The sequence below is a fragment of the Eschrichtius robustus genome, chromosome 15 (assembly GCF_028021215.1).
Source record: "Eschrichtius robustus isolate mEscRob2 chromosome 15, mEscRob2.pri, whole genome shotgun sequence".
Lineage (NCBI taxonomy): Eukaryota > Metazoa > Chordata > Mammalia > Artiodactyla > Eschrichtiidae > Eschrichtius > Eschrichtius robustus.
In genome coordinates, this window is record NC_090838.1 from 32,546,412 (window position 1) to 32,618,500 (window position 72,089).

Here is a 72,089-nt window from a genome sequence, read left to right on the forward strand (position 1 = left end):
TCCATCTTAAAAAAAAGTCATTCTCTCGACTCCACGTCCCCTGCCAACCTACTACCACCATTCTTTGCTCCCTTTTCAGCAACACTAGTTGAAAGAGTTGCCTATACTCACTACTTCTGGCTCTTTTCCCATTTTCTCTGAAGCCCAACCCAGTGTGGTTTTGCTTCTTCTCCGCGCCATCAAAATTCCCATTGTCAAGGTCACTCATGACCTCCTTATTGCTAAATCCAACGGTCAATTTCCAGTCCTTCTCTTACTAGGCTGGTTAGCAGCGTTTAATAGTTGGTCACTCCCTCCACCATATTCTTTGTTCATTTGCCTTCCAGGCCACCGCTCTTGTTTTCTTCCTGCCTCGCTGGTTGTTCCTTCTCAGTCTCCCTTGCAGATCCCTCTTCTGTTGGAGGAACCTAGGGCTCGGCCCGGCTCCTCTTCCTTTCTTTCCTCCACTCTGTTCTTTGGTGATCCCATCCAGTTTCATGGCACCTTTATGCTGCAAATTCCCAAATTCCTGTCTCCAGAACAGACGTTTGGCTTAAACTGCAGACTATATATTCAACTGCCTACTCAGCACCTCCACTTGGGTGTTTAATGCCCATCTCGAAGTGAGCAAGTCTGAAGCTAAACTTCTGGTATCTCCCACCAAGCCTGGCCCTCCTGTAGTCTTCCCTTGAACAGTTGACTAGGAAACTCCACTGTTTCAGGTGCTTGGCCAAAAATCTTATAGTCATTCCTGCCTCTTCTCCACTGATCACGTCACACATCGAACACATCAGCAGATCCTGCTGGTTCTACTTGCAAAATATATCCAGAATCCAGCTGCCTCTTACCACCTCTGCTGCTACTGCCCTGGGGCAAGATTATTGCAAAAAACTGGATTATTGCAAAAAACTCCCAACTGGCCTACTTCCCACCTTGCCTCCCTCCAATCGATTCAAAACACAGTGGTCACAGTGATCCTGTAAAATGTATGTTAGATTGCGACTTGTTCAAAACTCTACAGTGGTTTTGAGTCAAAGCGTTCTAACAGTCTTCAAGGCCTTATGCGATCTAACCTGCCCCCCTGCCCCCAACCACTCACTTCCTCTTTAACCCCTTTGTCCCCTCCACTCACTCTACTCCAGCCACTGGTGCTTCTCTGCTGTGCCTCAAACACATCAGCCACCCTCTTGCCACAGGGCCTTTGCAACGGCTGTTCCATACGCCTGGACACTCTTCCATGTCCTTCACATATTTCCTCAAATCTCACATTCTCTATTAAGAATGCAGAACACTTGTCCCCATCCTCCTGTGTGCCCCTAATCACTGCTCTGCTTTACTCTCCCCCTGCAAGCCCCCTCCACTTATCTTTTAACCTATCAAATAAATTACCTGTTATGTCTATCATTTCTTATCTGTCTCCCCCACTAGATTTAAGTCCTATGAGGGCAGGGATCTGTTTGGTTCACTGATATGCTCCAAGGGCCTAGAACAGTGCCTTGGCAGATAGTAGGTTTGCAATAAATATTTACTGTATAAATACGTGATAGGCTACAGTCCCACTGGGCCCACTGTGAGGTGCTCCCAGGTAAAAATACCACATATCACCTGTGCTGCACTCGCCCCACACTGACCAGTGGACCTTGACACTGGGCCTAGGTTACATGCCACACCCTAGCTGGAAAACAAGTTTTTGCTTCTATTTTGGAGAGGTGGGATTCACAAAGTGAGAATTTTCCCCAGTGTGGAAAGGTTGTTCAAATAGTACTAAAGCAGCCACAAAGCTAAGTCACTACATTGGGCTACTGAAAAAAATGAAATCATAGTTTTCATCAATTTCCTGTTTCTTTAAGTAGTGAACACAAGGAATGCATTCAATTTAAATGAGAGTGAGGTGACAATTTATTAATACTTTCACAAAAAAGACAAAGTTTATCTTCCGTCATGTTGGAGGATATTGGCTTAATTCATATTATTATTCCCACTGATGTTTTACATAATATGGGACATATAAAATGTACTGCAAATAAAAGTTATTTTCATTCCAACAGAGAAGAAAATGACAGGTTCAAAAAATCAAGTTTAATATCAAAAGAAGTTAATATCAAAACATAAAAGTTTCTATATTTCAAAAAATGTGACAGTGAAAATATTACTAAACTTGTGATGAGTGAGATATACTTTATGGTAAGCCTCTGAAACTTTTGCTTTGAAGTTGAATTTTCTGCTCATAAATAGTGCAAGCAGAGCAGACCTTTTCATATTCTGACAGAAGGCGAAGTTTAAGAGTCCTTTAGTTCAAATATCCATTAATTGTTCTTTGTCAGAAACACTCTTTAGAGTGTAAAACAGAAGCTCTTATTAAGAACAGGTGTCCAGCAGCCACGGCCCTGTCTTGGGGGGGGTCTGTTTACTTGGAAGCCTCTGGCACTGTCAAGATTCCAGAGACAACCATCTTCCACTCTGTACAGCTGACGTATAAGGACTTGAACCTGGCTTACAGCAGCAAGCCTGCTATTGCCCAGGGGAGTGCGACTTCTTGTATTTGTATATGAGCGCATCTGTTTTTCCAAGGCTAACTCTGTAGCATTCCACTGGCACCAAAGAGCCGAATGGTGGCATTCTGTCCAAGCACTCCTGGTTACTGGCTGCAAATGAAGATGACACTGGCTCTGATATGGCAGCTTTTTCTTCAGGATTCAAGCACTCTGTGCTTCCAGGTTTATCTGTGCGGCTGCCCTTGGAATTCAAAGGGACGCTGCTCTCTTCACAACCTTTAAGGCGCCTGTGGTGATCTTCGCTAAGCAACAACACAATGGTCCCGCCAACACGAAGCACTCTGTGACAAAAAAAAATGGTAATCGGTAGGAGTATTACCCCCTTTGTAGACAACACACAATCCCACTTTGTTTAAAATACTTGCTGTTTTTAATTTGAAATGTAATTTTATCTATTTAAATGCGAGGATTTTGATAATTAGGTAGTATCTTCCATAATGCATATTCATTATAGTAATTATGAAATCACTAGTACAAATCTGCTTTAATTATCTATTTTTACTCTATTTAAAAGGCAAGCCTCAAAGTAATTTGTAGTCACAGTTTAATAAATGAGTGTACAAAGGGAAAGGCAAATGAAAGAATCCTGAGGAATTGGTGTATGTGAAAGGCAGCAGGCTGATGGCAGAAGAAAGTCACCAGGAAGGAGTGAGGACATGAACAAAGAAAGGGCAAAAGGGAAGATCAGAAAAAGAAGGGAAGACCTTGAAATGTCAGCTTGTGGAGGAGAATTCATTTTCTCAATCATCTGACCAAAGTCTGTATGGCACTTCTGTGGAAAAAGTGATGAAGGACATACTGTCCCCTGAGTTGCTAAAGAGAGGACTGAACAGTGGGAGAGAGAGGCAAGGGAAGAGTTAGAGAGTGAGGTGCTGCGGGAGCACCTCAGGTGGGACCCACACCCGGGCACTGAGCGTGGGGAAAACCCCCAGAGGATGAGCGCACCTGCAGCGGGTGTGAAGGCCAAGCAGGTGCGGGCCGGGCCGAGGGGCAGGGAGGGACTAGAGCAAGGGGGGTGCTGGAGGCCGAGAAAGGAGCGAAGACGGGGCGCAGCGGAGAGGAGGCGCCACTGAAGGTACTTCAGCTCAAGGGCAGGTCAGAGGGTGGCGGGAGGAGGCGGAGGGGGAGAGCTCTGTTTGTAATGTGCCGAGCTTGGGGGCCGACAGACAGCTGGACGTCCAGCCTGGAGGTGATGAGAAAGACCAGGGCTTGAGGTGGAGATTTCACAGTTTCCAGGAGTAAATGGCAGATGAAGCCATCATGGGGCATGAGATCACCTGGGATGGCAGAACAGAGAGAGGAGAGACAAGGGGCCAAGGAGCAGACTTAACATTCAAGGAAGGAGAAAGAGCCCATGAAACAGCCTAGGAGAAAGTCTGGACCACGGTGATGTCATGGAAGCCGGAAGAGTAGAGTTTCAAGAAAGGAATAAATAGTCTCAACAGCGTCAAATGCTACAGGACAAACAAGCGACGAGGGTATGAGAAGTTGTTAGTGACCCTGGGGGCAGCAATCTTAGTCGAGGGCAGGAGCCAATGCTGGTCTGCCGGAGTCAAGGGGGGGCGGGAAGGTGAGGAAGCAGGGAGGGCGAGTGTAGACTTCTCTTTGAAGAAGCTCGGCTGTAGAGGTAAGGAAACAAGGTGACAGCTAGAGGACCAAGACTTAAAGGGAACCCCCTGCCACGCCCAGCAAAGACGTCAGGAGCTGAAGGAGCTGTCCCTTATCTAAACAGTCAGACCGTCTAGACGAGTCTGCCTCCAAACGACGTCACAGATTCGTCCACTTCCTCCTATGCTCGGGCTCCTCCTGCACTAGCGCAACCCGACAGGCCTGGTTCCCATTCTCGTCTCCATCTCTCCCACCTCCCCTTCCCAGTTTCCACACAGGACACAACTGCAGATCCCCGAGACCTCTCTCTCTTCGATTATACTTCAAAGAAACTCTCAACTCCCAGTTGCTTGCTTGCCTTTGCCCACTATGCTTTCCACGCACCAGCCTCCCTTCTGGCCTCAGGACGTCCAGCCCTGTTGTTCGTGTGGCACTGACACCCACTCCCTTGTGCGTTTCTCATCATTCAGGTCCCAGAGCTCAAACACCATCTCCTTGGATAGGCCTTTCCTGAGCGTCTATCTAAGGTAGCCACTGCTTCTTTCTTAGTCACTCTCTGGCAAAAATGTCCTTTTTAGTTTCCTTCATGGTATCAATCATGATCTGAAATTATCCTGTTGATTTATTCATGATCTGTCTTCCCAGGCTGGAGTGCCAGCCCCACGTGGGCAGAGGCTCTGTCCTGTTCACAGCCAAAGCCCCAGTGCCTAGTACAGCGGGTGGATATGCAAGGCCACAAAAGTGTCCTGGGAAGGGATGGCTGGATCTGGAAAGAACGAGGAGATGAACAGGTTGAAGATAAGAATGAGAAGTGGGCAGATAACGATCCTTGAGGAGGTAGGGACCAAGGGGATAAACCCAGGCTACTGGGAGAGGAGGGGGCGAGATGAGGACAGATGTGGCTGTGCCAGGGGACAGAAACAAAAATCATACAAGTATCTCTAAACACACAGGAGAAAACGTCATTAAGATAATAAACGAGATATAACTTTTTACCTACCACATTAACAAAAATAAAAGGACTACCATACTTAGGATGGCAAGATTAGGAGAAAATGAGTACTCCCAAAGACAAAAACTGGTATAACTTTTTTGACAGTAGTTTAGCAATAATGTATCAAAAATATGGAATGTACATAACCTTTGCCCCAGCAATCTCACTTCTAGGAAAGTATTCTAAGATATAAGAGTAAAAGCAGGAGCAGTAGTATAATAACAGTGACAATAATGGCAGTGACAGCTAATATTTATTGAGTACTTATTATGTGCCAGCCACTGTGTTAAATGCTTTGTATTATATATCATTTAATCCTCAGAATTCAAGTATATTCTGTTAGCACAGCCATTTTGCAGATGAAGAAACTGAGGCACTGTGGTTTTAAGTAACTTGGTTATTACAGTAAGTTTGAAAAACTGGTGCAGAGATGTTCAGAGCGTTGTTCTTTATTAAAATGAAAAAGTGGGAGTCACCTAAATGCTCATCCCTATTATGTATACGGGCTACATAATGGTGTATCATGTACATTATAACAACTGATCAGAAAGGAGATTCACGACATATTTTTTGAGTGGAAAAAAAAAAAGCTTATATATACAGTGCAGTGAATTAAGGATGATCCTATTTATGTATGGCTAGAATTGAAAACATGTTATCTATTTGTGTGTATGTCCATGGAACAATGTCTAGCAGGACATTCACCAATTAATTTATTTTAAATTTTTTCACATAATGGAGAAAATAAGAAAGTAAAAATCACCTGAAATCCTGCTACTCAGAGATGAACATTTTTGATAAACGTTCTTCTAGGCAACTTTCCATGACCATATACACATAATTTCTTACTAAGAAAGCTATTCAGAAATTATAAAGCAACATTTCCCAAATTGTATTCCTCTGAACACTAGTGTAGTATGAGAGATTATTTCTTGCTAAAAAAAAAAAACCAACACAAATTATGTGGTAAATAAGTTGGGGGAAACTCTGTATCAAACGACACAAAAGAGATTTCTCTTTTGCATGTGAACCTGCAAGACTAGGGGTAGGTGATACAAATACCCAAATTATTTGAACTTGGGAGGCATTAGGCCTTAACCTTCTACCACTAATCTCTGTTCCAAGCAGTCTGGTATATTCTTTTTTTTTTTTTAAATGAGCTTTTTCTTTTTAACATTAATTAATTTATTTTTTGGCTGTGTTGGGTCTTCGTTGCTGCACGCGGGCTTTCTCTAATTGTGGCGAGCGAGGGCTACTCTTCGTTGCGGTGCGCGGGCTTCTCATTGCGGCGGCTTCTCTTGTTGCGGAGCACGGGCTCTAGGCATGCGGGCTTCAGTAGTTGTGGCTCGCGGACTCTAGAGCGCAGGCTCAGTAGTTGTGGCGCACAGGCTTAGTTGCTCTGTGGCATGTGGGATCTTCCTGGACCAGGGCTCAAACCTGTGTCCCCTGCATTGGCAGGGGGATTCTCAACTGCTGCGCCGCCAGGGAAGTCCTACTCACTGTTTTTTGAACACGCTTTTTGCTTCACTATTTACTCAAGAAATACTCGTTGACTATCTGTATGTATAAAACATGGTGCGGTCTCCTTTTTTATTCTTTGCAAATTTCTAAATTTCATTGAAATCATGTTTCTTCCATGAATCCACCTCAAGTCTTTTGGGGATGTAGTGACTTCTTCCTTCAAGCTTAGCAAGTTTAATTTCTAATTTTGCTCATCCGTTTTACATGGTTATATTTGAGAGGAAAGCGCAAATATTATACTTCTCTGAAGCGCTTTGCATACATGAAATTGTTATTGCTGAAATAAATTGAAGGAGGAAATAATTGACCAGAGCAATTATCTGTCTGGGAATTTAAAATTCTGATTGCATGTTCCTTCTTGAAGAATCCAGTGCTGTTTTACATTCAGGGCCAACTATTTCCATTGCCTATTGTAAACAGGTTTACTGACCTCTTGTATTTTTTCTTATTTTTACTAGCACAATTCCCCCTCCCTTCCCTTCCATTTTCTATCTAGAGTCTTAAACTATTGGTAAACCACTGGGAAAAAAAGGTATGTGTACTTATATATATTTATATATATCCCCATCTGCTTTCCCAAAGCATTGGAAGTGGTTCACACTAAATAAGAGCTAACAGTTAGCACTTCTAGGTGCCTAGCACTGTTCTAAGAGCTTTTTTTTTTTTTTAAATAAATTTATTTATTTATTTATTTTTGGATGTGTTGGGTCTTAGTTTCTGTGCAAGGGCCTTCTCCAGTTGCGGCGAGCGGGGGCCACCCTTCATCGCGGTGCGCGGGCCTCTCACTGTCGCGGCCTCTCCTGTTGCGGAGCACAGGCTCCAGACGCGCAGGCTCAGTAGTTGTGGCGCACGGGCCTAGTTGCTCCGCGGCATGTGGGATCTTCCCGGACCGGGGCATGAACCCGTGTCCCCTGCATTGGCAGGCGGATTCCTAACCACTGCGCTACCAGGGAAGCCCTCTAAGAGCTCTAAATCCGCTGACTCCTCAGGACGATGCTGTGAAGCAGGTACTATTATTTCAAGACGAGGCCCAGGGTGGTTCAGCAACGTGCCTGTGGCGGAAGAACTACTGAGTAATAGCGCCAAGATCACAGCCCAGGTGTTCCGGCTCCAAAGCTGGTGACCTTCACCACTACATTACACTACACGGCCTATGTATAAAACCTCAAACCGGAAAAGTCAAAGGCCAAACGATAAAGGCTGAGGGCAGGTGGCAAGGAAGCTTGGTCACAGGAGCAGGGAAAGTTCCTTATGTCCAAATACATAAACTTTGAACTGATTCTATGCAGGCACCTGAATTATGGGGGAAATCTTGAATGTCTTCCTGATTCTCGGGTAAAAATGTAAATTTCCTGAAACAATGTGAGGGCAGTCATATCTATTACTGTCTCATTTACAGTCACCTAGAACAAAAACCAAAACTGGTCTAGAGAAAGTGAGGCTTGTCTAATTTTACTAAAGCTGAAAAGACTGTCTACTCCAAACACTGCCCTCCATTGACTTGTGGAAATGTTTAAAATACACAGCACTAGATCGTCAGGTAGGCTAAGCCACCATCTCTGGTGGAAAGTCCAGGTTAACTGTAAATTTCCATATTAAGTGTAACATGCTCCCAGAGTAGTATCTCACAACGAGCTGGCTTCATAGCATACCTGGTGAGCTACCTCGCCAGCAAAGGCTGTGGTTATTAACCCTGGTGGCACAACAGAATCACCTCGGGGGCCATTAAGAAATACCAACGCCCAGATTCTACCTCGGACCAGTTAAGTCAGCCTCGGTGGGGAGGAGTGGAGGATGGACATCAGTATTTTTCAGAAGCTCCTGAAATGATGTTAAAATGAAGTCAGAGTTACAAAATCTCGAGGGGAATCCTGTGCTGTCAGGCAGAAGGGGATATAGGAGCTCAGGAAATGTCTGAACTACAGGTGCTGAGATCCCAGGTGATGTCATGAGTTAGGTAACTGCGTAACAGGGTTACAGACAGGCTCTTGACCGTGTGTGTTATCCTGCACCATCAAATGCTCAGTTGAGAGAATTTAATATGAACTGACTCCTTATCCATGTCTTTTCATTCCTCTGTGAAAGGTTCTCCCTTTTATCAACTGAAACGATCAGGAAAATACATATTCAGGCCTCACAGTTTGAACCTCTCCAAGAAATACTTTCCCTGAGGTTGACCTTAGAAACACCACATGAATAGCACCTTTGCATTTTCATTTAACAATCAACAATGAAGGTGTCCATTCTATGTGACTGAATGTTCTGTATGTAAATTCTGTTCTGCTGCTTAGTAGCGCTGTGATCTTGAGGAAGATAATCTTTCTGGGTCCCAGGTTCTCTCCAGTAAAGTGTGGGGGATTAACACACAGGAGGCAGGGTTTTGGGGAGAATTAGAAGTAAATATGTAAATTAACTAGCTCAGAAACTGAAATATGTCATTGTTTTACATATTCAAATTTCAGGCAGTAATGAAAAATTAATATCTTTTCCTGAATAAACTTATAGTATGATGATATAGAATAACTATTTCAATTATAAACTTCTGATTTGAAACCTTAGAAAATTAAGCTATAAAAACTGGGAAATTACTAAAATGCAATCAAATCTTAAGAGCTATGATACATTTTGGTTAAATGCCCAATAGCTCAAAAATTATGGAAATAAATTCAACAACTTACCTTTCCATTTCTTGTATAATGTGTTTGATGTCTTTTCCTAACTTAAACTTTTTCCCAAATGGAATATCGGAAATAATAATATCGACACTTTCTGAAGGCAATGGCAATTCTGAAACACAAAAATGAGAGAATCTTATTACAGTAAGTTCAAACATTTGCAACCTAAATATGAGAAAACTGAAGTACACTGGATTATTTTTGCATATTAAATAAAATTTATGGTTGCTAATATTGTTTCTAAGGAATTACAAGATCCTGAAAGGCTTTCATAATCACTAAAGATAGATGGCATAGTTGTTGTATTCCGTTCTTTGAAAAGTGGTTTTTTAGGTATTGGTATAATAAAATATGACATAAGCAGAATTTTAAATTAACCAGAAAATTCAACTCTTTAAACATATTACATGAATAGATAATCACTAGATCCAAGAAGAAATATATTAGGATGTCTAGAAAGACCTTTTACAAAATTACGTCCTATAACTTTCATTTTTCTTTTCATGATCATATATAAAATTTTGCATGTTGATCTATTTGTTTTTAAGAGGTGGCCCATAGCTTTCATTGTGTTCTTAAAGGAGACTCAAAGGGTTAAGAACATCTACTTAAGTCCTAAGACTAGAGAAAAGGCTAAACAATCAATAATCAACAAAATGAATATCGTCTCTAAAATGAAATATAGTGTTTGATTATCAAATCTAAATTTCCTTCTCAACTTTACATCTTATTCTCAGAAATTAGATTACCATAAGGTAATCTTACCTACACCCAATCTTAACTTCCACATTTTCTGAGTATACTTTTCACTTTCCAATTATTTTACTTCCACCACCATCTAAACTAAGTTAGATAATTATTTTTATTTTGGAGAGCATCTAATTCTATAGAAGCGCAATAGAATTTAAATAGTCTTTACTATCCGAATACAATACAAATTTCTGTTGGCGGGAAATTTAAAAACAAAATAAAAAATCCTGTTATCTGGGAAAGTCTAATGAACACTTGCTAATCTTTCCTAGTTCTGACCTTACCTGAGATTAGTAGAAGAGCAGGCTGTTAGAAAACAAGTAACGGGATAATATTCTGTTCGGACTAGGCAGGAAATCTTTTCTCCAGGTCACATTCTGACTTCATGCCTTTGGTTTTAGGTTACTGATATAGGACACATCCATTTGAACACTGTTAACTATACTTTTTGTGAAACTACTGAAGACGATGAACAGACCTGGTTAGCAAACGTTTCTACATGAGGAACCCGGCAGTAACTTACTCCTGAGATTGAGCCCAAGTCTTTTGTCTACTTAAACACACACTCATACATGAGTTGCCCATCTTCAGATTTGGTAACATTTTTTCCCCTTCTGGTTGGCGTCTATTTTTATTTGCAACTTTTCTACTCTGTATCATATAATTTGCTGAACTGCTTTAAATCATTTTAGAAGCTGAAGGAATAAACTTCACTGAGATAGAAGAGAGTAACTTTTTACAAAGTTCTAGAACTGAGTGGTGTCATCTTCCAATAGAACATAAAATAATCTGAACTTTTGTTGATGTGGCTTTTGTTGTGTAGGTGCTGGCGTCAGACAGCTTGCATGTGGCTCTGCCACTTACTAGCTATGCGACTTTGGGAAATTATTGCTTCAGTTTTCTCATCTGTAAAATGGGATAAGACTACCCATCTCAGAAGTTAACAAGCGAGGAACTCACAGAAAGTATCTAAAACAGTGCCTGGCAGGTAATGAGCACTCAGTAACTGGCAGCTATTGTCATTATTTACAATGTCTTCTCTGAGGTGTATAAGGAGATGACAGCCAGGTGGAGACCAGTGGGTCAGAATCCTTCAGGGAAGCTCTGCAGAACTTCGCAATTCCTTGTCACAGCGCCTCAAAGGCCTAGGTGGGGCAACTACTTCCAGATGGGCCTCTTTCCAACTCACCTTCCCTTTAGCAGTGGTTCTCAAAGTGTGTCCCCAGGGAAGCAGCATCAGTATCACCTGGGAACTACAAATGCAAACTCTCGGGGCCCCCAGCCAAACCTATTTAGTGCGTATCAGAATCGACTGAAGGGCTTTGGTGGAACACAGACTGTTGGCGGGCCCGCCTCCAGAGTTTCTGACGCAGAAACTCCGAAATCACAAGCACTTGACCCGTAAGATTAAACACGCAGTAAAATCTTTTAAATTATTAAATGTTTAAACTGCCTGCGAACAAAGAGTTTGTAACTAAGGAGATAAAATTCTGAAATAGAAACAGAACTCAAAACAAACAAGTAAAAAAATCATCTCTTTTTTACATCTCTGCAGGATGATTCAAGAACATGAAAAAAATTTTAAAAGACTGGTATGTCTTGAACAAAAACTGTCCTATTTACTCCCTCCTTCTGGGAGAAAAATGAGTAAGAACTGCTTAAAACCAGGATCATGGCCCTAAAACGTTTTATTCCAAAAGGTTTTAAGAGCCTTTAAGGTATCTTTCTATGTGTCTACTTAGACAAGAGACAAGGTAAATTGAGCACTTTTATAAAATTGGGCACACCCTTTTTCTATTTTCTTTAATTGTACTTTCTGTTTGTTATTCTTTCCATCGTCCAGGTTTATAACAATGGCATTCTGTCCTGTAATTCTCAGTTGTTCAAAATTAGTTGTATATTTGATTCAATCCTCATGACCATTTTACCTTGGCTTTCTCTATTCCTCAGTTGGTTCATCTCTTAAATATCTGGATTTTATTAATTTTTCCCCCTCAAAAGTGCTTATTAGTGAAATGTTGCCTGAACTTTTTTATATTTGAAAATATCTGTATACTAAAATGACATCTTGGTTGGGCGTGATATTTCTGGGTCCCACTTTGCCTCAGTAAGCTTGTAAGTAGCCACTGTTCCACTGGCTATTGCTCTACCACTTTCTGTTTCTTTCCGTCATGGCCAGATTTTGAAGTTTATTGCATTAGATTATGCGCTTTCCTTATTTGGTTGCTGCTGGTGAAATTTTTCCCTTTTATTTACGCTATTCTTTTTCTGATTTCATTAAATACAAGAGAATACAAATACTTCAATGAAGTTGAAGTTTCAATCTGTCTTCTTAATCCATGATGAGTCTTGAATATGCAAAATGTAGTTTGGCATCTGGATCTGGTCACCATTTAATTTATAGTCCAAACAGAAATCTTTATTTATTTATTTATTTGTTGAAGTATAGTTGATTTACAATGATTCAGGTATACAGCACAGTGATTCAGTTTTTTATATATATAAATATATATATAAAAGAATATATATATATATATTCTTTTTCAGATTCTTTTCCATTATAGCAAACAGAAACATTTTTGAGAACAAAGAGGTTAGAAATAAAATTATATACTTTTTGAGATAGTTATTGTCTAACGAATTGGTTTATTATTATGGTGAACCTAAAAAATAACATATCTGGCATAGTGAAGTTTTTTTTAAATTAATTTTTTTATTGGAATATAGTTGATTTACAATGTTGTGTTAGTGAAGTTTTTTTTTAAAATAAAAACTTAAAATATTATTTAACGTTAAAAATAAGTGAAATACTCTGTACTCGTATGCTGAGCAGTTTCTTAGATGCATCAGCTCTAATACCATGTCATAACTGGCATTTTTCAGAAGAAGGTAGTATTTTTTTTTAAATATGGACTTCTAAAATTTTTCATACAGTTGCCTGCAACATTCTTCAAAGTTTCATTTTTATGGTTGATAGTACGGTAGAGCTCAGGGTAAATTCTGCTAAATGGAGGAGACTCTCAATTCTATTTTTTTTCATTGGGAAAGTGTAAATATCTCAGCCCTCTGGTTCACAGTCTCTCCATTCAGAGTGCCTTTGACAAATATTTTCACAACACAAAACGCAAATAAGTTGTCTCTATTATTCTTTTAATTGTTATGCCAAATTTAGAGGCTGTAAAATCTAAGCCTTCTCAATTTCATTCCATTCCATTCTAGAATATACATTTAACCAATTAAAATTAAGGAAGCCATTAGAAGATTCTTCCTATAATATACCCAAGGTGTATTTACAAATTTCAGAATACTGTGCATAAATGAGCTCTCACTGTTTTAATTTGTTCATTTCTTCCTTGGTGTTTGTAGGGATAGATTTTAATGTCCTGTTGCCAGCTTTGTTTTTAATAACTGCAATTCATCAAAACTTTCAAAAACTTAAGGTTTTTGGCACTCCATTTGTTGAATTCTTTGATTACAGATTTCCAATGAATTTTGAAAAAAATGCAACTGCAATTAGGCAACTTGTTTATTTTAAAAAGTTTATAGCACAATTATAAGATACCCTGGCTGATTTACAAAGTAATTCTTCAAAGGCTTCAACAGTTTTTAAAACATTGAAGTATAGCTGATTTACAATATTGTGCCAATCTCACTGTACAGCAAAGTAACTCAGTTATACACATATATACATTCTTTTTTATGTTCTTTTCCATTATGGTTTATCCCAGGAGATTGGATATAGTTCCTTGTGCTATACAGTAGGACCTTGTTGTTTATCCATTCTAAATACGATAGTTTGCATCTACCAACCCCAAACTCCCAGTCCATCCCTCTCCCTCCCCCCTCCCCCTTGGCAACCACAAGTCTGATCTCTATGTCTGTGAGTCTGTTTCTGTTTTGTAGATAGGTTCATTTATGCCATATTTTAGATTCCACATATAAGTGATATCATATGGTATTTGTCTTTTTTTTAAAATAAATTTATTTTACTTTTGGCTGCATTGGGTCTTTGTTGCCGAGCGTGGGCTTTCTCTAATTGCAGCAAGTGAGGGCTACTCTTCATTGTGGTGCGTGGGCTTCTCATTGTGGTGGCTTCTCTTGTTGCAGAGCACGGGCTCTAGGCGCGCGGGCTTCAGTAGTTGTGGCCTGTGGGCTCTAGAGCGCAGGCTCAGTAGTTGTGGTGCACAGGCTTAGTTGCTCCATGGCATGTGGGATCTTCCTGGACCAGGGCTTGAACCCATGTCCCCTGCATTGGCAGGCGGATTCTTAACCACTGCACCACCAGGGAAGTCCCTGTCTTTCTCTTTCTGACTCACTTTACTTAGTATGGTAATCTCTAGTTGCATCCATGTTGCTGCAAATGGCATTATTTCATTCTTTTTTTATGGCTGAGTAGTATTCCATTGTATATACATGTACCACATCTTTAGCCATTCATCTGTCGTTGGACATTTAGGTTGTCTTCATGTTTTCGCTATTGTGAATAGTGCTATGAACATAGGGGTGCATGTATCTCTTTGAATTATACGTTTGTCCAAGCATATGTCCAGGAGTGGGATTGCTGGATCACATGGCAATTCTATTTTTAGTTTTCTGAGGACCCTCCATACTGTTTTCCATGGTTGCTGCAGCAACTTACATTCCCACCAACAGTGTAGGAGGGTTCCCTTTTCTCCACATCTTCTCCAGCACTTGTTGTTTGTAGACTTTTTAATGATGGCCATTCTGACCAGTGTGGGGTGGTACCTCATTGTAGTTTTGATTTGCATTTCTCTAATAATTAGTGACGTTGGGCACCTTTTCATGTGCCTACTGGCTGTCTGTATGTCTTCTCTGGAGAAATGTCTATTAAGGTCTTCTGCCCACCTTTTTGATTGGGTTGTTTTTTTGTTGTTGAGTTGTATGAGCTGTTTGTATATTTTGGAGATTAAGCCCTTGTGAGATGCATCATTTGCAAATATCTTCTCCCATTCCGTAGGTTGTCTTTTTGTCTTTTTTTTTTTTATGGTTTCCTTTGCTGTTCAAAAACTTGTAAGTTTGATTAGGTCCCATTTGTTATTGTTTTTATTTCTATTGCCTTGGGAGACTGACCTAAGAAAATATTGGTACAATTTATGTCAGGGAATGCTTTGCCTATGCTCTCTTCTAGGAATTTTATAGTGTCGTGTCTTTAAGTCTTTAAGCCATTTTGAGTTTATTTTTGTGTATGCTCTGAGGGTATGTTTTAACTTTATTGATTTACATGCAGCTGTCAAACTTTCCCAACACCACTTGCTGAAGAGACTTTTTCCCATTTTATATTCTTGAAAGGCTTAAACATTTTTAAACCTACCTAATGATGGGCAAGCAAATAAAGCGTGTACTGTCATGCTGAATTACTTTTTTTGCATTCAACCATCTTTATCACAGATAGCCTGCAGTTCAGTTACTCTGCATATATTAAAAAAAATTTTTTTTAAAGTCTGTTATTTTGATAACTTAAGTTTCTATTTCAATTCAGAACATCACAGCTTGTTTGGAGGTAATTATGAATTATGTAGGTACCATGTCAAATTCCAAGTACATTTCTGCTTCACAGGTTACTTTATTTAATAAGAACATTAATTTTCACCATGATGCTGTGGTCCACCAAATAATGCATAAACAGACACACGTGCAGTGCTGAGCTGAATTTACAGTAGCATTCGAAATAATGAAAGATGTTTCATCTCTGAGAGAAAAAACTTCCTAAATTTCCAAGAATTGGAGGAAAAAAAAAAAGCTAAACCACTACTGGAATTGACTTATTAGCTCATCTTCTCTTTGAAGCATCTGATAACACTGATACAAAAGTGGCAACATTTACCTTTCTGCAGAGGTCTTCTGCTAATGGAGCCAACATATTAATAGCTATAGCTTCGTTCTATTTATGTACATAAGAAAATTTGGATGGAATTAAAAATGAGCAAAATTAATTTAGAAGAGTGGTCATTTGATCTAAATGAAGAGTCATGCTTCACAGAGTGATATTTAAATGCAGTTCTTTCAGCTGCATGTGATAAATACTTAATTTTGGCTCAGTCTCCTTAAAATAATGACTAAATTTTGAAGTAAATGCTAGATGCTTCTATGAACAGATTTGTTTCATTTGATTAGTGCTATCATCATGGCCCATTACCATGGATGATAAATGGTAATGAACATTTTACTCAACTTATCTGTTCATCAACAGCTTTCTTGAGAAATATAAACTTTTTCATTAAATATGCACTTTTAAAACCTAACTGCTGCTGAGTTTGTTAGAGAATAGTAGCATTACCAAATAATAAAAAGGGATTTATACCATCTGATAAACCATAAAGCCACTGTAGCAAAAACACTCAAACTCTCTATGGTGAGCTTCTTACCCCCTATTTCCCACACGTGTTTCACACACACCTAACCCATCACTTCCTACATTTCCCCCTGACTCCCCAAATGCCAGGGCATCCTAGCAGCTTCAAGAATCTTGCAGAATATGGTGTGGGCCACAACACACTTGAGTAGAACACCGAGGGCCAGGTGAGCAGGGGCGGGACTGGTATTAGAGGAAAACTCACACTAATAAGAAAGAAAATGCAACCACATTATGGGGAGCTTATGGGTGTAGAAAAAAGCATGCCTTATATCTACAAGTGTAGAGAGGAAGGCAGAGATGTGACTGAGAACAAAGCACAGTTATTACCAATAATCTTATTATACACTCTTTCACTGAATGTGACAGGCTATAGAATGTCTAGTTAGAAGGAGTGAAAACATTCCCCTTTTTCCACCTGTCTATAATTTTGTCATTTTAGTTAATCATTCGTGTGTTTCTTTTGCTCAAATCTGTATATATATTATACTGAGAATGTGTTTCTGTAGACTCTAAAAAAGCCTAATCAATGACTAATTATTTCCTAAGAGAGCCTGCAACATAATATTCATTTGGTTCCAAATTTTCATGATGATCAAAACTTAGGAATAAACACGTGCAAAATTTCTGCATGTTAAAGGATTATCTCATCTTATATTAACTAGTAGAGGGTTATAAGATAAAGTGAATGTTACTAGAAAAGTAGAAAAAAATAAGGCCATTAATGCATACAGAGAATGAAGACAGTGATTCTGCAAAAGCACAAATCACGGTAGGAGTTTTATTGAATACTAATGTTCCTAGATGTATCCATGCTTACAGAAGTCTTTAATTCATGCTGTGTGTCAGACACTGGACTCCATGTAGTTATGTAATAAATTCTCACTACGGCCCTGTGAAGTAGGTACTAGCTTCATATTATAGATGAGAAAATACAGAGAGGTCCAGTGTTTTGCTGAAGGCCGCATAGTGAAGAAAGAACAGTGGATCCAGGATTTATACTCAATTTGATTCTGAAGTTCATATGTGCTCTCATTATAGTAAGAGGTGTGAGATCCTTGTGTAGAAATACAATTCTAAATTGTATTTATGATTAGAGCTTTAAAAGGTAAAACCAAATTAATGAAGAAAATATACAAAGAGTAAATGCTGGAGAGGGTGTGGAGAAAAGGGAACCCTCTTGCACTGTTGGTGGGAATGTAAATTGATACAGCCACTATGGAGAACAGTATGGAGGTTCCTTAAAGCACTAAAAATAGAATTACCATACGACCCAGCAATCCCACTACTAGGCACATACCCTGAGAAAACCATAATTCAAAAAGAGTCATGTACCAATATGTTCACTGCAGCACTATTTACAATAGCCAGGACACGGAAGCAACCCAAGTGTCCACTGACAGATGAATGGATAAAGAAGATGTGGCACATATATACAATGGAATATTACTCAGCCATAAAAAGAAACGAAATGGAGTTATTTGTAATGAGGTGTATGGACCTAGAGTCTGTCATACAGAGTGAAGTAAGTCAGAAAGAGAAAAACAAATACCATATGCTAACACATATATATGGAATCTAAAAGAAAAAAAAAAAAGGTTCTGATGAACCTAGGGGCAGGACAGGAATAAAGACGCAGACGTAGAGAATGGACTTGAGGACGTGGGGAGGGGGAAGGGTAAGCTGGGACGGAGTGAGAGAGTGGCATGGACATATATACACTACCAAATGTAAAACAGATAGCTAGTGGGAAGCAGCTGCATAGCACAGGGAGATCAGCTCGGTGCTTTGTGACCACCTAGAGGGGTGGGATAGGGAGGATGGGAGGGAGACACAAGAGGGAGGGGATATGGGGATGTATGTATACATATAGCTGATTCACTTTGTTATACAGCAGAAACTAACACACCATTGTAAAGCAGTTATACTCCAATAAAGTTGTTTACAAAAAAAAGAAAATAAACACTTATATCTAGCTAGAATGTCCACCTCTAAAGTAGAGGCATGCAACGAAGGGGTACTTATTAAATAGTTAATATTGGCCCCTACGTACACAAGATATATAATCCCCCCAGACTGACTTTTAATATTAAAAGGCTGTGATGTTAAAATAATTTAAAACAGATGTTTTATTCTTTCCTCCAGAAAGTTATCTTGAAAACCAGTAATTCACAAAAGAAAAATCTACAAATGACATAAAGTGAAAAAGGTTTTATCTCACTAGTAATTAAAGGTAAATTTTACAAATTTTTACCAGATTTGTAAAGAGTTTAAAAAATCGTAATAGAACGATAATATCCAGCCTCAGCAGAGGCTGAGGGAATGTGCACTATAATGGCCACACCTGGTCTGGTGTGACCTGTTACAACTTCCATCCTCACGTGCTCTGCCTTCCCGTCACCAGGAGTGCCCGTCCCGCCACTTGTGTACTGCGTCCCATCCTTTCTTGGGGGCTGTGAGTGTATCAGATGAGCAATTCTCTCTCTCCTACACTGTCGAGTTTCTCCTGTTTATCTGTTCATTCTCTTTAGCGTAAGAACGTGTTGTACTTTTTTAAAAAAGTGAATTCTATCTTCAAAAAAATCCCTGCTTGATCCCTAATCTCACCACTTTCTGTTACCGCCCCATCTCTCTGCGCCCCTTACCGGTCAAACTGCCCAAAAGAATGACCAGGACTCGCCATCTGCAGGTCGCCTTCCCCCATCGTCTCCAGGACCCGCTCAGGCGGCCAGGTCTGCGTTCCTGCTGCTCCACGGACACGGCCAGGCCGTATTTTGCTTCACCACCGGCAGCATCTGACACAGCTGATGCTTCCTCCTCAGATTCTCTCTTACCTTCTCATCACTGGCTGTTCCTTTACTAGATTCTCACCCTCCAGAACTCGAAGCATCTCATCCTCAGAGAAAGCCTCTCTTTTCTCTATTTGTACCTATTTCCTAGGCGATCTCGTGGATTTAAATGTTATCTGTACTAGTGATGTCCATCTTCTCCCCTAAACTCCAGATCTGTATACTGACCTACTACACTGACATCTTCTCCATGTGGTGTCTAATCATCACGTGGAACTGAACAGGCCCCAAACTCCAACTTGCTCCGCCTGTGGTTTTCCCCAACTCAGTAAATGGCAACACCACCCTCTAGCTGCTCAAGTCAGAAAGCTCACTCATCCTTGTTCTTTTCCTCACATTTAATCCACCAGCAAATCCTGTTGGTTCTACCTTCAGAAAATATATATACATATCTCTGACCTCTACTTAACACCTCCACCAATACCACTTTGCCCCAAGCCACCACCATTTCTTACCTGGATTATTGCAATAGTCTTGTAACTAGTCTCTTAGTTTCAATCCTTGCCCTACTATTGTCTCTTCTTAACACAGCAGTTAGAGTGATCTTTTAAAAAAGTAGGATTTATTTGGCTATTTGGTATCATAGAGAACTTTTTTCTTAAAAAAAATTTTTTTTAATAACAGTTGAGCACTTATACTTGATTTTAAAGTGAAATCTTATGGGAAATGCCCCAAACATGAGAACTGATCAAAGTGGAGTTGGGAGCGCAGCAACGTTCTCATGGGCAAATCAGTGCTTCCTTCCTCATGCTGTTAATGCACTTTGGAGACTGTACAGTGTATGAAAAACCACTGCTCTGGAACAACTTACAGAGCTATTCCATTTTCCTTGAAGGTCTCAAAAAAATAGCTTTCTTAAAGAAATTAGGGTATATGAAAACTTGATTTCAGTCTAATCACCCCTCGGCTTCCTCTAGAAAATTGTGTCTTATGCACAGAGTCCTGTTAAAAACCTTGACAGAAAGGTTGAAAAGATAGTCATTGATAGCAAACAACTATGAGATCTCAATCAATAGTACAATTTCTTCTTTGATGCTGCTTTTTTTAATCATTTATTTCTTTTTTTTATTGGAGTATAATTGCTTTACAATGGTGTGTTAGTTTCTGCTTTATAACAAAGTGAATCAGTTATACATATACATATGTTCCCATATCTCTTCCCTCTTGCATCTCCCTCCCTCCCACCCTCCCTATCTCACCCCTCTAGGTGGTCACAAAGCACAGAGCTGATCTCCCTGTGCTATGCTGCTGCTTCCCACTAGCTATCGATTTTACGTTTGGTGGTGCTGCTTTATTATGCATTTATATAAAAGTTATCCTAACATTTTCTTCTTGTTAATAACTCATCTCTACTACTTTTTTACTATAATAAAAATCTGTTTAAACAATATTCTGTTCCTCTAGATTACAGATTCAATACTGGGACTTATCTACCACCTATTCTCTCATTCTCATGTCAAGAGAATACGATTTTCTTAGCTGGGAATTAAATGGGGTCACTTTTAAGGGAGAAAGGTGCACTAAGGGAAAAAAAGAAGGAATGTGAGGCTTCTCTCACACAGTCTAAATACCTTGGGCCTCAGGGAAATATTATTTTGGACTCCACAGACTTGATTCCTCGTCATGTTTCTTGCTGCTGATTCCGCATCAGTAAAGTGGGAGTAATGGTTTCCCTCTACCTCACAGGGTGACCAATTGTCCTGGTTTGCCCCAGACTTCCCCGGTTTTAGCCCTGAAAGTAGTACTGGTTTAGCAAACTGGGATAGTTGGTCACCTCACTCCCTATATTCCAGGAATACTGTCCAATGAGGCAAGGAGAAGGTAAGATAATTCAAAACATTTCATATACTTTATCTGAAAGAATCCACAGAGCTATTATTATTATTATTATTCTGTTTATTTTATGCCTATACTAAATGATCCCTGGTTATGATGTGAGAAACGGTTCAGATGCAACAAACACATCTTAAGAAGGCATGCTTTTACTTACATGCTTAGGGAAACTACATAAATACTGTTCCTGATCATGAATCATTTGAAAAATTAAAAAGTTACAGTTATCACATTGGAAGTAAACTGAGTATTGGCGCCACAGATATATTTACAGGGTTTAAACAATTCAACCTTTATATATGAAAAGTGAGTCCTGTTTTACATTATGATTCTAAATGTATTTGCAAACGTTCATTTCCCCCAAATGTTTGCATTTTTAATATCTTACCTATCACAGAGACTTTAAGTAACTCAATTTTATCCTTAAGGCCGGCAGCTTTCAGATTGTCACATGCACCTAGTAACTGTGAGTCACTGACATCAGCACCCACGTAATACACATCCTATGAGGGAAGAAATTCATATTATAAGTATAAATAAACCCATATTTTATGTAGTTAAGAAAATCTACTTGCATTTTCAATGATGAAAATGAAATTAATAGATTTGTTAATTCAGGTTAAAACAAATTTAGAATATTTCTTTAAAATGACATTCATGGGCAAAAAACTGAGAAGTTTTTGTTAAAATTTTAAAAACTGTTAATAATATTTTACAATTACAAATGTCTAAGGAATTTAGGGATTTATATAATCTAGGTCATGACTAATTATTGTATTTCTATCATATTTTCCTAAATTTATCACAGTATTTAAAGAAATAACACAGCAATTTAATTAACCCTTCATAGTCTATTTTTATTACAGTTATATAGCAACTTGTATAATTAAAAAATAATCCCTAAATAGACAGTCTACCTGTAAATAATTGGTAAGTGAATACACACACACACACTGATTAACGTAAAACATTGCCTGGTTTACCAAACTTTAGAACTTACTGGCCATTCTTTAGCAGCTTCCAAAAGTATTGTTCCAAGTCCACACATTGGATCTAAAACAACTGCACCAGCCTATAGACAGAAATGTTGATTTGTTGTCATTAAATCTATTATAATAGGTATTATAAAAGAAACCTAACACTTGCGGAGTCCATATTTCAGAGTAAAGACTCCTTTCTATACTTTATTAGGAATTTCAGGTAGTTAAAGCCCCAGGGCAGGTATGCTTGACACATTTAAAGATTAGGAAGGAGACCAGTGTGGCCAAAGCGCAGTGAGCGAGAGGGGAAAGGTGGTGATGACGTCAGAGAGGTGGCCAGACTACTCCATCAGGATGGGCTGCATTACACCGCGTGCAGTCACAGCCACCAAGTCCTACAGGCTTAAAACACCGTGTAGCTCACGCTGCATGCCCACAGAATGACACCTGGGGCTTCCGCTCCTCACTCAGCAAGTCACACAGTGAAATGGTCGCCACCTGGAGCACGGCCACCGCTGTGGCAGAGGGAAAGAAAGCGAATCAGGCACCGGCTTTTAAAGGTGCCATCTGGAAGTGACATACATCATTTCCACCAACATTTAATTGGGGAAAGCATGTCAGTCACATGACACACACAATTTGAAGGGGCCAGGAAAGTGTCATCCTAGCTGTACCTGAGAGGAGAACAGGAAATCTGGAGAAAAAACTAAGAACTCTCCCATCTGGGCAGTGGGGCTGGGGTGGGGTCGCATCACGTCAGATCTCGTAGGTGTTATAAGGGGTCTGGTTCTATGCGGAAGGGTGGGAAGCTATTGGAGGGAAACTGAGCAGAAGTAACATGATGTTACATTTCAAAGGGATCATTCTGGCTGCTCTGTCGAGAACGGATCACAGAAGGGTAGGAGTGTTACAGGGAGGCTAGTTAGGGAATCCAGGCAGAGGTAACGGTGGCTTGAATAAAGAGTGATGCTGGTGGAAGTGGGGAGAAGTAGTTGGATTCTGGGTATGTTTTAAAGGTAGAACCAACAGGATGGATTGCATGTGGCATGTTAAAGAATGACAACGGTCTGAAGTGACTGAAGTTTTTGACCTGAGCATCAGGAAGACGAGCTGCCTGTTACTGAGCTGGGAAGTGCTGGGGAGGAAAAGCTACAAAGGAGACAAGAGTATAGTTCTGGACATGTTCATTTTGAGATACCCCTTAGACCAAGTATGGATGTCAAGTGGACTTATGCATCTGGAGTTCAGAGGAGAGGTTCAGGCCACAGATATAAATTTGGGAACCGTGGTTGTTAGTTTATAAATGGTATTTAAAGCATCAAAACTGGATGAGCCATCTGGGAAGCAAGAGAAGTTAGAAAAGAACAGTCTATGGGCTGGACGCCGGTGATCTCCTAAGTACAGACATTTGGTAGATCAAGATGCAGCAGTGCACACTGACAGCAGCACATCCTGACGCAGAACCTAGAGTGGTCCTGAAACAAAGTGGAAACACCCATTTCAAGACGGAGTGACGACAGTGTCCACATGCTAGTAGATCAAGCAAGATGAGCTCTTTCAGTGGAGTGCTGGCAATGAGAACCTGAGGGAAGCGGGCACGAGAAAGAGTGGGAAGAGAAGAAGTAGGCACCAAATATGGACACCTAGTTTTAAGTTTCTCTGTAAAGGGAAGCAGAGAAGGGGGTGGTAGCTGATGGAGAATGTGGATTCAGGAGAGGGTTAATTCTTTTTTAAGTTGCAAGATATTACAGCATGTGTACATGCTGATGGGAATGACCTAGTAGAGAAAAATATCCTCAAGTAGGCAAGAGGGAATGGAATCCAGTACACAAGTAATGGAGTGAAACAAGGACAGTTCATTTATTATAATGATGGCAAGGCAAAGTATGAGGGTGTAGATTCCAATATGTCGGTAAACTTGGTGGGGAGAACATGTTAAAGTTCTCTTCTGATTCCAATATTTAAGTCAATTAAGAAGTAAGAGAATTAAAAGTATGGTCAAGAAATGACTGTAATGATAGAACATAAAATCCAAGCTGTGAAGGAGGGCTGAGGACAGGTGGTGAGCAGGGTCACCTACTAGAGGTCCCACGGGGTTAAAGAACTGCTTTAGGGCACAAGAGGAAGTGAATGGGAAAGAGAAGGAGGTTAACAGCAGGGTTCTTGAATCTGAGATTTTGGAAGGTATACCCTTCTGGGTATGATAAAGTCTAGGATGTGACTAAGGCAGAGCATTAGAGGTAGGGAAGCCAAGACACTAAGGGATCAGACTACAGAGCGGACACTGAGGTCATAAAGAATTATGACAGGAGTAATGGTCTATACCATTACAGAAAAGATAGGAAGAGATCTGTAGACACCGGGATAATCTGATGGCATGCGCTTCTAAGGCAGTGAGAGATCTGGGGCAGAAGGGGAGACGAGGCCAAGCAGGACACCTACCCCACCTCCAGGCCCAGCGGTCCCTTGGTCTGTCTACAGAGGAGGCAGAACGCTCAGAGGACAGCCAGGTTTCAGTCAGAGCCAGGGGGTACCTGATGGAAGGAAACAAAATGTCCTTCAAGAAAGAGAGAGACTTTCCCCTGGCACGAAATTACGGAGAGTATCACATGGGTCCCCCATGAAGGGGCAGAGAGTAACAAAAAGAATAATGATTTAAATGGCAACTTTAAGATTAACAGTGGTATGAGAACTGATTTTTATTAAGATCTTAAAATGTGCCAAACACTGTGTTCTTTCTCCCCCATGGTCCCTGTTCAATGAGGTAATTTGACCTTAAGTATCTTTCAATGTCTATTTTACTGTATAGGACCTTTTCTAGCCATGACATCTGGGTACACAGGCAGAAGCAGAGAAGTATTTCCATATGCTTAAAAGAATAACTGAGATTTATAGAACTTGGTTTTCCTTACTTGTTATGATATACAGGAAGAACAGTTTATAGTAAACATGAAAAATATCTAACGACCCCAGACTTAAGTTTCATTTTTCGTGGCGCTGGCCTACCTGAGGTTGAGCTGCCTGTGCACTGCTCTGGGTACCAAGCTCCAAAGAGGGGCCTGGATCAACGCTGGACACTGGGGTCACTTACACGGTGGGTCATCACTGCATTCCCCCCAAAAGAACCCTGCCGCGCTATTTCTCACCTACTTTAACAGACCTTCTTTGTTGGTGGTCACATTAGAGAAACAATTTCTACTTTCGGTCCTAGCAGGACAAACTGACAAAAGGGAAGAATTTCATTGAGTATTATCTGTGGATATTTTCGATCATTTACTTTCTGTATTTCTGAAAATTGTATGTTTATATCAGATAAAGGTAACATTTCAAATGTGTAGGTGGTTATATAAATTTATTATGTAAATATAAACTGTGGTGACATCACTGGAAGTTTGGGAAAAAATAAACTGTTACCACACCCCTCTCTCCTTACTAAAAGAAATTTAGGCTAAAGATGTAAATCAAATAAAAAAGAAAATCATGGATTCTGGGAACGTGGTAATATGGGAATAGCTCTCTCCTTTTTCCCTCAGCTCTGAGCTATTTACTTCTGAGGCAAATGGTGCTCAGAACCAGAGGCAACCGGCGCTAGGAGACGCCCCGGGCTCTGCTGAGGCCCCAGGAGAAGGACCCAGTGCGAGGTCTCCTCGCCATGGGCTGGGTGGGTGATTAGAGACCGGCACTGAACCCAGAGGGGAAATCACTGGAATCAGGGAAAAACCTGGTCTTCAGAGATCTGTGGACCTGCAGGGAGACCAGTGCATAGAAGAGTTTTCACCGAGTGCCTCAGCATGGCTGACAGTCTCCTTACACTACCAAACCCAGGGGTGCCAGAGATCCACTTGCCTTTTACCACTTACAGGATTCCAGCCATTTAAAATACTTTACTAACCACACTTGAGCCCCAGTGAGCCAACAAAGAAAAATAATGACACATCTAAGGGGAGGAGGTCCCCCAAAACCTAGAGAGAACATACAGCAAACAGCACACACATCTAGTGAAATGAAACTTTTGGAGGGAACAGATAAATAGGTGAAAAAAAGTAAGAGCTTCTAGAGATAGCAAATACAGCACACACACACACACACACACACACACACACACAATTTTCCAAAGCTAAAAAAGACCATGATTTTAAAGCTAAACATTTCACTAAATAAAGTAGAGCACATCTTTGTGACTCTTGTTATAGTTTCTAAGATAATATCCAAGAATAACTCAAAATGCAGAGCCAAAATATAAAGAGATGCAGAGCATGTGAGAAAGGAAGCTTAACACGTTTATCACAGGAATTCCAGAAGCAGAAAAAAGGAAGTAGTTTAAAGTTAAAGACACTAAAGCAAAATAATTGAGGAAATAATAATTAAGTAAATAATGCACGAAAGAGTGCCTGAGGTGGAGGAAAAAAATGGTATTTTTATAATTATACATTCCAAATAATAATTATTATAACTATGATTATTATTACTGTTGGGGTCCAGGGCAGGCCACCCCAAAATATGCTTCAATGGCATATTGATTATCTTGAATTAAAGTTACTTGAGAAACAGCCAGTAAAAAGAAATGATATTAACAAAGAAGGAAAGAAAGAAAAAGACACTCTGATCACCTCCTTTCCCCCTGAAAGCAGGAACTAAATTTCCCTTGTGAAGGTATCCTCCCACTACTGGGAGGAGATAGAAAGCATCCTTATCACCAGAGTTAGGGAACTGAAGGCTAAGAAAGCAGTATAAACAAACTTTGTTAGTTCTTCTTTAGTCTGCTACTACAAGCACAAGCCCCTTTGTTTCATTAAATCTTCACAAATAATTGTTTCTTTGTCTAAAAATAATACATAGACAGCCTGCTTTGGTCACTTCTGGGGTCCCGTTTCTATTAGACTTCCATGCATACGAATTACATTTTTTTTTTCTCCTATTAATCTGTCTTGTGTCAATTTAATTATTAGACCAGCCAAAAGAACTCAAGAGGGGTAGGGGGGAAGTTTTCACCTCCCCGACGTTACTATAGCAGAAGTCAACACTTACATACTTTCTATATGCTAGGCATTGTTCTAATCACTTGATAAATGCTAAGTCACTTAGTCCTCACATGACCCTATGAGATTATTATTTTCATCTTGCAAATGAGAAACTTAGGCACAAAGATGTTAAGTTATCTTACCTAAAGTTTCCCAGCCAGTAGGTGGTAGAGCCAGAATTAGAACTCAGACAGTCAGACTCACCGAGCTCTGGGCTGAACAGAAAAGACTCTTACATAAGTATTTACATCCTGGTGATAGTCCTGAACTTTAGAGGATTAAAGAGAAAACTCTTATAAGCTTGCAAGCAGAAAGGACAAGATAGGCATAATGGAAAAGAAAAATCACACTGGTGTGAACTGCTCACCTAGAACACCAGAAGTGAAAAGACAATGGAATAGCATCTACAGACCTCTGAGAGAAAAGAACTGCAACTCAAGATCCTTATACCTAGCCAAAGTGGGGATACCCAGGTTGAAAGGAAGAAGTTGGAGGATACATAGGAATCCAGACAGTATATTCCTCAATACCACATTTGAGGAAAGTAGGTAAGAAAAGACTAACCAAGCAACAAATAAACCTGAGCCGAGGCCTCAAAGTGAAGAACAAAGGCAAGGAGCAATGCACCTCACAGTATATCTTTGTGTGTTTATACAGAAACGTGTATGTTACACACATTACATCTTAATGATTAAGGATAGGCTGTGTAATATAAGTGCAGAATAAGAACTTTTGAAACAGAGGGACACGCTTTAAGGGAAATTCTGATACATAATAAATAATTTAGTTCAATCTAGTATTTGGGAGTTGGGAGTGGAAGGGGGGAAAATGTTTCAAAGGTCTCATTGTAGGGAGGAGTAAAGGTGGGGCAGGAGAAGAGAAAAAAGTACCCCGGGGGTCTCACCTTATGATACGGAAGAGGGGAAAGATTAGAGTGTCTTGGTGGTAAAAACAGTGTCTTGGCAAAGAAAAGAGTTGATGTCTTGGTGTAAAGTTAGAATCGAGTCCCATGTGTTTAATTAAGAGAGCTGGGAGAGGGAGCCACTAATGGAGTAGAACATAAAGTAAAATCCAACCTCAGGGAGAACAGTGAAATGATTAACTTGCTTAAACTAGCAAAAATAAAGAGAATAAACTGTAAGAAGTTACAAACAGAGTAAAACAGGAGGAATGCAATCAGGTGTATCTATCATAATACTGAATTCTCTCATTGAAAGAGCCTATCAGAGTGGGATAAAAACAGAGTTTTGTGTTTATAAAAAAAACACACTGAAAACAAAGTTGAAAATAAAGCAGTGTCAAAGAACTACTACAAAGGAAAATGCAAAGAGAAAGAAAACAGTGAAAATATTAATAAGACATGGTGAAATTTAAATTTAAACTTCCAAATCAAGATAATGAAAACTTTAATAACAAGAAAGAGGCACACTTCACAATGAAGCAATAACAGTCATAAAAGAGTATAAACCAAACTACACAGCAGCTGAATGAGGTAACAACTAATAAAAGTGCAAAATCTTAAAAAAATGTAATAACCTAATAAATTTCAAAATACCTCTTTCAGAACTGAGCAGACAGTAAAACAGTAAATAAAGATATAAAGGCCATCTCCTGACTAGAAAATAAAATTATTTTCTTATGTCCATGGAATATTTACAAAAACTGATCAAGATCTTGGTTAAATTTTAAGAAGTAGAGGTTGTACAGGCCATGTGATTGTGACTAGGAATAATAAAATGTAGCTACTTTTTGACTCAGCTTTTTCATAGCCAAAATACTCTCAGAAGTTCAACAGTATATAAAAACATATCACTGCAGTTCGTAAGAGTAATGGCAAGAAAGAAAAAGAAAAAAAGAAAAAAAAAAGGTTAGAAGAACTAAAGAGAAAAGATGACTATCAATAAGAGACTGTGTAAGTTAATTATGGAAGGGACCCTGCTATTACATTAATAAGAATGAGAACAGTTTCCTTACCTTAATTTCTGCGAGAGAGGCCATTGCCCACGCTATGGTAGATCTCAGTCCTGCTGTCTTGATGTAAGCTCTGCTGGCTAAAGGAACCCTAAAAGAAAAGAACACCCAATATTACTGTATGTTAAAGAATATGATGTAAACAAAAATAATTAACCCATTCATATCTGTGCCTCATTTTAACAAGTTCATACAACATGCACTAAAGTATTTCCTGTTAGAGAATATTTAACCTTGTTACAAAATTACCTTCTCTAATTGGCACCTTGTCTAACCAGCCAGTGGGGTATTTCAGAAAGGTAAATTTTTTAGATAAGTGAAATTTAAACCCTTATGTCTTTCACTTATAAAAATTTAATCACATGAGGGAAATCTTCCTAAAGTGTTTATATACTTCCCTGACTTGCCACACGGACTAGACCTTTCCTTGCTGATCTGGAGTCATCAAGAGGAACAGACTGCACTGTGATATAGATGTAGTATAGGAAGCAGGGCTGAATGGATGCTAACCCTTGAAATATGTTTTCTAAAAGGTCCCCTTTGTAAGTTTGCTTTTTGCTCATTTGCATCTTTCTCAAAAGATGGAATGAAGCATGACATTGCATTGCCTAAGATAATTTATCGAACGAAGGGCTGAAGCAGACATCTCCCCCAATGAGTTCACCGGTCTCCATTATGTATCACTTTATACTTTATCCTCTACCTAATCATTGCTACTATCAGTGTTTCCAGATTTGATACAAATTTTCAGAATATTATTTTTATGTTTCTAATGCAATGAACAAGCATTTCCTTGGAAATATCAATGCACTTTTCTATTTCATGTATACAGTTTGTTGGTAAGACATTATGGTATGATTTCAAGAATCAGTGCCTGGTTGTTTTGGGGGTAGGCTTGTTCCAAAGCCACTAAGGGGCTCTTCTACTAACATTATACAAAGCCACAGTGTTTTCCAAACCCTATTTTCTTTCATCATTTTATTTCTGCTCTTTCTTTGACTTTAAGTTATCCTGTTTTGTGTGTATTTACTGCAGGCCTCTTAAGACCTTAGAATGAAATGAGGTAATTGTAAATACCTTATCAAATAAAACAGTATAATTGCATATTTACTATTATAACGAGGAAGCCCTGAATGGTAAACCCATGAGAGTTTTTTTTTTTTTTTTTTCTCTTGAAAGGTTTTTCAGGAAATAAAAATTCACATTGTAAATAGTACTATATCCATAGATTTGGAATCTGGGATATAAACTTTGCAGGTAGAAAGACTATAAAATATTTTGATCAATGAACCTTGCTTCTGCAGGCTAAGTGCAGCAATTATTTTGCTACAAAACACATTAGTTAAAACCAAAATGGAGAGATTATTTTCACTCTAGACACAAACACACACAAAGAGAGAGAGAGAGAATTGGTATGGAGAACTGTCTTTGTCCATATATATTACAAAGTGCTTTTCTAAGCATCAGAGATTTATGTAGAACCTTTTAAATTTTTAGCCATTATGTGCGTATTTTTACTAATAGAGATTTTATTTTATGGAAGTCAATTCTATTAATATGTGACAAAAGTGAACGCATTCTTATTTCGCTTAAACTTGGGCAAAACTTGGGTAATCTGCTATTACTTCAACAAAACGGCCTCATTATGTCAGTAAAAATAAAATTATTTGGGGGAAAGAAGTGTTCAGAAATAAACTCCTTGAAAATAAAAATAATTCCCTACTTTCGTAAAATCCGCTGATGTGTTTAATCAGAGTTTAGCTGGCTTTTACCCTAGTACAAAAATAAAGGTGTTTTTTCCTCCAGAAAGTAGGCATAGAGGGAACTTACCTCAACACAATAAAGGCCGTATATGACAAACCCACGGCCAACATTGTTCTCAATGGTGAAAAACTGAAACCGTTTCCTCTAAGATCAGGAACAAGACAAGGTTGTCCACTCTCACCACTATTATTCAACATAGTTTTGGAAGTTTTAGCCACAGCAATGAGAGAAGAAAAAGAAATAAAAGGAATCCAAATCGGAAAAGAAGAAGTAAAACTGTCAATGTTTGCAGATGACATGAAACTATACATACAGAATCCTAAAGATGCTACCAGAAAACTACTAGAGCCAATCAATGAATTTGGTAAAGTTCCAGGATACAAAATTAATGCACAGAAATCTCTTGCATTCCTAAACACTAATGATGAAAAATCTGAAAGAGAAATTAAGGAAATACTCCCATTTACCACTGCAACAAAAAGAATAAAATACCTAGAAATAAACCTACCTAAGGAGACAAAAGACCTGTATGCAAAAAACTATAAGACACTGATGAAAGAAATTAAAGAGGATACCAACAGATGGAGAGATATACCCTGTTCTTGGATTGGAAGAATCAATATTGTGAAAATGACTATACTACCCAAAGCAATCTACAGATTCAACGCAATCCCTATCAAACTACCAATGGCATTTTTCAGAGAACTAGAACAAAAAATTTCACAATGTGTATGGAAACACAAAAGACCCCGAATAGCCAGAGCAATCTTGAGAAAGAAAAACGGAGCTGGAGGAATCAGGCTTCTGGACTTCAGACTATACTACAAAGCTACAGTAATCAAGACAGTATGGTACTGGCACAAAAACAGAAATATAGATCAATGGAACAGGACAGAAAGCCCAGAGATAAACCCACGCACGTATGGTCACCTTATCTTTGATAAAGGAGGCAAGGATATACAATGGAGAAGAGACAGCCTCTTCAATAAGTGGTGCTGGGAAAACTGGACAGCTACATGTAAAAGAATGAAATTAGAACACTCCCTAACACCATACACAAAAATAAACTCAAAATGAATTAAAGACCTCAATGTAAGGCCAGACACTATAAAACTCTTAGAGGAAAACACAGGCAGAACACTCTATGGCCTAAATCACAGCAAGATCCTTTTTGACCCACCTCCTAGAGAAACGGAAATAAAACCAAAAATAAACAAACGGGACCTAATGAAACTTAAAAGCTTTTGCACAGCAAAGGAAACCATAAACAAGATGAAAAGACAACCCTCAGAATGGGAGAAAATATTTGCAAACGAAGCAACTGACAAAGGATTAATCTCCAAGATTTACAAGCAGCCCATGCAACTCAATATCAAAAAAACAAACAACCCAACCCCAAAATGGGCAGAAGACCTAAATAGACATCTTTCCAAAGAAGATATACAGATTGCTAACAAACACATGAAAGGGTGCTCAACATCACTAATCATTAGAGAAATGCAAATCAAAACTACAATGAGGTATCACCTCACACTGGTCAGAATGGCCATCATCAAAAAATCTAAAAACAATAAATGCTGGAGAGGGTGTGGAGAAAAGGGAACCCTCTTGCACTGTTGGTGGGAATGTAAATTGATACAGCCACTATGGAGAATAGTGTGGAGGTTCCTTAAAAAACTAAAAATAGAACTACCATACAACCCAGCAATCCCACTACTGGGCATATACCCTGAGAAAACCATAATTCAAGAAGACACATGTACCACAATGTTCATTGCAGCTCTATTTACAATAGCAAGGACATGGAAGCAACCCAAGTGTCCATCGACAGATGAATGGATAAAGAAGATGTGGCACATATATACAATGGAATATTACTCAGCCATAAAAAGAAACGAAATGGAGTTATTTGTAGTGAGGTGGATGGACCTAGAGTCTGTCATACAGAGTGAAGTAAGTCAGAAAGAGAAAAAGAAATACCATATGCTAACACATATATATGGAATCTAAAAAAAAAAAAAAAAAAAAGGTTCTGAAGAACCTAGGGGCAGGACAGGAATAGAGACGCAGACGTAGAGAATGGACTTGAGAACACTGGGAGGGGGAAGGGTAAGCTGGGACGAAGTGAGAGAGTGGCATGGACATATATACACTACCAAATGTAAAATAGGTAGTTAGTGGGAAGCAGCCACATAGCACAGGGAGATCAGCTCGGTGCTTTGTGACCACCTAGAGGGGTGGGATAGGGAGGGTGGGAGGGAGATGCAAGAGGGAGGAGATATGGGGATATATGTATACGCATAGCTGATTCACTTTGTTATAAAGCAGAAACTAACACACCATTGTAAAGCAATTGTACTCCAATAAAGATGTTAAAAAAATAAATAAAGGTGGTTTTTGATCTTCTTACATGCATTTCTTCTTTTTTCTCTTACACACTGTCTATCAGCAAGTTGAAGACATTCTCACCTACATCTCTCTAGCCTAGATTTGTCCCCTGAATCCCAGATCTTTATCTTCAAACGTGTGTTTGGACATCTTTTACCTGGAGGTTCTTTAAGTACTGCAAAATTTACAGATATAAACTAAGTACACTCTCCTTTCCCTGTATTTACTCTCTTGATATACGTCTTCATTTTCTTAGGCCACTTACCATCTATGTACTGGGTAATCTCATCTACACCTCCAGCTGAGACTTGTCACCTGAACTCCAGAGCTGCAACTTTAAATATCTACTTGGACATGTTTCACTGAACACACAACTACTTCCTTTCCCTATATTTTATATCTCAGTGACTGACACCAGTGTCTCTTGGTTGCCAAAATCAGATATCTGGAAGTTATTCTAGACTCCCTAACATTTTCTTGAATGCACGGCCTCCTTTTTATTACCCCCAACTTTGCCTTAGTTCATTTCTTCATCATTCATTGCCTGAACCAGTAATAAGAGTTTAACCCCCCCTTTTTTATTTCCCTTCCACTTTAAAATATAATTTCCTTGGTAATTTTTTAAAAATCACAAACCTAATCACAACACTCTTTTGCTTCAAATTCTTACTGCTTTTAGAATAAAATTCAAGTTATTTAACCCGGCTTATAAGACACTTCATGACTCGTTCCCAATCCTCAGTCTCCTTTTCTACAACTCTCCCTATGCATTCCCTGTCCCATCTATACCAAAACTACTTGCTGTCCCCCATGTACCTCAAGCCTCCTCACACCTCCATGCCTCTGCACATGCAGTTCCTTGCTTGTAAGATCCTTTCCTCCTCTTGTCCGCTTGAGATATCCTTGCTTATTATTCTCCATTTAAGTGATACACTGAGTGATACTCTTCTGTGTTCTTTTGCTCACCTGTCCTCCATCAGTTAGACCCTCTTTTCTAATTCCAATCAAGCACTGACCACATATCTGTTCTCCCACTAGAGTGAATTCCTTGTGTTTAATAACCATCTTACTCATCTTTGAACACTGGATATGTAGCACAATGCTTAGCACAGAGTAAGTACTCATTAGATAATTTCACTTGAAATTAATTGAATGAATTAATCTTACTCTGGTAAATGCTTCTCCCCTTCCCTCCCTAGTTGCTGATCTGTTTAAAAATAGAATAGTTGAAATTTATTCACCACTTACTCTATCACAAAAGCAGTTATCTCATTTTCATGTGTGTTGTCTCATTTAATCCCAACTACAAAGCTAGGAAGCAGATACCATCCTTTTCCTGATTTTATAGCAGAGGAATGTGATAATATGCCCCAACTCACAGAGTTATTTTGTGGAGAAGGGGGAACTGAAGTCCATGGTTCTTATCCACTATGCTTACTGTACCAGGTGATGTGCTACTAAGATACACATTTTTGTGTGTCCCTCAAACTCGATGGCTGCTCTGTCCTCTGTTCCATCACTTCTGAATTTCTTCTCTTGTCAGGGTCACCAGGTTACGGTTTCTGACCTCCACCGTCACTTCTCTCGTCCACCACTATCTGCTTTTCAGTTCTTCATACGCCTCCCTTGCCTCACACAATGGCGAACTGTTTTAATCAACACACTTTGTGACTGCTTCCTTCCTTCGCTGAGGTAGTGAAACAGACTAATCACAGAGCGTCTAATGCAATCTTATTTTCGGCCACTGCTCATTCAGGGTCTGAGCCTTAATTTTCAGATACATACCTTTTATTTGTCAACTTTTAGGTTAAATTACCAGTTATTACTTGAGATGCCATAAGCATGACTTCTTGAGGGTGTCTAGCAAGCATTAAATAAAATTGTACACCTTTTAAAAACACATATAAAAACTTATATATATGTATATTTGTTAAGTTAATAATAAAAGAGCATGAAAGTTAGCATTTTTATATATGATTACAAATTAAAAATGAGTTCTTTTATTTGGTGCCAAAAATCTAAATACATTCATACTGCATCAGTCAGCCCTATTGGGGATGACATGTTCCTTATAAATCAATATTCTAGACACTTAAGCTCACCCTTTTAGGGGCCAAAGTGTTAAAGAATATTTAGCTGCTTTATGAATCCTTCTAAAAATATATTTCATATTTTACTGTCTTACTAGTCTTCCTTACCCTTGTCTTGGTGACTATCAATAATTACACTAGGTTGAAATGTGGCCATCTTTCAGTTTCTCCCACCTTTCCTGTCGACTATTATAAAATGAAAAAAAAAACCATGGTAGGCAAAATTGCTAAAAAAGAACAACAAAAAAACCCAGTTTTACAAATATTCTGCAGGGGTTAGGGCCTGGGACTTCAAAAGGCACTGGAGTAGGGCAGCCTGGACACCTTGTAGGTGTAGGTATAAAACAGTGGGTTAGGTTTCGTCTGGGAGAGTTGGTAGGCTACTGGGGTAGGTGGGGGCCAAGGGAAACCAACAGGGCATTGAGGCATGTGATGACCTCGTGTGTGTTAAGGTGACAAGAAATATTATTTGGTGCAGGATTTTTGTAATCTAGAGGCTAGTGGGGCCTACCCTATAACTAGCACACAGTGAAACTCAATCATTCAACACTTCTTGAACGTCTACAGTGTTCTCAGCATGGTGCTAATCAACTGCTATGGTGCACCATTTGATAAAAGCTATTACAGTGACCTTCAGCATTCCTTTTTACATCCTGATTCAGGCTTACACATGCACAAATGTGAGCTTAGGGTAAGTGAGGTATTCCTATAGCACTTTTAGGATTTTAAAAACATTCCATGCCTAGAATCACCTAGAGAAGGGGTATCTAAATCACCTTATACTGTGTAAACAGGGCTTTGCATATAAAATGTTTTGGAGATGCCAACAATATTCACATGTTCCCAAAAAACTGCAAATCCCTATTTCCATCATCCAACCAGCTCTTTCTTCCCAAAGCACCTAGAAAAAGGACCTGTCGTATGATAAGGGTTCAATAAGTTAAGAAAAGGAATCAACTGCATTTATTATTATATAGTACCCAACATAACTAGGGAGAAAACCTGAAGAAGATTTTAAAAACTGGAATTACTCTCCCACAAAAAAAGAACTGCAATAAAATTTGAAGAATGTTTAAGGTGACTTTTAAGAACTGTGTTGTATTTTCTAATTTAATAAAAAAATCCAAGAGACCAACAGACTAAAAATTTTAGCTTAAATATGGGCCTGTGAAAATCATTTAATAATAGAAATAATTAGATATAATTTTCAGTATGAATCATGTAATCAGTGGGTTACTGTGATCAAATCTTTCACAGCTCTAGTCCGATCAGATCATATCTACTAAGCTCCGTGAAAACACTTTACTGGCTCAAGCAAAGAACTCAAATGCTTTGCCTTTAGCCCCCTCTGATATATCAATGTTTCTTTCATACTATAAATAAAAGCACAAAGTTCTTAATTTTACAAACTCTACTAAGGAACAAGCCTGAAACTTAGAAACAATATCTACCTGAACACAGGAATTCCCACCACAGAGTAAATGTCACTTAGATGTATAAAGATCTGAAAGAACAAATACAGAAGTTAAAATGGAACAGGAAATGCATTACCAAATGACTGACAATTTGAAAACTTCCATTTTGAACCGATACAACCTATATTTTAATAAGAAATTCCAAGGCTTTGTCATATCCAGAAAAATTTTCCATAATATTTTTTACTGAGCAGAGGCAAAGTAAATTTTAAGTACGTCTCATAGAAAAATTCTGAGGTCAAACTGTATACAAGTTATATTGAGAATCATATTACGAAGAACTCAAGGTCACCTTTCTTCCCAGCGATTCTTTGAATTACCTTAACTAAATTAGATTTTTCATCATTTTAGGTTAGAGACAACTACCTAAATCTACCCTAATTCTAGCCTCAAATAAGACTTGATGCCATGGTTAACAGAAAACTTTCTTTAAGCCAAATATACTGTAGCAAGTGTGACCTTTTCCCTCCCTACTATTTATAGGGGAGCTTCTTCCTATTACCTTGTTATTTTTTTCCCAGTTTTATTGAAAAATAATTGACATATATCACTCTATATGTTTAAGGCATATAGCATGAAGGTTTCATTCACGTATATTGTGAAATGATTACCACAATAGGTCCAACTAACATCCATCTTCTCATATAGATAAAAGAAAAGAAGGGGAAAAAGGAAAAACTTTTTCCTTGTCATAAGGACTCCTAGGATTTACTCTCTTAACCGCCTTCCTTTAAGTTGTATAGCAGTGTCAGCTGTAGTCGTCATGATAGGCCATGATGAGGATTTAAATATCTCAAGTTATAATTAGTAGCCCACATAAATTTTAAAGAACCCTCCTTCTGTAGCCTGATGAGGCTTATGGAATTCTCTAATTCTGCTGTTTGACCTCAAGAACATTTGATTCCTGATACTTTCACCCCAAAGGTATTTTAATATAGTTTAATCAGAATTATTCCAATATTGATAAACTTTTATTAAGAAAAGAATAATCTGGAGTGAACTCCATTTAGTCAGTTTAATTCCTTGATTACTGAAGCTAAACTTTCCAATTTTTTATATTATTCACTTTAGCAAAACTACTAATTGGGATTCATTCTTTTCTATTTAAAAGTTATATTAAAGATATGATATACTGATATTTTTATATATCAAATGTTATCAGGTATAGCTTTCCCCACTATGAAGGTTTTTCTATTAACTGTACAGAACAAAATTTATTAAGATTTGTTTCTTCTGTCAATTTTGGTCACGGATTTTACTATGTGTGATTCTATTGTTGTCAATTTTGTTTTGTGTTGATTATTTCTACCAATAGCTATTATTAATTGCATTAAATGGATGATAGGCATTAAATTAGATATATTTATTTATGAGCTAAACTATGAGAAAACTATAATTCTGAGACAGTGAGATAGAGTCAGGGAGAGATGGAGAGGAGGAAACCAGGAGAGCAGAAGATAAGAAAAGTGGAAAGGGGCAGATGAAGGAAGACACCCTTATGTCAAAACATTCTTGAGGTCAAAATATTTTGCATAACAGCAATAAAGAATATAAAAGAGGAACGACTTATTAAAGGCAAAAAATATCAAATAACAAAACTGAAAAACAACACAAAATCTTCTGGTTTGGCCAGCCATTACTCCATTTAAAGCTATATAACAATAAATTTATGAATTAACGAATCATAAAAGTGACTAAACTGGTCAAATTTATGAGATGGTTTTCAAAAAATAGTGAAGAATATTTTTTATAGCTAGAATTTGTTTTCCCATGTGTTTACTTTGTTCTAATTAAAAATTGTGTAACCTCCTTAAATTGATTTTGAAAATAGAGAAAAAGAAAAATAATCCCCAAACCCTAACAAAGCCACGATTAACACACTATTTAACTTTGTATCGGCCTTTTTGTTTTCCAATTTTTTTTTTTACCATTAGCTAGAATTTCTTATTATACAGACTTGTTATTTATTATAGTGATTATAGAGAGCATCTCTGCAACCTTATGTTAAATGTTCAGTTTAACTGTGACTAAACAATTCCATTCCAAAAGTCCTATTTGGATGAGACATTTTCACAGTGAAAACTACTAGCAAAATTATCTGCAGTATTCTATTGCTAAAGAGGAAACAGACTGCTGGATCCATACAGACATGATTTTTAAAACTCTAAGGCAAAATTGAAAAGCACAATAAAAGTTGTTGACATTGCAATAATATTGTAATAACTTTGCATGGGGACAGATGGCTACTAGACTTAACATGGTGATTATTTTGTAATGTATGCAAATGTCGAATCACTGTGTAGTTCACCTGAAACATAATATTTTACGTCAACTATATTTCAATTTAAAAAAAGAATAGTTGGCATTGTCTTTAAAGAATTAGGTTATAAGCATATAAAATAAAATGAACATTCATTACCTCTAAATTTGGATTCCTCAAATCTGCTTTCCATCCAAACTGTTTCATGAGAGCAATTCCAATTACTCTTCCTACCTCCTGGAAAAGCAGCAGGTTATAGAAAAGAATATACTAAAAATGAAAATTTTAAGTTTAAATGTAAGCAAAAACTAACAGAGTTTGCAGGAAAATCAATCAGACTATCTGATGGCAATTTAAGGTTACAATATTAAAATATCACACGAAAGCATTTTCTACTCAAGGCAAAAAGGGTACATTTTACCTCTTCCACCCCCAACACATCCTATGGCATTAACGTCTACTTGTATGTAATCTTTATTCTTGTAATTTTAGATACATGAAATAACCAGATCATGGCCTGTTAAATATGGTCATTCTGGGTTTTAGGAAACAGATGCAAGCTGAAAGATTAACTGTTTTAGCTATGGCAATCCTATATGTTTAAAAATTACCAGCAATAGCATTAGGCTCAAACTTAAGGGTCTGTCTGATTTTAAGACTGGCCAAAGGCTTATGCCCTTTATATTACTGAACTTTGTAGGGTCTGTTCGTGGTCTTTGCTCTCCTTTTACGTCCATCTGTGTATTTGCATCTGGGTCCTGGGACAATCCCACATGCAGGACCTGGTGCAGAGCAACAATTCAATAAATACAGAACCGAACTACAGAGAAAGCCTAAAAGCTTCAGACCATGATATTAGGATTTCCAAATGTAAAGGATATCTATTCGTTTAACGAAACTTTTAGGGATAAAGTAAAAGGAAGTCTTTACATAGAATGGCATACTATTCCTCTTAAGCATCTGAGGTACAGTTAAGAAGGAAAATGCATTTTTAGAAGAGATTTAGTTATATGAGATTAGGCCTAGTTTTCTGTCTGGGCCTGGTTTATGTATTCTGAGAAAGGCTTTCACCTCTTTTTAGATCTAAAGAGTAATAAATTCTTTTAGAAAATGGTAACCCACTCTGGAGGGGGAAAGTGTACCTGTGCAGTAAAGGTCTTTGCAATGGCTCCACTGCAGCGACAGGAAACTCTGAAAGTTAAGTCGTTCTGGTTATGAGTATCAACTGCTTCTGCTACATCGTTCTGAAGTTCTTCTTGAGATTTGTCTCTTTTAGTGGTAAAATTTCCTTGCTCCAGTGTTTCTTCTTCTATTTGTTTTTCCAGTTGGCATTCCTTATTCTCTTGTATCTCCTGCATTTGTTCTGTTTTCAATTTCTTAGCAATGATGTCATTTTCTCCCACTTTTCTTTTTAGTGAGTTAGCATTTTTTTGAGAAAGTTTTACCTTTTTTGCATCAAGTTCAAGAAGATTTTTCCAAATTGAAATGGCATTCAACCAACTTTCAGGATCATCATTCGTAAGTCTCTGCATTTCATTAAATATTTTTCCTAAATAAATAAAATCTCAGTTTACCCTTTATTGAAGCTATTCTTCACCCCCAAATCCCATTACCGTTATTTCTTTAAAATAAGAAATTTTATTAAATTGCTACATGAATAGTGACTTCCCTTTCATCTGGAATTTATATAATTTAACATAAGAATATTGTGCAGAATAAAGTTCATTTGTATATTCCATACTTAACGTCAAAACTGTTTTAAAATTCCTACAAAGTTATCATTTTCTTTAGCAAGATCATTTGTCCTACGATAACATATGCATCTCTTCAATATACTTATAGACCTAGAGCATGTGTTGATCTTTAAAATAATGCTGATCTTGCCTACAAAAATTAAGTTTAAAAAAACAGAATAAATTGCAAAACACAGAGCTCAAAAACAGAGCAACTGAATCTTGGGACTATTTTAGACCATACAATATTAGCACAGACCTAAAAGGAGTTTCCACAAAGTAACACTTCAGATATACAACCGACTCATAACTTAGGGACTGCCAGCCATGCTCGATAAAATGTAACCTTTCCTTGATGAACAAGGGCCATCAAGATGACCCAAGAATAATTACTGTAGTTCTCTAAAGATGAAAGTGTGTGGAATACTGGGATGAAATTTTACTGACCCCACAATATAATACCTTAGGATTTGCTTTAAAACAATTTTTCTGCCCTGTCTTGATTTCTTGCCATTTGTATCTTTCTTGACACATTTTATTATAGACTATATGATGACATGGTCTCTTGTGCACAAGCAGCAATCAAAATGAGGTTTAAGGCAATGTTTTAGCCAGATGTATCTGATCCTTTTTTGTTGCTTTTATCAAGATCTTTACATTATTTCAGCAGCATATTTATAAGATTAGGGAGTGGACAAGAAATCTCTTACGCCCTCTTTAACTCCAATGCTTTATAAATGGGTGTAAGTTTTTTCAAAACAGTTAAAGTTCCCCAAACAGGAAATTTTACTATGTAGTATTTTTCCAATTATATCACTCATCAGTTAAAATTTAGATGGTGACAGTTTTGACCAATTTATTAAATCAATGCATTTTGGGTTATCACATGCTCCTTAATCTAAATAAATGCACTGACCATACATAGCTCTAGAGAAGGTGTCTGATCGTAATTCTTAAGGAAGAAATGTGACTTAGGACACTACAATCTCAGAAGAAAGGCAGCAGATTGCAAAGAGAAGAGACATAATTAGGTGATAATGTTCAGGAAATACAGAAAAATAACTAATTAACGATCCCATGGGTCTGAATGAATCTTAAAAATGTGAAATGGCTACATATTAATTACCAAGCAGAAAACTTTGGAGTACAATATACCATGGGGGGGTAAAAGCAATAGGTATACACTGTACCTTTACTTACAGAAGAAACATTAAACGGAAGCTGCTTTTTAATCAGTAAAAATAACCTTTCTGCAGATTTTAATTTTTTCAGCATATTCAAGTCAGAACAGGTGGTGAAAAAAACTTTTCCTGAAATATATTCAACCTAGAGATAGAAAAAATAGGTATTAATGAATTAAAACATGGCACCTAGACTAACAATAATAAAAATGACCATTTCTGAAGTATCTGTTATTTATCAGACACTGTACTAGGCACTCTGAATACATTTTTTTTTCCCCCCTCATCCTTATAACAACCCTCTAAGGTAGATTTTATCATCCCCATTTTATAGATTAGGAAATTGAGGCTTAGAGAGGTTAAATAATTTGTATGAACTCACACAGTCAGTGACCAAGATCATAATCTTTCTATGTTACCTTTTGGAAAGTGTGTGTGTGCACACACTACTAAAAAAATAGAACACAAAATACTCATTAATTATCAAATCTCACACAACTGTTAAGAGTGGGCAAAGGAAAGGTATAATGGAGAGGACAAATGAGGTATCTAGCCCAAGGTTAAAATAATCAGTAGGTATTTCTTAAACATCTACCTCGTGGTCTACAAGGAAGCATACAGTATAAATCTTAAAGATGAATAATAATGTAATAGGCATACACTGACATACAAATTAAAACGTAAAATTTATAAGACAACAACCTGCATTAAACCCAGAAGAAAACGAAAAACTTAACATAATAAACGCACTGGTAAGTTGTAGGTACAATAAGTGGCACCAACGATGGAAGCCATCGTTAGTAAAAGTCTCGGGGAAGAATCCTATAAGACTTGGGAAGAGGGATTGTAACAAAAGAAAAAAGGGCAAGAACACGCAGACGGGAGTGACAACCTGGCTGAAGTAAACTGTGAGTCAGCATGGCAACACTTGTTGTGTGATGCTGACTGATGGTGTCAGGTGGATGGATGGTGTAGCTCAGGCCGGCTTGATAGCGGTCACGAAATTTCGAGTACCACAGATGCTAACGGTCAAGCGTTACAGGCCTTTGATGAAAACTATGACAGCACTAAATTAGCTGGCAGAAAAAATTACTGTGGAAGAGGCATAAAGGACTGAGCGTTGAATGTGATGCTGGAGGGAGAAGCAGATTACTGAGGAAGAAATAATGAACCATTTGGCTGTGGGAACTGGAAAATGGACAGAAGCAAGAAGTATGCATCAAACAGAAAGAGGTTTTGGAGACAGGATGGGTATGTGGTCAAAGTCAGGGAAGAAAGGAAAATGAAAAGAGCACTGACTCACAGAGAGTCGAATGAGGTACAGCAAATGGTGCTTAATGCCAATGGAACCCTAAACCTTTTGGGTCCATCCAACCCCCTCAAGTTCAGGATGGATGTGGATAGTCCTAGCATTCTCCTTTTAGCAGTGGCCATGGGCTGACTGACATGGTTTTAAGTCATTTCCTAGGACCGAGGCAACCATGGAATTTGGGGTATCCCATGTGTGTAGGTAGCTCCCATTCAATGGGAATTTGAACTCCAAATGTTGTATGTTTGATCTGACCTGGTCTAATTAAGCTTTGGGGATGGTAATTTCTGAGGTTACCACTCTAGCTTGATGAAGAAGAATCTCTACTGGGGAAGCCCTAGGTTGATAACAGTTAAAACCCCAATACTTCCAGTTACAAGAGTAACAAGTTCTGCGGCTCTGACATATAGCATGGTGATTACAGCTAGTAATACTGTATTATACAGCTGAAAGTTGCTAAAAGAGTAGATCTTAAATGTTTTCACCACAAAAAAGTAATGGTGCTTATATGACGGGATGGAGGTGTTAGCTAATGCTATGGTGGTCATCATTTTGCAGTATATAAATGTATCAAATCACCTTAAACTTACATAATGTTGTATGTCAATTATACCTCAATAGAGCTGGAAAAACAAATAAATAAAAAAGAAAACCCAAATAGCTTAGGTACCAGCAATGCAGCTGACCAAGAGAGATGGAGGGAGAAGGGAATGAGAAGAATGTTTAGGAATCAGTATTTAAGGGGACAATGAAGTAACTAAAACAAGAACTTCTGGTTTCTACAATTTACTTCTTTCTCATTACAAAGGTGACATTTTCCCACTAAAGTCAAAACTAAATATATACCTCAAAAGTGCCTAGAACTTGGAGACACAGTTTTAAAAAGTAAATTTTTAGAAGTTTAGATTTTATGTTACTTGACCTAAAAATATAGCTGATGTTAAGCCATCACAAAACAGGTTAACAGACATGAAATACCTTGTCAAGATTCTGGGGGAACTGAAATAAATATTTTACTGAAAATGTATGGTTTTAAGATCCAAGTCTTATAAACAACTGACGCAAACATCTAGACCAGTGATTTTAACCTAAGTAGTCTAGACATTAAATTAGTTATTTAATTGTACAAAGATCTTATCTTTTCTCATTTACTTGAGTATCAAGGGAAACAGTTTATATAATGAACTTCCTCCAAAAATATCTTTTTTTGAGGGGGATGTGGAGAACAAAAAACCAAAAAGACAGTTGACTGAAAATAAAGTTAATTAAGAGGACCTAAAAGGTCATTTAATTTATTTGGGGTATCCAATCATAAGAATAATATGTGTTGAGGCATTAAAATGCTAAATACATTCTCAAAACCAAAAGCAACATTATTCTCTCTATTTAAAAAATTAACATTAGGCCTACATTCCTTTTACAAGAAATGAGCACGTAATCAGAAGTAGTTTACGAAGTTGTAAAACAGCCACTGTGAGAATCAATCATATATATGAAAGCACTTTAACAGTTCACCCTTTGTAAAGACATTGTATCTCAAAGTAGTAGAGAAATGAATTTTGGTGTTTATGATTTCAAACAGTGAAGCTACCATTACTCTTTTTTTTTTAGTTTGTTTGTAACTGATCATATTCAATTACAATAATTAGGGAGAACTGGCATTTTAGAATATTTCATCCCAGTATTTGTTACTTGAAAATTTATTTATATATCCAATCTGTTTTTTCCATTTGGAATTAAATCATTAAAAACTGTCTAAAACCAGCTGGTTTTATGTCTAACACTTCAGAAGATGAAATAACAGCCTTTATCAAAGAAAAAAATAGCTCTGTTATCGGCTAGCATTATCTAAGCAGTTAGCAGTTTTACCTTTCTTTTAAAATTCAGGGATTCAAGTCTGACACAAAGATGAAAAGCTTAAGCCTATGCAAAAAAGTATGGTACAGTAATATAGGGAGCTACCAAAGTTTTCCTAATTCTACAGATGCCATTTAATTTCGGAATTAATTTTAAAGTGCTAAGTGAAGGACTGAGGTGGCGTGTGAGCTTTTTTGGATCATTTTAGAAGAGAGAATTAAAAATATATACTTTACTACATTAAATGAAAAACTATGAAACAACTATCTGCTTAGCTGTACCCCACTACCCTCTATCATCATGACCCCACTTAAAAAGTAAAAAAAAAGGACCTGGGTTAATTGTCTTTGATATGTGATTAATCAACTGACAGGCCCTCCTGGTCAGCTGGCATTGGAGACACCTCTACTATCTTCAAAATTACTGTCCCTACTTTTTTTTTTTAATAATTTATTTTTTATTTTTGGCTGTGTTGGGTCTTCGTTTCTGTGCGAGGGCTTTATCTAGTTGTGGCAAGCGGGGGCCACTCTTCATCGCGGTGCGCTGGCCTCTCACTGTCACGGCCTCTCTTGTTGCGGAGCATAGGCTCCAGACGCGCAGGCTCAGTAGTTGTGGCTCACGGGCCCAGTTGCTCCACGGCATGTGGGACCTTCCCAGACCAGGGCTCGAACCCGTGTCGCCTGCATTGGCAGGCAGATTCTCAACCACTGCGCCACCAGGGAAGCCCTGTTCCTACTTTTATTGTTATAATAAATAACAGTATTTAACACATTAAACATTATTACAAAGTAAAGCTTAATTTTACCCAACACATTTCTTTAAAGTACTCTACACACTACATAGTATAGTATATATTTATATGCTATAAATTAAATATTTAAAAATACACAGGAACCTATAGAGAGGCTTGCCCCACCACCAGGAGAAAAAAAAATCAAACCTGAATGTGACCAAGTGCTAGCTATAACTTACAGGACTCCGATTTACAGGAAACAGAGAGGATAGAGGAACGTATGAAACCACACCATGGAGAAGCAAATGGCAAAGACTGAGAACAAGCAGAGACCAACATTTTTCTAATAATGCTGCATACGCAGACTGGGTCAAGCCATCTATTTTTCATACCAAGAACTCTACGTTAACATTTTAAAAAATCAGTGCAGCAAGATGTCATGGCCACACAGTGTTTAAGGAACTGGACCCAGGTCCCAGCCTGCCTGGGTTGAACATGATAATATGCTCATGCCTGATTTCACAGACAGCTTGGGTTTGAATCCCAGCTCTGCCATTTTCTGGTTCCATGACTTGAATATTTTATTGGACTTTACCTGTGCTTCATTTTCCGTTTCTGTTAAATGTGGAGCCTACCTCATAACACAGGGCAGTTGTGAAAATTGTCTGATACATATTAAATGCTTAATCCATGTCAGCAGTTGCTATTGTTGCTTTTTTAGATTAGCTACATTCAATACTCTATGACATTCTGTGACCAAAACCACAAATGGCAGATAGTCTAATAAAGACTGATGCCATTCTTCATGACCCCTCTATCCTCCTCTCCCCACCCCCTCATCACTGAGACTCCTTTTGTGGACCTTCAACACGGCAGGAGTCCTGGGAGTGGAGTAGTCAATTTCTTTCATTAAGCTTTCATTTTCCAAAAACACATCATTCACGCTGTCATATATATCCCAGCAAGATACTGGAGCACTTTTCTATTACATCCTTTTCCTGTTTTCAAGAACCAGGCTCAGCATGTCCTAGAACCTAAACTGATGTTTAAAACCTTCTTCGTTTCATTGAAATTAACAGCGTATAAATGCCAGCAACTGTTAACTTCCTCCTCTGAGGCCTCCAAGAGAATTTTTCTAGCTACTATTTACTGCGTGTTTAAGGTGTACTTTACACACCCTTTATCATTCAATCCTCCCAAAAGTCCTATGAGATAAACATAATCATTGTCGGGAAACTGACAAAAACAGCTGAAGATTATATTTGCGTTTAAAGGATGGAGAAAGGATTCTGACAGGTCTAATTCTAATTATAGGCACTATCAAACACTTTTACAGAATCCATTAAGTAACTTGCGTCAACCCCTCTTTTTAACAAAACTTCACGCGTGACAGATACGCGGTAACAGATGTGCAGAGAAAAACGGCTGGCGGGTCTTTCCAGCAGTAATTAGAGGACCTGCCAGCAGAACTCCGAGGGCCGGGACGTCGCCTCCGTGGGTTCGCGGGCCGAGAGCGCGGGGCTCACGTCGCTTTCCCGGGTCTGGGACGGACCCCGGCGGGGAGGCACCACGGCCAGGGGCGGGGACTGGGCCGCCCTGCTTCCCGCCCGGGCGCGCGACCAGGTCGACTCACCTGCGTGGCCGCCAGCCGCGACCGCACCTCCCGCATCAGGAAGGGCTCCAGGCCGCGGCCCGCGGTGCAGAAGAAGCGGGCGCCCGCTGCAGGCCCGGAGCAGCGACCGCCGGGCACCGCCGCCATGGCGGCTCGGGGTCACGTGGCCTCGGGTGCGCGCGGCGCGGCGCAGCGGCCCCGGAGGCGGCGCTCAGGGGGTGGAGGGCCGGGTGTTGCCAAAGGCGAGCCGGGCAGGAAGGTCCCGGGAGGGTGCGATCGGCTGGGAAGGGCCCTGTGGGTCTCCTAGGTTAACTGCTTGGAACCTCCTTGATTAGGCATCTGGAATTATTTACAATCACAGGTGGAAGGGATATGATTGGGATCTATAATGCGGATGTATAAAAGGGATATGATTGGGATATATAAAAAGGATATATATATATATATACATACACACACATAGAGGGTGGCAGAGTTTATTTTAGAAAGAATAAAGACTGCCATCGATCTGTTAGATCTTTAGCAGATGGTATCATGACACATCTTTGCCTCTGATACTCATGGCCTCGCGGTGATAGAGAAATGAATGATGATTGTAGGGAAGCAACGTAAAATGTGAAAGACTATAGGAACTAACTGATGTGTTGCTTGAAATATCCATTAGATTTCACCCCAATTCTCTTCCCGAAGTGAGGTAGTGGATAAGATTACTGGTTTGTGCTAATAGCGAGATGTGTGAATGAGAAATCCTATTCCAACTGATAAATTGTTGGTGAATAAAAGAGATGAGTAACTTGTTAAAAATATTTTCAAATCAAATATTTTTTAAGATGGGAAAATAAAGCCTTAAAAAATGATTTCTCTGTAACATCTGTAACTGCTACGCTTTAAATGTCTATAACAAAGAAAGCTACTCCAGTAATAGGTCCTTCTCTTGTACCTCGGAGAAGACAGTTCATCAGAAGTCCGTTGGAACTTGGATAAGAAGGCAAATAAGAGTACAGCAACATGTACTCTTATTTTTAATCTTTGACTATAAGCATGATAAAAATAGGCAATAAAAATCAAGCATGATATGCATTAGCATAGTTTTAAAACATTATATCTCTGACATGCCTTTTAAAAATAAAGGCGTGAAATATTTTTTTTTAGAAAGGAGATATAATATCATCTCATCCATCTGCCTTGTTTTTCAGATTGAGGAAGTTGATGCCTAGAGAGGCCAAGGGACAGTGAGTTAGTGGTGCAGCTGAGGCTGGAACCTAGCCGCCTTGGCATCTACTATACTGAGTTTTGTTCCATTCCTCCCAACTCCCTCCCCTCCTCTCCATCTCTCCCCACTACTCTTCTCATGTAAGGAGCCCAGTTCTGTCTTCACCAAGCATTGGGCTCAAACTGGGAATTCCTAGACCCAAGAGCAGAACTTCCCATGCTCCCACAAAATGTCTTTATGTTCATGAAACAGGTCACATTTCTTGCACTAAGTTAATCATCAGGGTAATGAATACACCATCCAGTTTGGGCCACCTGATTTGATTGACCCTCTTAACAGTATTTGAAGGGATTTGTTTTTAAACTATGAATTAAACTGACAATGAATATATTACTTGGGAAGCATAGAAGCCATATTATAGTATGAACAGCATTGAAGTAGCTCTGTAGTTATATGAATCAGATATATAGGAACTATTAAATGTGTATCTGTCTAGCCAGTACGTCTCACGCGCTTCACAATGGGACACCAAGGTGAATAATGGACTTCCCTTCCCTCTGTCCCGCCCCCTCCCCAGCATCTTGGTCCACTAGGACAGTATTATGAAAAAATTTTGTAAATTATCTATTTGTTTATTTATGTTGGCTGTGTTGGGTCTTTGTTGCTATGTGTGGGCTTTCTCGAGTTGCGGTGAGCAGGGGCTACTCTTCGTTGCAGTGCGTGGGCTTCTCATTGCGGTGGCTTCTCTTGTTGCAGAGCATGGCCTCTAGGCACACAGGCTTTAGTAATTGCGGCATGTGGGCTCAGTTGTTGCAGCACTCGGGCTCTAGGGTGCACGGGCTTCAGTAGTTGTAGTGCGTGGGCTTAGTTACTCTGCGGCATGTGGAATCTTCCCGGACCAGGGATTGAACCTGTGTCCCCTGCATTGGCAGGCGGATTCTTAACCACTGCGCCACCAGGGAAGTCCATGAAAATTGTTATGGAGTCAGGTAACGTGGGCTTTTCAAAGCTTCAGTCCTAAAACTTCTTCTCAGACCCATGCATTTTGGTGAAATCTTTTTTTTCCCTCCAGACTTATGTTCTTGTTCTCTTGGCAGTTGCCATAGCTATTCCAACTCCTCTATACTTTGAGGCTCCTGACTCTCAAGTCTGTCTGGGGAAACCCACGAAACCTCCAGTACTTCCTACATTCTGGACCCAAGATGGTAAGCACCCAGACATACGGTATCCCATTCAGTTCAACACGTACCAGACCCACTCCCTACCAGATGCCACACTAAGTCTTGAGGATACAAAGATGAGTAAGTAAGGGTCTGGACTTCAAGGGGCTCAGAGGATGGTGAGATTGATTTTGTGAGGACTACCCAGGATGCTGTGGCAGCACAAACAAACAGACAGCAGGGAGAGCTTCCTGGAGAAAATCACTTCTGCGCCAAGCCATGAAGGTTGTGTAAGAGTTAAATGACTCACTGGGGATGGGGGAGAGGGTGAGGGGTTGTAATAGCTGTGTAGAGTTTTGGGTAGAAGGAGCAGCAGTTGCAAGTGTGTGTGTGTGTGTGTGTGTGTGTGTGTGTGTGTGTGTGTGAGAGAGAGAGAGTGAGTGACAGAAGGCCACAACGGCAGTTAGGTATTATCAGAGCATAAATTGTATGAGTTGAGATCGATAGAGGTAAAGGTAGAAAGGTCGGTAGGGACCAGGTCACAGCAGTGCTGCCCAAGGCAGAAGAAGAAATAACTTCTCCAGCCTCAGGCTGGCCAGCAATATGCTCTCCTGGACAAAACCATGCCTGCACAGCCAATCTTCCTCTTACCTCCCCCGCTTTTCCCTTCTTCTGTGGTCTTTGCCTCTCCAGGAGCCTTTGGTCAGCAAGGTCAGGGGCCACTCTTGTTCCAGTTGGGGGGTCAAGTGCATTTACACACCCTTGGACCCTGCTGCAGCACAACCCTTCCGACAATGCCTTTCACACAATGCTTGAGATGAGATGAAACAGGTGGAGAGCTGCCTCTTTAGGGAGAAAACAATTGGTTTTTTGAGAGGAGACTTGCCTGGAATTCTCTCCCTATTGTGCAAATGATTTTCCTCCATCACTTCTGTTTCTCATTCAAAAATGTCTCTACTGAAGAAGAACCACTGATCCCTATAGATGTTTAGCTTAGCCAGCTGTTTTGCTGATTGAATATTGCATATTTAACATAGGAAGTTGGCAGTTGGCAGGAACAATTTTAGAACAGATACACTTTTAATTGGGGGTGTTTTAGGAATTTAGGGCAAGGTTATTTGCTTCAAGATCTCTCCCTATTTTGGTGCGATTGGCAATTCCTTTAGTTCTTAAAAGCATTTGATGTATGTACTTAGATATTAAAATGCAAACGCTTTAGACTGTGAGATCCTTGAGGATGGGATGACGTCATTCATCTGGGCATCTGAGGAGAGTATGCTGGCGTGTGTATGGTGGGTTCTTGGTCAGTGAATGCTGAATTGGATGGAATCGTGACTAAATGGAAGGCCACTCACTAAAGAAATCCCCCTCAGCTAGAAAGGATTGCTATCACCACCATATCAGTGGGGACCTTTGTGAGTGAGACATGGGGATAAGAGTAGAGTACTGAGACCACTGAAGGGAATTCAGGGGACAGGAGGACCCCAAAGATGAACTTCTTTGAAACTTTGCCTGCTACTTCTCCCTGCCTCATCATTTCTCTAGCCTCCCCCACCCACGCTTTATAAATAACGTTTCCTTACCAGGAATCCTCCTTAGAATGACTTGGGGAGTCATTTCAATATGTCGGGCTTGCCATCCCCCTCTCCCCTGTATTCTGGTACAGTTGAGTGGGGTTGGTGACAAGCCAGGGCCCTTCTCCCCAGGAAGGAACCATTGCTATATACCAACCAATTCAACTGCCGACTTCCCCCAAATGCCTGCTCTTTCCCCACTCCCAGGCCTTCACTTATACTGTTCCCTTTGTTTAGAACCCTCTTCTCCTCCCTTTCTTCTCTTTAAGGCTAAGCTGGAATGCCACATCTTCCATGAAGCTCTTTCCCTGCCTTTACAACATAACATTTTATACATTTACCATTTATTTATTCATTCATAAATATTTATTGAGTCCATGGCAATGTATCAGTTGATATGACAAGGTCCCAGCCTTTGAGAATCTTTCAGTTTAATGGGAGGTAATGCGATGGTGCTGGATTGCCCAGAGAGACATATAAAGGATGACAATACAGTGTGATATATGGGAAGGAAAGGAGAGCAATTGGGACTGGCACTATAGTAGGCACTTTATAAACAAGATTGAACAAATGAATTTATTCTGAAGTTGAGTGAACACTTGTCACATCTGTGGCTTCTCAGCTCCCTTTGAACATATTTGCCAAGTCAGGACATTCTCTGCCTTCAGAAACCCATCTCCCCAAGATGGATATGTAGTTGGTAAGCCCCATGGAGGTATGATGAACTCTGTTCACATAGCCCAGCATAGTAATTTAAAAAGAGTAGGATTTTATAAATTTTTTAGAATTCAATTGAATTGTAGCATTGTGGTAAAACCTTAGATACAGACGCAGAAGTCTGTTACGCACACACATTCCAACCAAGTCAGTGCAGGTTGTGAAAGAATCAATATATTTGTATGTCTGCAATGGCAAAAGCAGTTTGGGGAAAAGCTCTTGGTCACATACTGATCATTTCAACCACTTACATGCACACAGTAATCATCATGAATGGTGCTTCTTTGAACGTACAGTCAAAAAAGAAAATTTAGTGGAAAATTATTGCATTGTGTATGTAAATACTGCTTTTAAAGCATTATTTATTCATTAGCGTTCATATCACTGTAGTTTTAATTGTAGCATCAAAATTCAAAAGTTGCAACTGCCATGCTTTGATCTAGAGAGACAATTCTTTTATAGATATTATCTTCCTTTAGTTATGCAGTGCATGAAATTATTATTTTGATGTACAAATAAAACCTAGTATATCCAGTGCTTTTTCAGAAAAGCGTGCTGAGTGTTTAATGCATATTTCAAGACACTAAGGTGTTTGATGTGATTTTATTTGTTTAAATGTATTTTGAGCCCATAAAACCGTATTTATATCTGATAGACCTTTATAATGTCCCAGTTAGAAGAGAGTATGAAAATTATTTCTTGGATATATTTGCTGACTGAACGAATGACTGAATCTACAATTTTCTTCAATTTGCTTGAGTGAACTATATTGCCTAAATAAAATAAAGCCATTTTCTTCTTGCAGTTATATTCACCTTACTCTGACTGCTGTTTTAATATTCCTTTTCTTGTGCTGCATTTATGTGTATGTTTACTATGAATTATTTTCCTTGAGAGGTTTGCTATTACCTACCTCTCTATTTCCTAGTCCAAAGAAAGCCCCAGAAATGTCCCAAACTACCTAGGATACCCATATTTTGATATTTTCCCCCTTTCATTTTCTTGTAAGTCTTACTACTTTCTAGTAGACGGCCGTTTATTTTGCCTGTTTATCAGTGGTCATTGAAGAAGAAAATCACCTTAAAACTCAAGCAGCTGTGATCTGCAAATAAACAAAAACAACCATTTTATTTCCCCGAAAGTACGGAAAGAACACCCTGTTTTACCGTGAATGGTATTTGGCAGAACAGAATCTGGAGATTTTATTAGAATGTTAGCTTGATTCAGTTAATTTTCTCCCATTGTTGTCACGAAGAGTTGAGAGTGGATTGTGGAGCAAGCAAACTTACTTTATTATGTATTCATATCTTTCGATTTTTTTTTTTGTTGAAGGGTGATAATTCTTTGCTGCCCATGGACATTTTGTGCTGCTTTGAAAAATAGATTTTTTAGCACTCTTGGAAAATTCTTTCTGATCTATATCCACACATAATCAGGCTTGTCTCCCAACAATTCTTTAAAAAATTTTTTAGATTTAATAATGAAGGATATTCTATTTACATTTAATGCTATAATTTTAAAAATAAATTTATTTATTTCATTCTTTTATTTTATTTGTTTATTTTGGCTGTGTTGGGTCTTTGCTGCTGCGCGCGGGCTTTTATCTGGTTGCGGCGAGTGGGGGCTACTCTTTGTTACGGTGCGCCGGCTTCTCATTGTCTTGGTTTCTCTTGTTGCGGAGTACAGGCTCTAGGCACATGGGCTTCAGTAGTTGTGGCTTGCGGGCTCAGTAGTTGTGGCGCACGGGCTTAGTTGCTCCGCGGCATGTGGGATCTTCCCAGACCAGGGCTCGAACCCGTGTCCCCTGCATTGGCAGGTGGATTCTTAACCACTGCGCCACCAGGGAAGCCCGTATAATTTTTAATAATGGATTAATTACTTGGCTTAACAGAAAAACAATATAGATACAAAATGAAAGATGCAATCTGTAGCACCAGCTAAGGCAATCATTTGGGTCTTTCATAAAATACCTTCAGAATAGGACATAATGCTGCAGTTATTTGGTAGTGGGTGAGCTTCTAGATCCCAGACAGATAATAATATTTGTATCTTTAATCACTATATGTATCTTGCTTTATTGCCCCGTCACTCTGATCAACTTAGATGACACAGGTCTTCTGCCTCACAAATTTCACAATCTAAATGTAGCCAGGCTGGGAAAAATAATCTTAAAGGCAGGCTTCAGAATCCACCTTAGATACAAAATAGTCTTTGTTTAAGAAGATTCCTTGATGGAGTTCAGTGAGGCTTCAAGTCACCGACCAGAGAAATCTAGAGACAGTTAAACCATTCTGCTTGAGAAGTCAACAAGAGGTAGGGAATATGGTGATGGGGGGAGATCAGATAAGGAAAGTGGGGTGTGGGATAGCAGGGTGGGAAGCTGAGGCCAGTGGGGAAAAGCAGCCAGTGAGAGGTTGCCTGTGGTATGGTTGCTGAAGGACTTCTAAGAAGGATCTTCAGTACTCAATTTAAATTTGTTTCTGGTGTTGCCATGTTTAACCTCTCGAGTACCCAAACTTTCAGTAAAACAAATAGACAGAAACAGCTTTTTGCCTCAGGTGTTTTAGGATTCAAAGTTATCAGGGTGTTTTCTTTTTTTTAAATTGAAATATAGTTGATTTACAATGTTGGGTTAGTTTCAGGTGTACAACAAAGTGATTCAGTTATAAATATATATATATATATATATATATATATATATATATATATATAATTTTTCAGGTTCTTTTTCCTTATAGGTTACTACAAAATATTGAGTATAGTTCCCTATCCTATACAGTAGGTCCTTGTTAGTTATTTATTTTATATATAGTAGTATGTTTTGATGTGGAAAAGGGGTGGTACCCTCTACATGCATTGTGGCTATCTTTTGAGTAAATTCAGTGGAAGCAAGAACTCAGAGCAGAGCTCATAAGGAAAACCTAAGTGTCTGAATTCATCCCTCACCTGCAGCAATAGATTTTATATAAACCAAGTGTCTAATTCTTAAGTACTTATTTCTTATTGTTGACAGGTATAGACAGTGCAATCTCAGGGTGACCCAGGGCAGATTAACTAATGGGGATTATAATCAGAGGTTGGGCCCAACATTCTAAATTTTGTATTTTTGGATGATCATTTTCTTATGGTCTTTTAAAATTATTATGTAAAATAGTACTAGTTTTGCACTAGCACATGGATTAATTACAATAATCAGAACTGCTCAACTTTGTAATCTGGACATTGTATGTGGTTTGTACTGGATGTTGTATCAGCTTTCTACATTGGATGTAGATTATAGTGCAGATTTTCCAGACTTTTTAGACTTTGGGGATACATACACTCTTTAAGTTGGAAGCACTTTTCTTAACTGTGGCAGTGGACTTGGATTCTTTAAAAAACAAATTCCTGAAGTTGTGAAAGACTGTGTGTGTTAGGGAGGGGGGGGAAATGCGGCTACTGAATGCATATTGAGGCTCTTCGTTTGTGGGGTGAGAATAGCAGTCACAGTTTTGAGAGTTGGATTTCCTTGAAGGCAACTTTGATACTGAGCACCGAGTGAGGGCAGCTGGAAGACATAGGCTCTGGAAACCACTGTTAATCCAAACAATTCCAGATAAATTTGACACCCATATGTTTTAAATGTATGGCCCAGATGTGGTAATAGTATTTGTTATTTCAAACTGGGTATACATAGAATTTAAAACATTCACATATATAACTTGTTGAAAACAGTGTTAGGTGGTAACTTGATTTGGAAATTCCTTGCTCTTCTTCGAATTACAGTTGGCTCTGTACCCAGATTCTGTCAAAGAGATGTTCAAAAACTTGAAAACAAAATCTCAATAATAAGATAAATATGATGGGGGCAAATGCAAGGAAAAAAATTGGGAAGGACTGACTAGACACAAGTTTAATCCAAATTTAGCTGTTATAAGCCTAAATACTAAAAGTGGACCTCAAACTGACCACAAACTGCATATTTGTTAACAATTACTTAATATAGTATTTTAGGGCATTTATTAGAATAATTTTACTTTTGACATGGATATGAAAGTAGAGAAGGTTAAGGAAAAAAATAACTGAGGAAAATAAATCTTACATGGAAGGTTAGAAGGAGTTGAAATTGTTTAGCTTGCTGAAATGAAGGAAGGTTAAGAAAAAGCCTTAAATATCTTCAAATACATGAATGGGATCATTAGTGGGATACAGGTCTGTTATAAAGAAAACTGAAAAAAAAATGCATGGGTTCAACTCTTAAAGCCCTTTGGGACTTCAAGTCCCAGAGTCTGAAGTTCTGGCTTTCTGACCTGCTGGTCCCTTTCCCATTAAGGTGTCTTCTTGGTGGCCCAGAGCGTAGCCTTTGCTCTTTACCATTTGTTGATCACAATCTAAGCAAGGTAGGTGTCCCAAGATCAGGTCATAAAGGGTGAAATTGATGCATAGAGACAGATGGTTACTGAAGAGGCTAGTTGGGTAATTATTCACTTCCAAAGACTTTGATAAGTGAAAAAAAATTCTTTGTTCTCCCATAAGCTCTTTAGTCTTATTCCTCTATTAGGATTTACCATATTGTTTTTTGTTTTGTTTTGCTTTTGTTTTTTAAATTGTGGTAGAAACCACATAGCATAAAATTTACCATCTTAACCATTTTTAAGTATACAGTTCAGTAGTAACTATATTCACATTGTTGTGCAAGTGATCTCTAGAACTTTTTATCTTATAAAACTGAACAACCCCCCCCCCCACCCCCGTCTCTCCCTCTCCCCAGCCCCTGGCATATTGTATTTTGATGGATTTTTTTCCCTACATGTTTATCTCCCTCATTAGTTTCTAAGTTAAGAACTTATTCATTTTTGTCCTCAGCGCCTTACACTTAGAGGGTACTTAATAAATGTCTTCTGACTGAATGCAGGAATGAACAGCAGAGTGAGTCTTTTTAAATAGAATTGTGGTAATAACATTAAGTTAATGGATGTGGCTGGTACCATTTGCTTTCCTAACCCATCCCGTTTTTTACACGAGCCAGATTTCATTCGCGATGACAATGGATGTGGCTAATCCTAGCAATGACTCTTGAATGGTCCAGTCTGTGGTTCTCAACCCTGCCTGCATGTGACAATCACCTGTGTTGCTTTTTCTTTTTCTTTTTTTAAAAAATATGTATTTATTTGGCTGTGCCAGGTCTTAGTTGCAGCACGTGGGATCTTTTCAGTTGCAGCATGCAGGATCTAGTTCCCTGACCAGGGATCGAACTCAGGCCCCCTGCATTGGGAGCCAGGAGTCTTAGCCACTGGACCACCAGGGAAGTCCCACCTATTTTGCTTTTAAAAATACAGATTCCCATTTGAAAAAGAATAGATACATGTATATGTATAACTGAATCACTTTGCTGTACACCTGAAACAAACACAACATTGTTAATCAACTATACTCCAATATAAAATAAAAATTTAAAAAAAAATGACAGAACTGGAGAGAATGGCATGAAAAAAAAAAAAAGAAAAAAAATTCTTAAAAAAATAAAAATACAGATTCCTGCTACCCCTCCACAATTCTGATTTAATTGGTTTGAAGTGGGGCATTAACATTTCAAAAAATCTCTCACTAGGGTAGAGAACCATTGTCAGGCAATCCTGTTCTTTGCCAGATCTTTGCTTTTCCTGGCTTTTTAATCTCTGGGGTTGGCCATGTGACCTAGTTCTGGCCAATGAATCTCTGCTGTGTCTTCTGGCACTCCTTTTGCTTTCCTGATAAAAGAGACAGATACCAGAGAACTTAATGCTATGGCATCTTCCTCTTTTTTTCTGTTTTGAATGCAGGTGTGATGCCGTATGCTATGGTAGCCATCTTGCAACCATGAGGCAACAAGCATTAAGATAAAAAACCCAACAACTTAGTGGGAAAGCAGAAAGTTGGAAAGAACCTGGGTCTTTAATAACATTGTTGAACTCTGGGACTGCCTACTTTTTCTTGTTTAGTAAACAATAAGTGTCATTATGGTTTAATCCCCCTAACAGTGGCTCTTCTCTCATTACCTGCTTACAAAAGCATTCTGAGCTGAAACAAAGGGTATCGTAGACCAAACTCAAACTGGATGCAGATAAATCCCATGATGAAACGTTTTTCAGAAAACCTGGCTAAAACTCTAGAACTATTTGCCTACATGTATAACTGCTATGGCAAAGGTTTGTGATATTTCCCGTAAAGCACTCCCTGATGTGACTATCAAAAACAGACCAAAGTTGCATATAATTTTTACTCAGTTTTGCATTTATGTTTTTATATTTCCAGTAATAAATGTCAGCATGGTAGAATGGCATATCTAATGATAAATAACATTTATTCATTGAACAAATATTTATTGAACATCAACTCTGTAACAGACATGAGTTTAGCTAAGCATATGGGAACATTAGTGAACAAAGCAAATAACTCTGTCTTTAAAAATACCCCTGTGGCACTGATATTCTAGTTGGGGGCTGCAGGAGGCAAGCAGAGAAGCCATCATGGTAATAAATAAGATGTGGGGTGTGTTAGAATGTCAAAAGTGCTATTGAGAAATAGAACAGGATAAGGAAGGCTAGGAGCACAGGAAAGAGAAAGACTCAGTTTTAAATCAGGTAGAGGAGGCAGACCTCACTGATATTACTTTTGACACGATACGTCTTTAAATACTCAGGTGAAAGGATCATTATCGAGAATGAAGTTAAATTTAAGTACTAGATTCGTTTTCTGAATATGTACTGTAACCGAAATGTGCTCCCCAAAGGGCTGGTGAAGTTTATACCTGCTAGCCACAGATAAGGGGAAAAGAGTTGATCCTCGATTTTGTGGAGATTGTGTGTCCTCCTGCCTATCATATATTCTTATTAGACATCTTATGGTGGATAATTTTTGGAACCCAAAAGCTGGTGTTACTTTCTGCAGTTTAAATGTACAGAATTAAAAACAGTGGTTCTCAAACATCATAATGATGCCTGTTCTAGATGCTGGGAATATGGTCGTGAACCAGTCTGAAAAGGTCCGAGCTCATGGACCTCACTTTCTAAAACAGGGAGAAAGTTCCTCTGTCTGTTAATAAGCATGTGATTTCCCCGTGCCCTTTGGGTTCTGGTTTATTTTACTAAGATTGGACATAGAAGGACATTATGATGGTGACATGTTGCTCTATTTGAGAATAGGGAAGGGATACAGCCAGTAGTGGGCATTCCTTTCTTACTTGTGACAGGTGCCACTCTTGTCACTCTCCGCTGTCCAGCTCACTTTGGTTGATTTAATAGCAGTTTTGTGAGTTCCCAGGGAAACCCCACCAATCAGGAATGCAAGGAGGGGGAAAGAGACAGCTATAAGAGTTAGTCTCTCCTAAGGATCTTCCTCAGATTTTATCTCAGTTAATTGCTTGAGATATTGATAAAAGTCATATACATAAATCATTAAATTTTATGTAAGCTTTTGGAAAGGTTTTTAAAAATTACTTTTGAGACAATGGTAGAAAACTAGTCATTTAAAAAAAAATTTTACTGAAGTATAGTTGATTTACGTTGTATCTAATTTCTGCTGTATAGCAAAGTGACTCAGTTATACATTTATATATTCTTTTCATATTCTTTTCCATTATGGTTTATCCCAGGATATTGAATATAGTTCCCTGTGCTATACAATAGGACCTTGTTGTTTATCCATCCTATATATAATAGTTTGCATCTGCTCATTCCAAACTCCCAGTCCTTCCCTCCCCCACCCCTCCCCCTTGGCAACCACAAGTCTGTTCTCTATGTCTGTAAGTCTGTTTTTGTTTTGTAGATATGCTCATTTGTGTTGTATTTTAGATTCCACATGTAAATGACATCATATGGTATTTGTCTTTCTGTTTCTGATTTACTTTGATTAGTATGATAATCTCTAGGTCCATCTGTGTTGCTGCGAATGACATTACTTCATTCTTTTTTATGGTTGAGTAGTATTCTCTTATATATATATACCACATCTTCTTTATCCATTCATCTGTTGATGCACATTTAGGTTGCTATTGTAAATAGCCTGTCTTGGCTCTTGTAAATAGTGCTGCTATGAACATAGAGGTGCATGTATATTTTCAAATTATAGTTTTGTCTGGGTATATGCACAGGAGTGGGATTGCTGGATCATATGGCAACTCTATTTTTAGAAAACTAGTTATTTAAAGAAATACCAAGATCTCTATAGACCAGGGCTTGAATATTATTGATATTTAATTCTTATCAACTAAATATAAGGGTTATTATAGTGAGCCCCGTGGGGAAAATTCTTCACTAACTACCCCTTGGCTTATTTTTCTAAAGAAAAGTCTTTTTAAATGTGCTTGGGCGGGGTGTGAGAGGTGGTGCACATCTAGGGAGTGGAGAAAACACTGGAAATCAAGGAGAAGGCTGTTCTTTCATAAAAATATCCATGAAAAGGGACATAGCTTCACCTTTAGCCAAACTACAGCAATGTATGGGGATTCTCATGGTCTCTTTTAAGGCAACTGATAATCATAAGATTTTGCATATTAAGAATTTTTCGCAGAGCAGACAGAAGTCTCTGGAGGTCAGGGCCTTAGAGAGAGGTCATCTAGGGCTGGCTGATGTTTTATGGCTGCATGGTTTTAGCCCAGTTTGGTTTTATGAAGTGAGAGGAGAAAAAAATATTCTGTTTGGAGTGCTCTGTGTTCTATTTATCTTCCTGAGTTATTGTGATGGCCTTCTAGGCTGAAGTTTAATGACATCAAATGAAAACTGTTTATTTTACCCAGGCTTCAACATCTGACAGAGGCAAATCATTCAATCTTACATCCTGGATTAAGTGTAAACAGAAGGGTGATAAGATACAACCTGAGGAACAAATTTTAAAAACAGTAGTCATCACTCAGATACAATTTTTATAAGCTTTTTCCTGTTTATTCCGCTTGATTGCATTAACACTAGCATTGCCTACAGAAATGAGGCTTTGTGATGTGTGTGACATTATACCCTCTTTTTTCCTTCCTTCCTTCCTTTCTTTTGAAATCGAAAACAAATATTTCAGTAAATAAATGTCAGAAGAAAATCTGTATCAAATTTCAAGTTGCTTGGTGTTGTTTCTATGATTTTGAAAATCAACACAGCTATATATTTTGTGCGTGGTTAGGCCTAATTCAATAAAAAAAATTGGAAATCAAAGAAAATCTTGTTCTTATATATCCTAGGAATGGACAGATCAGTAGATGGAGTGTTAATGAATTCTAATTATTTTCCCTTTGGAGTTGATAGTATAATTTATTTAAATACAAGTTTTAATTCATCCAGTCTAACGTTTGACAAGAACACTGATACAACTCAAGCTATTAATTTTTCAGAGTTTATTTTGGGGCTATTTCTCAATAATAGTCTAAATGAAAATGACCAGTTGTGATAATAATAATAATTATTATTATTATTTTTTAAAGTATTTGTTTATTTATTTTTATTTATGGCTGTGTTGGGTCTTCGTTTCTGTGCGAGGGCTTATCTCTAGTTGTGGCAAGCTGGGGCCACTCTTCATCGCGGTGCGCGGGCCTCTCACTATCGCGGCCTCTCTTGTTGCGCAGCACAGGCTCCAGACGCGCAGGCTCAGTAATTGTGGCTCACGGGCCCAGTTGCTCCGCAGCATGTGGGATCTTCCCAGACCAGGGCTCGAACCCGTGTCCCCTGCACTGGCAGGCAGATTCTCAACCACTGCTCCACCAGGGGAAGCCCTGTGGTAATTATTGATGAGGCTTGAAGAGATAATAGGGTAAGCTGCGCTATAAGGACTTACAGGCAGAAGAAAAAAAAAAGGTCTTTAGAAAAGAAACTGGTTTGGAGGTTTCCAATTGTCACTTAAGAGATTCTCACATTTTATTTTTTTTTTATTTATTTTTAATTTTTTTTATTTTTTTAATAAATTTATTTATTTATTTATTCATTTATTTATTCATTTATTATTTATTTATTTCTGGCTGTGTTGGGTCTTCGTTTCTGTGCGAGGGCTTTCTCTAGTTGTGGCAAGCGGGGGCCACTCTTCATCGCCGTGCGCGGGCCTCTCACTATCGCGGCCTCTCTTGCTGCGGAGCACAGGCTCCAGACGTGCAGGCTCAGTAGTTGTGGCTCACGGGCCCAGTTGCTCCGCAGCATGTGGGATCTTCCCAGACCAGGGCTCGAACCCGTGTCCCCTGCACTGGCAGGCAGATTCTCAACCACTGCTCCACCAGGGAAGCCCTGTGATAATTATTGATGAGGCTTGAAGAGATAATAGGGTAAGCTGCGCTATAAGGACTTACAGGCAGAAGAAAAAAAAAAAAGGTCTTTAGAAAAGAAACTGGTTTGGAGGTTTCCAATTGTCACTTAAGAGATTCTCACATTTTATAGAAAGGGACTCAGATCACCTGAAGCCCATGACACACAATTACCCAGGAGTCCAACAGTCCTATTTATATAAATGATAATATTCTCAATTAGAGATTTCCCGAAAAAGAGACTTACAATCTTGTAAGAAACTTCACCCAAAATGATGAATGTACTCTAGTCTTCCTCTCTAGGCTTCCTCTGTTACAGAGATTGTGGTTATGCTTTGAGTTGTCAATGTTAATAATATCATAGCCAGTTATTTTACCAGCAAAAGCAAGTTTATTCAGAAGTAGCCAGAGGAATTGCAATTTGGGATACATGAACTATTCTGGACCACAGGCAATCCAGAGAACAAGGAAGGCAAACTGGCTTTTATACGGAAAAGGGAGGAGTAGGGAAGAGCTGTGATAACCAAAGGGACCACTGAAAGAAGCTGCAAGTCCAAAGTATGGAGGCTTCTTATCTGTAGGGCTGCTATCAGATTGGCTGGATTGTCAGTGGGCTGAGAGTTTTCTTCTTCCTGCTGGACAGTAAAGTAGGCGACATCTTCCTGTCAGAGATGTAGGCTTATGTCTCTTCCTGTTTGGAGTAATTGATGATGCGAGGCAGGGCAAAGAGAGCTCCTCCTACAGGCTTGTCCTGGCTTCAAATTTAGCTGAGGTTTGTTTAATTCTACAAAGCAAATATTCAAATTAAAAGGTTTATCCAGAGATATGCAAAGTTAAACTTTCCCCCAAAGCATCATTAATGACATAATCTGTATCCAAGTTCTGCTATTAAACCGGATCTTTGAGTTATGAGCTTTGCCAGTTTCTCTTGCTCTGCTTTTATTTCTGATGACTGTACAATAAGAAATTAATCCACCTAAATTTTGGTGAACCTTTATCTCTTGAAGTCTGATAACACTGTCTTCTGTATCTTTTCAGCCCTGATCAGAATGAGATAGAGCTTTTTGACCTACAGCATCATGATTATAGGTAGATTTAAGAGAAAATATCCTTTGGACTTCTTTTCTTTTTTTAAAAAAAATTTTTATACTATTTATTTATTTATTTTTGTCTGCGTTGGGTCTTCTTTGCTGCGCGCGGGCTTTCTCTAGTTGCGGCGAGCGGGGGCTGCTTTTCATCGCGGTGCGCGGGCTTCTCATTGCGGTGGCTTCTCTTGTTGCGGAGCACGGGGTCTAGGCGCGTGGGCTTCATAAGTTGTGGCACGCGGGCTCTAGAGCACAGGCTCATTAGTTGTGGTGCACAGGCTTAGTTGCTCTGCGGCATGTGGAATCTTCCCAGACCAGGGCTCGAACCCATGTCCTGGAAGTCTGTTCTTAAAATTGATTTTCTATCAGAGAGGACCTTGGTGCTAACATTTTGCTTTCTAGGGTACTGATCATAAAAACATCTCTGGCTTGACCATTTTTTATGACAGTCATTATTAGGAGATACTCATAGAACTAAACAAAACATAGGCTTCTAAACTTGGATTTCCTTACATCTTGGATCTATTCCCCCCCCCCTTAGTACATATATCAGACTCTTCCCCTGCCCACTCCTCACAATGCTCTTGCTTCTAAACTTGGATATTCTTAGTGAATGAAAGAACAGAGGATAGCAGCAACCTGTGTTCTCAAAATATTACTGCTTCAACAGATGGTACAACAGGAAAAAAATTTTTTTAAACTTAAAAGAAAGTAATTTCATAATACACTGTTTCTGGAGTCATGGTGGTTTCTCAAATTATCAGTTGGGTGATATCCCCTATTATCAATAGATTGAAAACTTCCTGTATGCTAGGGACTATACTAAGCCCTTTTCATTTACATCGTTTCACTTATTACTCTCAATAACTCTATGGTTAGATGGGTACTATTATTAGCCTCATCTTACAGATCAGGAAATCAAGGCACAGAATGGTTGAGTGACTTTCCTTCACCACACAGTGTTCAGGGAGAGAGCTGAGAATGGAATTTGTGCTGCTAGACCTCAATGCCCAGGCTCTCATCTGCTATACTCACTCTTTCTCCTTCAAGGGATGTGCAGTAGATGATTCAGTAACTGTAGGGTAATGCTTATTTTAAATTTGTTGACAAATGTCCACAGTTGCATTGAGACATTTTACTACTCTATTCCTCTTCACTCATTTAAATTAGCACTAAAGGTCTGTGCATTTGACTGTCACATTCAAATGCCTTTTCTTAAGGCATCGATTTTCATCTTATTTACCTGGTCCTTAAGTTTGTTTTATTCTCTAATATTGTGATTAGGGTTATATTTTGGGTATCTTTGTTTTTGCGCAAGGAGGGTGGAATTAGAGCTTTAAGGTAGTGAATTTGATATACTGTTAGGGAGATGTGTAGAGTCTTCTCTGGATATGAAACTCTCTATATATCACTGGTTGAGCTGGTTAACTTTGTTGTTTAAATCTTCTATAGCAGGTGCTGGCAATCTTTCCTTAAAGGACAGATAGTAAATATTTTAGGCTTTGCAGACCATACAGTCTCTGTCATAACTACTCAACTCTGCTGTTATAATGCAAAAGCAGCTATAGACTGTATGTAAATGAATGAATATAGCTGTGTTCCAATAAAATTGTATTTTCAAAAATTGGCTGTCAGCCTGCAGGCCAGAATTTGCTGATCCATGTTCTATTGCTTTATTTACTTGTTATCTACCTGGTCTATCATTTTCTGTAGGGTGTGTTAAACTTTCCAAGTAAATTCATAATTTGTTCTTGATTTATATCCTTAAAAACCTGTCAGTTATTACTTTATAATTTAGAATAGTAGCAGAAAATAGATGTTGAGAAAGTGAACTCTGAGTCAGGTAGTCTGAGCATGTCCTTGTGTAAGCCTCTTAACCCTCTGTGTCTCAGTTCCCTCCTCTGTAAAATGGGAGGTAATAGTTACCCCAGGGGGTTATTGAGGATTAAATGAGTTAATACATGTAAAGCTCTTAGAACAGTGCTTGGGATATGATAAGCACTAAATGCACATGAACTATTATTATTTGAGGTGTGGTTAAGTGCATTTAGGGATATAATCATAATACCTTTTTGATTTATATTCTTTTAACCTATATATAATATTCATATTTTCACTGCTATTTTTGGCCTGGCATTCACTTTCAGCTGACGTTAAAATTGCTTCTCTGGCTTTCTTTTGGTTCACACTTGCCTATTACATCTCTTTCCTTCCTTTCCTTTTCAGCTTTTCTGTATCTGAGCATGTCTCTGTAGACAACTTATTTTTGCATCTAATTTTTTGTTTGTTGTTAAGCCAATCTGATACCCTATTTCTTTTTTGTTGGTTAGTTTAATGATTTACATTTATTTTAGTTATTGTCATATTTAGAATTATTGAGACCATCTAATTCATCTTATCTCTTTATCATACTTTCATTTGGTTAATTTATTTTTCCTTTCCTTCCTTCCAATCAATAAATCAAATATTCTTATGCTGGTTAGACAGGTATACATTTTTAATTTTTACTTGTCTGGTGGTTACCTCAAACTTAAGACCCAATTTTATGTTTTTTTTTCCCTTTCATAGTTCTCGATTTTATCAATATCTATATCTTCCCCTTGAAGACTGAACTCTGAATCATATTGCCTGAATGTGAATCTTGGTACTGCCTCTTACTGGCTGTGTGTCCTTGTATAGGTTTCTTAATCTCTCTGTGCCTCAGTTTCCTCATCTGTAAAATGGTGTCTTACTTCTGATGGCAACCGCTACTTTCCTCTTTTCTGAAGAAAGTCCACTTAGTATCATCCCCTTTTAGCTCTGGATTATTATGTGTATTAATTTTTTTCTCTTCTGCTTTTTTCAGGCAAAATAAACCTTTCTGAATTATTTACTCACCCTAACTTCCTTTATATCAGGGTTAGTTTGTTTTCTTTCTGTTAGCGTACTTTTTCTGAGTGTTTTCACAGCAGGTCTTTGTGTGGTAAGCATTCTGAGGCTTTGCATACAAAGAATATTCTTATTGGCTTCTTATAGTTAAATTGGAATTACTGGACATAAAATTTTAACTTTATATATTCTTGAAACACTTTAAAAATATTTTTTCATTGCCTCTAGTGTAGCTGTTGAGAAGACGAATCGTCTGAATTTTATCCTTTGTAGTTGAATTGCTCTTTGTTTCTAGAAGCTTTCAGAATTTTCTCTTAGACTTTGAAGTCCTTTAGTTTTCCTCCATTGATGTCTAGATTTTGGATTTTCTTTTCCTTCTCCTTCTTTTGTTTGTCCCTTGGTACTCTATGTGCCTTCTTAAAATGAGAGCTTTCATCTTTAATTCTGGGAAACTGTCAGTCATTAATTCTTCAAATATTTACTTCCTTTTATTTACTCTCCCATTACAGTTGACCCTTGAACAACATGGGTTTGAACAGCATGGATCCACTCATACGTGGATTTTTAAAAATAAATATGTACTACAGTACTACATGATCTGTGGTTGGTTGAATCTGCAGATATGGAAACAGACTAAAGTTATTTGCAGATTTTCGACTGTGTGGAGGGTAAGGGCCCCTACCTCCCATGTGTTTAAGGGTCAACTGTATACTATTATGCAGATGGTAACACTCTACTTTCATATCTTTTAAATATATTTGTAATACCCCACATATATTCCATCTGTTACTTCATCCCTGAATCCTTTGTTCTTTGCCTTGATCTTCCAGCTCACTAAGTTAGTTTTCCACTCTATCCATATTGTCCTTCATGGTTCTTCATTGGTTCTTTAAAATTCTCGTTTCTTTATCATGTAACCAATACTTGATCTTATGCTTACTTTACATTCTTAATCTGCTTCTTCCAATAATTCAGCTTTATTTGCTGTATGTCACTGTTTGTTGTCTTTTGTTTTATAGCACTTATATTCTTCAAATACCATTTTTCCTTCTGAACTTATATTCCCCTGTGGGTATTTGCTACCTTGACTTTTTAAATTTTTAATTTAATTTTATATTTATTTTTTTATTTTTAATCAAAGTCTAGTTGATTTACAGTATCATGTTAGTTTCAGGTGTACAGCAAAGTGATTCAGTTATATATATATTGTGACTCAGTTATATATATATCAGTTATATATATATATATATATATATATATATATATATATATATATAAAACTGAATTCTTTTCCCTTTAGGTTATTACAAAATATTGAGTATAGTTCCCCGTGCTATAGACTACACCCTTGTTGGTTATCTATTTTGTATATACTAGTGTGTATATGTTAATCCCGAACCCCTAATTTATCCCTTCCCTTTGGTAACCATAAGTTTGTTTTCTATATCTGTGAGTCTATTTCTGTTTGGAAATAAGTTCATTTGTATCTTTTTTTTTTGATTCCACATATAAGCAATATCATATGACATTTATCTTTGTCTGGCTTACTTCACTTAGTGTGATAATCTCTAGGTCCATTCATGTTGCTGCAAAATGGCATTATTTCATTCTTTTTTTATGTCTGAGTAATATTCCATTGTGTATATTGGGTTGGCTGAAAAGTTTGTTTCAGTTTTTCTGTAAGATGTTATGGACAAACTGGAATGAACTTTTTGGCCGACCCAATATATACCACATCTTCTTTATCCATTCCTCTGTCAAGGGACATTTAGGTTGCTTCCATGTCTTGGCTATTGTAAACAGTGCTGCAATGAACGTTGGGGTGCATGTATCTCTCCGAATTATGGTTTTCTCTGGATATATGCCCAGGAGTGGGATTGCAGGATCATATGGTAGCTCTATTTTTAGTTTTTAAAGGAAACTCCATACTGTTCTCCATAGTGGCTGTACCAATTTACATTCCCACCAACAGTGCAAGAGGTTTCCCTTTTCTCAAAACCCTGTCCAGTATTTATTATTTGTAGACTTTTTGATGATGGCCCTTCCGACTGGTGTGAGGTGATACTTTGTTGTAGTTTTGATTTGCATTTCTCTAATAATTAGCGGTGTTGAGTGTCTTTCATGTGCTTTTTGGCCATCTTTATGTCTTCTTTGGAAAAATGTATATATAGATCTCCTGCCCAAATTTTGATTGGGTTGTTTGTTTTTTTGCTATTGAGCTGCATGAGTTGTTTGTATATTTTAGAGATTAATCCCTTGTTGGTTGCAGCATTTGCAAATATTTTCTCCCATTCTGCAGGTTGCATTTTCGTTTTGTTTACAATCTCCTTTGCTGTGCAAAAGCTTTTAAGTTTAATTAGGTCTCATTTGTTTATTTTTCTTTTTATTCCCATTACTGTAGGAGACGGATCTAAAAAGACATTGCTGTGATTTATGTCAGAGCGTCCTGCCTGTTTTCCTCTAGAAGTTTTATAGTATCAGGTGTTACATTTATGTCTTTAATCCATTTTGAGTTTATTTTTGTGTATGGTGTTAGAGAAGGTTTTAATTTCATTCTTTTACATGTAGCTGTCCAGTTTTCCCAGCACTACTTATCGAAGAGACTATCTTTTCTCCACTGTATGATCTTGCCTTCTTTGTTGTAGATTAATTGGCCATAGGTGTGTGTACCTTGACTTTTAATGAGTATCCAGGGAGAGGAGTCTGAAGCTCAGGTCCTGGTTTGTAAACCTCCTGGGGAGACTGCTATTTCCTCCCCACTTAAGATCCTGACCACCTTCTAGATCTTCAGGAGTCTCTTATGGGTTTTATGTTAGTGTTTAAAATGCATGTGATTCCCTCCTGGTTTTTGGTTTGTTTTGCTTGTTTTTTCTTTGTTTTGGTGTTTGCTTCTTTAGGTTTGGGTTCAGGAGAGGGAGCTAGCAATCTGGGCTAGTTCATTGTCATGCCACACGGGTACATTCTTTATAATATTACCAGTTCTCAAGTTGTATAACTGTGTTTAAAAAGGACAGTGTATACCACTGCTTCTTCCCAAATTTCCGTAATTTTAATAATCGTTGCATATTACTGTATAATTACCTTGGCCATATCGATCCCTGTCTCTGGAGCTTGCTGACATGAATAGAATGGTATGCCTGTAGTATATAGACTTGACTCAACTTCTCTTTTCTTGATGAGGCTGAAAGGGCCAATACTCTACTTTCAAGGGTATAATTTATGTACTTGAATGATGATTTTTCTGGGTCTACGTCTCGTAGTTTTTAACAGTCTTGATGATTTACTACAACAGCAAAGTCACATCTTAAAATTTGTTATTTTCATAAAAAGTTTAAATTGAATCTTACTCTCATTGATTTCCACAAAGTCAAGCCATTCGCTTCAGCATTATAAATTCTGCACCTACACCAGATCTGTCCAGCCATGATGATGAAGACTGATGCTCTTTCTGTTGTTTTCATTTTCATGCAACTTCCTGCTTTGGTAAGTCTTCTTGTGGGGAGGTTTGCTTGAGAGTTCAACAAAGCATCTTACCACCAGCCTTATGGAGCTCGTATGATATTTATTTTCCTGGAGGAAAAAAAATTTAGATTTAACCTGTAGGTTAGATTAATTTAGTTTTTTAAAGAAGATATTCCTATTAATGTTCTGAATGATAGTTAATTTAGTTGATAAAAACAGTTTGTGTCAGGTGCTGGAATTAGTTACTGAGATGGCATGTAAAATCTTTCTCTGGAGGTCTTTAAATATAGGATATATTTTTATCTTTCTGAGGTGGCTAGTTTAGGAGTATTTTTAAAGATGGAAGGATTGAGATGTTTCTATTTGAGCCCTTTGATGGAAATTGCTCTCCAATTTTAGCTGAAAAATGCAACTTTTAAAAAGTACTTTTTTGGGGACTTCCTTGGTGGCACAGTAGTTAAGAATCCACCTTCCAATGCAGGGGACACGGGTTCGAGCCCTGGTCCGGGAAGATCCCACATGCCGCGGAGCAACGAAGCCCGTGCGCCACAGCTACTGAGCCCACGTGCCACAACTACTGAAGCCCGCACACCTAGAGCCCATGCTCCACAACAAGAGAAGCCACCGCAATGAGAAGCCCGCGCACTGCAACAAAGAGTAGCCCCTGCTCGCCGCAACTAGAGAAAGCCCGTGCGCAGCAACGGAGACCCAACGCAGCCAAAAAAAATAAGTAAAATAAATAAATTTTTAAAAAAGTGAATAAAAAGTGCTTTTGTACAACTGATATTCTTCAAGGTAAAGCTGTGAAGGAATTATATTTTATCTGTAATTTTGTATTAACCAATTCTTCTTCCCTGTCTCTCCCAATCATTTCTATCTTCTCCTATTGCTCTTTATTTTTAAACATTTGCCTTATTTGTACACTTACCTTCTCCCTCCTTAACCTATCCTTCTTACACCCCTCAAACAAATATGTCTCAGTGGCCTAGACTAGAACAATAAATACTACTATGAGGGTGGCCTGAATTTTCCCTAGTTTTATCAAGCATTATAATATTCTTGACCCCTCTCTGCCCCCTCACACATCCCTTCAGGGGAAAAGTGAATTATTTGCCTGGTAAACTTGGAAACAGGAAGTGGGCATGCAGAGTCCAGAGCCTTCCCTTCCTCTTTTCTCATGGAACCCAGCTGACCCAAGGAAGAATGAATTTTTTTCTGCTTTTGCATGCTGCAAAACATATGGGGAGGCTTGCCTCTATCTGTGTCTGGGAGAGGCCTGTGATCGTTCCAGAACTTCCTGTGACTAGGTAAGGAAAGCTTTCTAATTCTTAGATTCTATCCACTTACTGAAACTACTGAGTGTTTGGACTTAAATCTACCATCTTATTATGTGTCTTCTATTTGTTCCACTCATTCTTTGTTTCTTTTTCTTTTCCTTTATTGCCTTCTTTTGGATTTAGTTATGATTCCATCTTTTAAAAATCTATTATTTTTGAAATTATACATCTTATTTTATTCTTTTTGGGATTACCTTCAAAATTAGAAGACACATTTTCAATTATCAAAAATATTCATTAATAATTTGTGAAAGTCTAAGTTAGTGAAGATTTTCACCTAGAAAATATAAGAACCTTGGAATATTTTATCTCTATTAATTATCCTCATAACTAATATGCTATTGTTTCCAGATAATTTTGTCATTAACATTTTAAATGTCATAAGACATTATTTTATACAGTTAATATTATTACATATTTACACGTATTTTTACCACCTTATTCATCCTTTATTTTTTGCTGTATTTCAGAGCTTCCATTGCAGATAATTTTTTTTTTTTTCATGAAGTATATTCTTTAGAATTTCCTTTAACATGGGTCTTCTGGTGATAACTAAGTATTTTTTCTAAGTTGAAAGTATTACTATTTTATCTTCATTTAAAAAAAAATTTTACTGAAGTATAGTTGATTTACAATGTTGTGTTAATTTCTGCTGTACAGCAAAGTGACTCAGTTATACATATATATATTCTTTTTCATGTTCTTTTCCATTATAGTTTGTCACAGGATATTGAATATAGTTCCCTGTGCTGTACAGTAGGACCTTGTTGTTTATCTATCCTGTATATAATAGTTTGCCTCTGTTAATCCCAAATTCCCAATCCTTCCCACCCCAACCCGCCTCCCCTCTGGCAACCACAAGTCTGTTCTCTATATCCATGAGTCTGTTTTTGTTTTGTAGCTACGTTCATTTGTGTCATATTTTAGA

General features: G+C 38.3%; 1 protein-coding gene across 3 annotated transcripts; it reads right to left on the reverse strand.

Annotated features, from left to right (window-relative positions):
- Positions 1-2,032: 2,032 nt before the first annotated feature.
- Positions 2,033-47,662, reverse strand: THUMPD2 (THUMP domain containing 2). Of its 3 annotated transcripts, XR_011076532.1 has the most exons (11): positions 47,533-47,662; positions 42,010-42,145; positions 40,229-40,635; positions 39,246-39,323; positions 36,803-36,855; positions 29,113-29,200; positions 22,138-22,209; positions 21,526-21,640; positions 9,336-9,444; positions 8,310-8,478; positions 2,732-2,815 (listed from the first exon to the last, which is right to left on the reverse strand). XR_011076532.1 is itself a non-coding variant. In XM_068564264.1 (10 exons), exons 1-10 carry the CDS (start codon positions 47,656-47,658, stop codon positions 2,491-2,493), a joined length of 1,509 nt encoding a protein of 502 aa, XP_068420365.1. In that variant the 5' UTR covers positions 47,659-47,662; the 3' UTR covers positions 2,033-2,490. The 3 variants fall into 3 exon arrangements, 2 of the variants coding, with proteins under 2 accessions (XP_068420365.1, XP_068420366.1); XM_068564264.1 differs by lacking the exon at positions 8,310-8,478 and having other exon boundaries at positions 2,033-2,815; XM_068564265.1 differs by lacking the exons at positions 8,310-8,478; positions 47,533-47,662 and having other exon boundaries at positions 2,033-2,815; positions 42,020-42,096.
- Between the last annotated feature and the right edge of the window lie 24,427 nt (positions 47,663-72,089).

Coding starts and splice junctions, on each gene's coding strand:
- THUMPD2 (XM_068564264.1), bottom strand. CDS start 47,658: ATGGCGGCGGTGCCCGGCGGTCGCTGCTCCGGGCCTGCAGCGGGCGCC. Junction 42,146..47,532: donor CGCGGCTGGCGGCCACGCAG/GTGAGTCGACCT, acceptor TTCTATCTCTAG/GTTGAATATATTTCAGGAAA. Junction 22,210..29,112: donor CCTCTCTCGCAGAAATTAAG/GTAAGGAAACTG, acceptor TTCTGTCTATAG/GCTGGTGCAGTTGTTTTAGA.